At 35.0% G+C, this 72089-nt stretch overlaps 5 protein-coding genes across 6 annotated transcripts; 4 read left to right on the top strand and 1 right to left on the bottom strand.

The window, feature by feature from the left end:
* The first annotated feature begins 17837 nt into the window (after positions 1–17837).
* On the top strand, positions 17838–22339 carry SPT16 (global transcription factor C). The gene is made up of 2 exons (XM_079055839.1): positions 17838–18028; positions 18920–22339. Exon 2 carries the CDS (start codon positions 18946–18948, stop codon positions 22147–22149), a length of 3204 nt encoding a protein of 1067 aa, XP_078911965.1. The 5' UTR covers positions 17838–18028; positions 18920–18945; the 3' UTR covers positions 22150–22339.
* Positions 22340–22629: 290 nt separating this feature from the next.
* On the top strand, positions 22630–24241 carry LOC145120053 (YCF36, putative (DUF1230)). Its single transcript, XM_079055840.1, has 4 exons — positions 22630–23172; positions 23586–23614; positions 23752–23808; positions 23904–24241. Exons 1-4 carry the CDS (start codon positions 22671–22673, stop codon positions 24132–24134), a joined length of 819 nt encoding a protein of 272 aa, XP_078911966.1. The 5' UTR covers positions 22630–22670; the 3' UTR covers positions 24135–24241.
* A 1787-nt stretch (positions 24242–26028) lies between these two features.
* On the top strand, positions 26029–31727 carry LOC145119664 (K(+) efflux antiporter 4-like). The gene is made up of 18 exons (XM_079055369.1): positions 26029–26473; positions 27335–27378; positions 27484–27542; positions 27641–27719; positions 27806–27867; positions 27963–28038; positions 28335–28481; positions 28570–28653; positions 28738–28806; positions 28897–29063; positions 29347–29443; positions 29526–29579; positions 29675–29770; positions 29955–30143; positions 30282–30359; positions 30477–30521; positions 31058–31147; positions 31257–31727. Exons 1-18 carry the CDS (start codon positions 26200–26202, stop codon positions 31344–31346), a joined length of 1800 nt encoding a protein of 599 aa, XP_078911495.1. The 5' UTR covers positions 26029–26199; the 3' UTR covers positions 31347–31727.
* A 23247-nt stretch (positions 31728–54974) lies between these two features.
* LOC145119110 (abscisic acid receptor PYL2-like) lies at positions 54975–56064 on the top strand. The gene has a single exon (XM_079054741.1). It carries the CDS (start codon positions 55179–55181, stop codon positions 55740–55742), a length of 564 nt encoding a protein of 187 aa, XP_078910867.1. The 5' UTR covers positions 54975–55178; the 3' UTR covers positions 55743–56064.
* Positions 56065–60558: 4494 nt separating this feature from the next.
* On the bottom strand, positions 60559–63785 carry LOC145119109 (protein NDL2-like). Of its 2 annotated transcripts, none has more exons than XM_079054739.1 (11): positions 63559–63779; positions 62748–62847; positions 62562–62659; positions 62363–62451; positions 62222–62282; positions 62022–62108; positions 61861–61938; positions 61718–61774; positions 61581–61636; positions 61219–61354; positions 60559–61050 (listed from the first exon to the last, which is right to left on the bottom strand). In XM_079054739.1, the coding sequence occupies exons 1-11, from the start codon at positions 63616–63618 to the stop codon at positions 60832–60834; spliced, it is 1041 nt and encodes a 346-aa protein (XP_078910865.1). In that variant the 5' UTR covers positions 63619–63779; the 3' UTR covers positions 60559–60831. The 2 variants fall into 2 exon arrangements, with proteins under 2 accessions (XP_078910865.1, XP_078910866.1); XM_079054740.1 differs by having other exon boundaries at positions 61008–61119; positions 63559–63785.
* Between the last annotated feature and the right edge of the window lie 8304 nt (positions 63786–72089).

Here is a 72089-nt window from a genome sequence, read left to right as displayed (position 1 = left end):
AAGTTGTTTTCAAGATTTGGTGCTCCGAAGGCTCTAATTAGTGATCGGGAGCCCATTTTGCAAATGATGAATTATCTAAGGTGTTACAAAAATATGGTGTACACCATAGAGTTTCAACATCTTACCAACCACAAACAAGTGGGCAAACCGAAGTTACAAACCGGGCATTGAAGCGAATATTGGAGCGATCGGTTGGAAGCAATAGAAAAGAGTGGCCGGACAAACTTGATGACACACTTTGGGAATTTAGAATAGCTTTTACAACACCTATTGGTACTACACCATATAGGTTAGTTTATGGAAAGAATTGCCACTTGCCGGTTGAATTTGAGCATAAGGCATTTTGGGCGCTAAAGCTATGTAATTTTGACTTAACCGGACTTCGTGCTAATCGATTGATGCAAATGAATGCCCTTGAGGAACTTAGAAATGAAGCATACACTAGCTCTTTAATATATAAAGACAAGACTAAGAAATGACATGATGCAAGGTGAAAGGGTAATAAAGAGTTTGAAGAAGGGCAAAAAGCTATTTTGTACAATTCAAGACTTAAGCTCTTTCCGAGCAAATTGTGCACTAGTTGGTCCGGGCCTTTTACAATCAAACATGTCTATCCATACGGGGTAATTGAGCTATAGAGCAATGATGGGTCAAGCTTTAAAGTCAACGGGCATAGGGTCAAGAGATACGAAGATGGAATGCCAAAGGATGAAGGGCTAGAAGAAGGATTGCACTTGGAGAAAGCCGCTGCAACGTAGAGCGGGAAGGAGTCTAGCTAAAGACTCCTAAAAAAGAAACGCTTACGGGAGGCAACCCGCTATTTGAGTTTGCTTTCTTTTTACCCTTTCCTTTTCGTTTTTCTTTTTAGTTTTATTTTTCTTTGGTATGTTATTAGGATTTACAGTCTACATCTTCATTTTACTTTAAAATGATTGCTTGAGGGCAAGCAAAGCTTAAGTGTGGGGTGTGGTGGACTAAATTTAAGTAAAACAAAAATTTTCAAACAGAGTCAATAACTCGACGAGTCCATGAACAGACTTGGCGAGTCCATTTGAGAATTCACGACTTTTCTTCAAAATCAAAAACCTACTCGCCGAGTCAGGACCCTACTCGACGAGTCGACTTTTTAACCGGAAAAAAATAATAATTTTTACACTCAGTGAATTAGGGTTTTAACCCTAAAAGGGAAACATTGTTCATTCCATCAGCCACCGCCTACCACTCGACGAGCAAAGTTTCTCTCAAGCAAGCATCTCCATTTCTCGTGATTTCTTCAACTTCTTGTCAAAAGGTAAGATATTTTACTCATAATTATGTTAAAGGTTTGATCTTTGGTAGAATAATGGCCCTAATTTGTGAAAAACCCGATTTTTGAACTTGACTTAAATTCTAGGGTTTCGATTTTGGTCAAATTAGAGTGTTATAGTTGAATTGTTTTTGTGAATTAACACTTGATATACAACCCTAGACAAACCCCTGAAACAAATTTTGAGTTTCCACGAATGATTTGGTCCGAATCTGAAGTGCAACTCGAGCAGTTCCTCCGACTCGCCGAGTCTGTTCATGGACTCGACGAGTCCCTGCTGCAGTTATCCAGATTTTTATTTTTAACATTTCTGTGGTTTTGTGGTGTTGTTTTGTTTTGTGTGATTTTACAGAAAATGTCCAGGAGAGGCAAAAGTTCTGGAAGCAGCCATGGGGATATTCCTTGGTTGAATTTTCCACAAATAAATTCAAAGCCAACATTGGTTAGGGCAAAGAAGAAACTTGAAACATTAAGGAATAAAGAAATTTACGTACCCAACGATATAAATTGGGAATGGATAGTACAAGTAGGGCTGGAAGAGGAGTTGACTCCATATTTGGTAAAAGCTTTTGCACAAAACAGGGCTTTAGTTACATGCAATGGGTGGAGAAGGTTGTTTAGGATCCAAGAGCCGGTATACCAAGAACTTTGCTGGGAATTCTTTTCTACCATTACCTTTCGAGAGGGTAATGACTACTACAACCCAAATGCCCTCGCATTCTGTCTTGGTGGGGAAGTCTGTCAGTGTAGTATAACGGAGCTAAGTTGGAGAATGGATATTTATGACCAATATGTGGTCATGTCTGGGGCCTTTGGTACTTTTCTAGACAATTGCCATAGGGATTTGTCGGAGGGTACAGTTGCTTCAACATGGTGGAACACAATAGCAAACAGAGTTTACATTCCTTCGGCAACTCAAGAGGGGAGTATACGGTCCCCCGTTCATCGTCTAATTCACCGCTTGGTTGCTAACACCATATAAATGCGAAAAGATGATGATAAAGTCCCAACTCTTGATATCTTCTACTTGTGGTGCATTATTATGCCAAATACATTTTGCAATATACCTAATTGTTTGGCAAAATATTTGGGAGAAGGAGCGGTAAAAAATAGGACGACTTCAAAGATTAATGGTGGAATGTTTATGACCCGCTTGGCAACGTCGTATGGTGTGTTGGAAGGAGGAGTCGGAAATATGCTAACTATGATGTCCACACCTCCGTTTAGTATTATGCTTTATAGGAGGGCAAGAATCGTAGAAGATTATGGTAGTGGTCATTTTGCCATTCTGAGTGATGATGCGGTTTTGACACCCGAGGAACCGGGTAGGCGGGTGAGACCAAGACAAGAAAATGTTCAAGAAGACCCACCGGTGATCCCGGTTGACGATGAGATACCAATAGATTGGTACAATATGGAAGTAAGAAGGTATCAAGATGACCTTGGAAGAAGCATGAATTACAACAATAGGTCACTTTCTCACTTGTTCAATCACTTGAATATTCCACTCGTGGACGAGCCCGAATACCCGTTTGTGAGGAGTTGGGACGAGAGGATAAATTCAAGAAAAAATGGATTCGGGGGGAGTGCAGTTGGAGAAAATGATGAAGAAGATGACGATTATCTATCCTTTTTGCTTTTTATTTTGGTGTGGTTGTTTCAAGACAATTTTTTATTTTGTTTTGTTTGGTTTGTTTGTTTGGTTTGTTATTTGGACAAGTAGTATTTAGGAATTTTTAGGGTGTTTTCCTTTTTCTATTACTTGTGTGTTGTTTTGTTCCTTTCAGAATTAGGATGAGGGTATGAATGCAAGAGTAAAGAGCGTGAGGGAATAACGAGAATAGACAAGTCTAGACAAGAAAATAGGATTTTTGAGTCCGGCATCGAGTCCGACAGTTAGAGGGGTCAAAGAGTACATTTAACTGAAGAAAAACAAGTGGGAGTATTGTTTCAATATGATCCTTGAATTCCATAATGGACCTGATGGCAGAAGCAATTTTTGTGCATACAACGTTGACTCGCCGAGTCCATATACTCAACTCGGCGAGTCCAAGTTAAAAAACGCGATTTTTCTGCTACTTATGCTACAACTCGGCGAGTCCCTATATGAACTCGGGGAGTTGCTCAGTCTTCTACTTTCAAGCTCATGGTTTGATTTGATAAGGGCAATTAGCTATACTTTTGAAGATCATTTCTTGAGAATTTTCAAGAGTTTTTCCTGCATATTTGGAGTTGTCAACCACACGAGATCTGATACCTAAGGCATGGATGAGTTGTTCCCATGTCCAAAATCAACTGAAGATGAAGCTTTACATAAAGACGATCAACCTCGCAACTACTATCCCATGGGAGTTTGTTCCAATTCCCTCTTTATTTTATTGTTTTTTTATCATGCATAATATGCAATGGGGACATTGCATAAATTAAGTGTGGGGTAGGGGGTTGGTTACATTTAGTCCAAATTTAGAATCTTAGATTAATTTTTAAAAAATTTTGCATAAAAATTGCTAGGGTTTAATTTAGAAAATTTTGGAAAAAGCAATTAGGGTTCATGCTAGTATTATGTTTGATGATTCTATGAGGACCCAAATGTTTAGTTGATCCTATACACGTTATAATGCATTTGTGACCCCTTTATTCTAGTGAAATCATGGGACAAAAACACAACCTCGCTTAGTTTGAGTGACACAACATGTTTAACATCGTGTACTTGAAATGTATCCAGGAAGACTAGTACCTTAAACCAATAAGGGTTGAAGTTAAGCTCCCTTGCGTAAACATGTAGGGATTGAGTGAAAAAAGTGAGATATTAAAAAAAAGAGGGAAATTACCAAAAAGTTGGAAGAGTTTTGGAGCCATAAAAGAATAAAATTGAAGATCAAAGTTTTGAAGGATTCAAAAGTTGAAGATACAAAAAATCAAACAAAAAGGTGGTGAATTCAAGAAATCAAAGATCAAATGTTCAAGAAAGTGAAGAATTAAAAGAGCTCCATTGTGGTATCAAAAGTGTAATTTTTCTAGATTATGTGTGCTTGGGTAGCTTAACCAAAAATACCTTGAGGTTAAGAGAGTTTTATGCGGATGGATTCGGAGGGATGCATAAAATGAGTGTTGTTCAAAAGAAGTGGGCGAGTGTTTATGAGGATTGTAAGTATTTAGAATTGAGGGGGGTCCTTAGGAAAAATTTTAGACACAAATGCATGTGTTACGGTCTTGGCATAATGGTTGGGTTTGATTAGGATTGTTTTATGTGGTATTAGTGTGTTAAAATTCAGTTTTTCTTAGGGGCAAGCAAAAGTTAAGTGTAGGGTATTTTGATATGTGCATATTTAGTTACATATTTTGTGTAAAATCTTAATACTTTTTGGTTAATTTGTCCTAATTACTGAACAAAAGGTACTTAATTGTGTTTAAATTGTATTTGCAGCCTAAAAGATGTGCTCGGGTTAAAAAGGAAGCGGGATTAGCAAACGGAAGCTCGGGGAACAAACAAAGAAGAAAATGAGGCTAAAAGAATGAAGAACTCAGCGAGTTGGCCATCTACTCGCCGAGTAGACACAAATCTTCGCGAACAACTAAAGACTTGCCGTACACGGATTCTTAGTGATGGACTTGTCGAGTCGGTCACTGGACTCGACGAGTCACCCCTGTTTTCAGAAAATTATAAATAGGACATGATAGCCCGAAACAAATACCTCTCTCGGATACCTTGGCGACTCAGCTGTGATTAAAGGGTCATTGAAGCTCTGGAGTTCGAAGATTTTACCTAGAGTTCAATTCGAAAGTGATTAAAGGCAACATATACTCGCTTATTCTTAATCCATTGAACAAAACCATGTCTTTACTTCTAGATTTCATTTTTGAGTTATTATTTGTTGTAATTATGAGCTAAAACTCGTATCTTCTGTTTAGGGTAGATTAGCTTGTTAATATAGTTTGATTTTATGGTGTGGATTATTTGATTTGGTGAAAACTGTTTTGTTAAGCCTGTAATCGATCCTTGTGTGTTGACAATAACTATTTTTCTGTTAATTACGAAGTCTATTAAGTTGCATGAACATCCTCTTAAGTACTTGCTTCATATGATTTATGTGAAAGCAACATTATATGCCTAGTATTAGTGAATATGAACCTAGGATTAATAGAAAACAGGTAAGTTAATGTGTAAGTTTGTGTGATGAACAACCATACAAGATGTTGATTAAATTAATCATTTAATTAGCTAAACTACAAGTCTTACTTAACCCGAATCAAAATACTAGAAAATTCATTAGTTTAACCAATTGGCCACTGTTTAAATTAAATTTTTTTCATTAGTAATAGTAACACGAGTCTAATCACATTTATCGGTAGCCAATGACAAAATAATCCATTATAATTGCCATAAAATCAACTATAGAAACAAATGAGTCAAACCTAAACAGAAGTCTTTTTGATTATTGAATCCAGTCATCTTCAATTTCCTTAGCTGCTAGTTGATTCTTTTTGTTTAAATTATTAGTTAATTGTTAAGTTTCTAGTCTTGCAAAAACTAGAGAAAACCCCTTCTTTTTATTATTTGTTTTAATTAGGTAATTTTAGTATTTAATTTAGTTGTTACTGTTCCTGTGTTCGATACCCTGCTTGCTTGAACTATATTGCTAACGATAGGCACACTGCCTTTCGTGTGTTTATTTGTGTTTGAAGTAGTAGGATTAAACTAGTGCATTTTACACACATCATCCAACTTCATGCAGGACTAACTAGCAATATGATTAGAAATGATATTTGTTTAATTCTATCTAAGTTGGTACTTGGAAATGCTAACAAACTCTAGCAATTCTCATTCACCACATTAATTAATCAAAATAAGCTCTTTAATTAATCCTAACCTTGCCAATCTAATCCAAACAAGCTCTTAGAATTAGATGGAAAGATTGCATTATACATAGTGTGAATATTCCCAACAAAATTCAATGCTCCTCACAAGCTCGGGAGCGTAAGAATGTGTGAATTTGACTTACACTAGATTTATTCTAAAGAATTCAATTTATTGCTTGTTACTTGTTCTATTTTACAAAACAATTACGGATTTTGCACAATAGATAACTTGGATGATTTAACTGTAACTCAAATGGCCAATAAGAACTAGAATTGAAATCAAACATTCAATTGGAACAAAATCAAATTCACTAAATAAAAATTAGAAACAAACACCAAGTCACATGAATGAAATCACACTCAATAGTCAAGACATAAAGTTGGAGAGTTTAGGGTTCTAGCCACACATGACTAGAACAAAACACAAATCTAGAAATTAAAGTTAAAGTCTTACAAATTGAAATCCAAACGAAATCCAAGTGTTTCCAAGTATTAATTGCCTTCCAAATCTTCCAAAAAATCACCCCAAGAACTCCTAAAATCGATTTTTTCTCATGGACCCGGTTACACCTTTTTAGAAAGAAGAAAAATTGTTTTTAACTCACGACCACGTTTACACTGCCGTGTAAATTAACACTACCATTTACACGGCCCGTGTAAATACAAGAGTACACTGCGTAAATTGGTCAGGCCTTCAAAGTACAATGCTTAAGAGTCTTCGTTTACACGGCCCGCGTAAACACAAGGCTTCCATTTAAACGGTCGTATAAATCTCTAAAAAGCCAAAATCTTTAATTCTTTGATATCTTCCTCCTCGGTGCTCCGCAAGTCCCGAAACTTCATCTACATCTCTTATTTACCTCCTCAAGTAAGATCCTACCTTCAAAATTCCATGAAATATCACAAAAGTGTGTGAATGAAATAGCCTCATGAAAAATCCTGAAAACATGCAAAATGCATGAGTTTAAGCCTAAATGCAATGCACTTTTATGAAATAAAGCTACAAAATGGGTGGGTGCATGAAATGCACCTAACAAATCTCTCCAATCTTGAACCTTTCTTGTCCCCAAGAAAGAACAAGAAAAATTTAGACTGGAGGAAATAAAAGAAAAGAAAAGAAACAAAAAGCAAAATCAAAACTTCTGAAACTTAATGCAATAACCAAAACAAATATGAAAAAGATCCGGCCCAATTAACCTCGTTTTTGTAGCATAGTTGAGAATGTACATGTCGTACCTTGAGTCAACTTGGCATAAGTCTCAAAATATTATATACAATAGAAATAAGACTTTGGCCATCCCTAATGCAACTTAACAGAATCAAAGATCACAACACTTGTTCCCTTTTAATAGCATAATGTCAATTCATGGAACAACATATGGTCTTACTCTTTTGAAAATGTATGTGACAAAACATGCTCAATCATTTTTGTTTTACAAAATATAACAATGACCGACTCCAGCTATTTGTTGATTAACAACAATCTTTTTCTAAAAAATCTTTTATAAGAATTCCCTAAAATTTACCCAGATTGGTTACAAATTTCAAACCACTTACACCAGTCAAAGTAATTAACAGTCAGTCCCAATGTCATAAGTTCAAGTCCAAGTCCAAAGGAATCTTTTGGCAGCCAAGCATTTTTCCTAAACATATTATTCAATTAAACTATAAACATAAATATATACAAACTATCTAATAATATTTTCCTATAAATAAAGCTCATGACTTTCTTTGAAATCCATGTAACGGGCTTCCAACCAACACATCCAGACCAGATGACCTTAGTGTGCTAGATTTAAAGGGATCCCTTGGGTTTACTTTCCCAAACCTCAAAGGCCACATATTAGCTTTATTTGAATATATATATATATATATATATATATATATATATATATATATATATATATATATTATTATTAAGTTCATGACTTTCTATGGAACCCGTGTAGCGAACTTTCAACCCAATCAGTCCCAAACAATTCAGCTTTAGGCGATTAGGTGTAGAACACTCCTCAGAGTTTACTCATTCGAGTCCTAAAAGTCACAGATTAACTTAATAATATATATATATATATATATATATATATATATATATATATATATATATATATATATATATATATATATATATATACAAAGGCTAAGACAACATATAATACTCTTATCAATTTATTTGCTAGACTTATTTCTTTATATTTTCGTCCTTGACTTTTCTATTACGGTACATCTCATGGTCTATTACCGTGAAAGGCTTATAGACATTTTTCGGGGGACTGAAGTTAACACGCAAAGACCCGTAAGTATAGTTGGAAACTATGTCCCCAAGCAGGTATATAAAAGGGAACGAGTAGAAAGGACTTTTTAGAGCGCTGGAAGGCTCGGGACACTGAAATTTTAAATTCTTTTTTATGCTTTCTTGAATTTGGCATTTTGGGTCCAATTGAGTTTGGCATTTAGAGCGCTGGAAGGCTCCGGTCACGTGTCGTAAAGATTGACTCATACCTGTCGTTATGCTCCGGTGTTGACAACCTTTTCATTTTCTGTTTCGCACAAGTAGATTCGGGAGGTGTGTTCGTGCGTGATTAGCTTGCTTTGAGATTTTCAATAAAAGAGAAAGTATAATCTCAAGGCATACGACTCACTAACCAACTCAATTGTTTTGAGAAGATTCGACTGCTTGGGATTAGATCAAAATAAACAAAGTTTTTTTTTTTTTTGGCATGAATGCAATGTAAAAATTCGGATGCAAAATGCAAAAAATATTAAAAGTAGAATAGAAAGGAAATCTTTTTGGTTTTTTTTTTTTTGAAAAAAATTATATGCAGAAAACGAGTGCAAAATAAAAATAAAAATAAAAATAAATGCGATATGTACACAACTGCAACCTACATGCAATGAGATCTATGCATGGATGGATGCCCTTTCTACTCATTGTCATGATCTCATCATCTTCTCGTTCTCTTTTCATACTTGTTAATCTTGAAGGAAATGGTGCTGGAGTTACTTTCACTTCGGTATCTATTGGCTTCTTTGACTTTGAAGTATTTTCCTTTCCTCTTCTTTGACAGCTTCTTCTACCTCAATCTCCTTTTCTTCCTCTTCTTCATTCGGAATCATTGGGCCTTCATAGCTTTTTCTTCCTATCAAGGTAATGGCACATGCATTATGTTTCGGGTTCTTCTCGGTTTGGGATGGTAGCTTTCCTTGTGATTCCATTCTACTCACAGATTGAGCAAGTTGTGACACTTGTTGCTCCAAGCTTTTTATGCTAACCTTGGTTTCTTGTTGGAAGCTTTGAGTGCTAGTGGCAAGGCTTTTAACAATATCCTCCAATGGCATACTTTATGAACCCGCTTGTGGAGGTGGTTGTTGTGGGGGCCTAGGCTGGAAATTTTGAGGTTGAAAGGGTGGCCTTTGTTGATGTTGAGGAAATGGTGGTCTTTGTTGATAACCTCCATGTTGATTTCCTCCCCAACCTTTATTATTATTCCATATTTGATCACCTCGTGGCTGCTCATATCCTTTCTGATTTGACCCATAATATTCTCTCATGACTTTTGCTTCTTCATTATCTTCATCTTGAAGTTGATGACACATGTCGGTTGGATGCCCCACTTGAGTGAAAATACCGCAAGGGCGGGGTGTGGGCTGTACACCCTTGTCTTTAGCCAACATCATTACAACTTTCGTAAGCTCGGACAATTGAACTTTAGTTTGAGGAGTTTGGACTTCCTTTACACCTCGGGGTGCATCCGTGTACCATTCTTCATCATGGCTTGAATGTTTAGAATCTTCAGACATGTTCTTGATTAGGTTGCGGATTTCAGTTGGAGTTTTATCGGGTAAAGATCCGCCACTGGAGGCATTAAGAAGACTTCTCTCCATTGGAGTCATGCCTTCAATGAAGTATTAGAGAAGCTGATACTCGGTAATTCCATGTTTAGGACAACGGGCACAAAGTTTCTTGAATCTTTCCCAATATGTAAGGAAAGCTTCTCTCTTATGCTGCTTGATTCCAATTATTTCCCTCCGTAGGGCTGAAGCTTTCATTTCGGGAAAGTATTTGTCCAAAAAGAGGCGTGCAAGATCTACCCAAGTAGTAACCGCCCCGTTGGGAGGTCATAGAGCCAGTCTTTTGCTGCATCTTGCACCGCGAAGGGGAATGCCCTAAGCTTGATTTGATCCCCCGTGACATTGTGTGGCTTCATGCTCACACACACAACATGAAATTATGTCAGAAACTTGTGAGGATCTTCATTTTCCAAGCCTCTAAAGGTAGGTAGTAGGTGGATGAGTCCGGATTTAAGTTCAAGATTTGTGGCTGTCAGATATGTGATACAAAGAGGTTGTTGTGTAACTTCTTGTCTCGACCATTGACGAAGGGTTTGCTCGGGTGGTGGATTTGGAGGTGGATTACCTCCATGATTGTCTCCCATTGTATGAGTAGTGGGTGAAGTTTTTGTGGGTGTAGTGTCTGGAATGTTATAAGTAGGTGAAGAGGATGGAGTGATACTTTTGGGTGAGGATGGTTGAGGTGAGAGTGATAGGTTTTCTGTTTCGGATGTGGATACACTTGAGAGGGGTATGTCCTCCCAAATGTTAATGATTGGGGGGTTAGATGATAAAGAAGTCTCGGAACCCGGTCGCCTCTTACGAAGCTTGGCTTGCTTCCTTAACTTCTTTGCAGTCTTCTCTATCTCCGAGTCAATTCGCAATGGCGTACCTATACAAAAAGATCTAGGCATAAACAATTAGTAACATCGTGTCCCCGACAACGGCGCCAATTTGTTATGGGTGTCAAACCCAACAAATAAAGGAGTACAAATGACTCCAAAAAAAAACACTACTACTTTGCACTAAAAAGGTAATACAAGGTAAGTAGGGTCGATCCACAGAGACACATAACAAGTGCTTATACCCTTTTTGTGTAAGGTACAAATGTGAGTACAAACGAGGGGGATTTATATGCTTTGATTCAAACAAAGGACTGAAGTAATAAGCAAGCAAATGATTAAGTAAAGTAAATTCAAGATTTGTAAATACTCTAGCTTCATGCAAGACTAACTAGCAATGTGATTTCAAGTATGAAATGATATTTGTTTAATTCTATCTAAGTTGGTACTTAGAAATGCTAACAAGCTCTAGCAATTCCCATTCACCACATTAATTAATCAAAATAAGCTCTTTAATTAATCCTAACCTTGTCAATCTAATCTAAACAGGCTATTAGAATTAGATGGAAAGATTGCATTATACATAGTGTGAATATTCCCAACAACATTCAATACTCCTCACAAGCTCGGGAGCGTAAGAATGTGTGAATTTGACTTACACTATATTTATTCTAAAGAATTCAGTTTAGTGCTTGTTACTTGTTCTATTTTACAAAACAATTACGGATTTTGCACAATAGATAACTTGGATGATTTAACTGTAACTCAAATGGCCAATAAGAACTAGAATTGAAATCAAACATTCAATTGGAACAAAATCAAATTCACTAAATAGAAATTAGAAACAAACAACAAATCACATGACTGAAATCACACTCAATAGTTAAGACATAAAGTTGAAGAGTCTAGGGTTCTATCCACACATGACTACAACAAACACAAATCTAGAAATTAAAGTTAAAGTCTTACAAATTGAAATCCAAACGAAATCCAAGTGTTTCCAAGTATTAATTGTCTTCCAAATCTTCCAGAAAATCGCCCCAAGAACTCCTAAAATCGACTTTTTCTCATGGAACCGGTTACACCTTTTTAGAAAGAAGAAAAACTATTTTTAACTCACGTCCACGTTTACACGGCCCGTGTAAATTAACACTACCATTTACACGACCCATGTAAATACAAGAGTACACTGCGTCAATTGGTCAGACCTTCAAAGTACAATGCTCAAGAGTCTTCGTTTATACGGCCCGTGTAAACACAAGGCTTCCATTTACACGAATGTGTAAATCTCTGAAAAGCCAAAATATTTAATTCTTTGATATCTTCCTCCTCGGTGCTCCGCAAGTCCCGAAACTTCATCTACATCTCTTATTTACCTCCTCAAGTAAGATCCTACCTCCAAAATTCCCTGAAATATCACAAAAGTGTGTGAATGAAATAGCCTCATGAAAAATCTCAAAAAACATGCAAAATGCATGAGTTTAAGCCTAAATGCAATGCACTTTTATGAAATAAAGCTACAAAATAGGTGCATGAAATGCACCTAAAACATAACATCCAATTCCTCTTAGGATACAAGGCATCACATATCAAGCCAATCCACCCACCAAAAATTTCCGCAACTGAGAGACGTGAAAGACGCTATGGATCTAACTAAACAACTCGGGAAGATCCAGACGATAAGCAACCCGACCCACCGAGGACATGCCCTGAAAGGAACTTTGGCAACCACCACACTACTCCCCTCCACCAGCTACACAAGGAACTCTCCCTAACATTCTCTAACTAGCTCACGAATACAATTACATATCTCTGACACCAGATAATTCTTCGAATGAAAGGTCTCACACTATAACGGTTAAACTTAGACAAGAGTTGCGCAATAGAGTTGAAACCTAACCTTCTAAAATCATATAGTCTCAAAAATATGTAACTTAATATACTCGCTTACTAATTAGCTAAGGTTAATAGAAACTCCTAAAAGCACAAAGCAAGCAACATTCGAGCATCAAGTAGTCGGAACAAACATAACCTAAACAGGTCATCCTGTCACTGACTGATCAGTAGCATCATGCAAGTCTTCAAGCTCATATAGTAGGCATATAAAGCCATCTATCATAGCATTCTATCATGCAATCCTGAGCAGATCCTTAGCCCTAATCTAGCATGCGATTTACATATTAACTATTCAAAGCATAACATAAACATGTATGAGTATTTTGGGAAAACTTACTTAAAACATTTATTTTATTAGAAAACTCTTTTTATAAAACATTTATTTTTGAAAAATTTACCAAATCCTCAGTTTGAGTTCATACACACCCGAGAGTATGTATGAATCCCTCGAACCAAGGCTCTGATACCAATCATATCATCCCCCTCTGGCACGTATCACAATATTGTCCGCTTTGGGCTCCCGACACGAAAACTTCCCAGGGGGTCACCCATCCCTGGATTACTCTCGCACGGGCACGCTTAATTGTAGAGTTCTTATGGGATTTGTTGCCATCACGACTTTAAAACATGTTGTGTCAAGGAATGTATCAACACCCATTATAAGGAGTGTTTAGTTCTCATTTCAAGTTGATGTGGGATCAGGTGCAACCCACCTTCACTCCCCATTATAGGGTTCGATGTCTCTGTCGAACACATCGAACCGTGCCCCAGCTCTGATAGCAACTTGTAACGTCCCAAAAATTTAGACTAAAATTTTCGTTTTTTAAATTAATAAAACCATTATCTAAAACAAATATCATGAAAACCATAGTGAATCAGAGTGTATCAATAAACATCCAAGTACATCAGAGTCATGTAATATGCGGAACAATGTGGTGTGTGCAATGCAATCATCCCGAGCTCTTCCCTTTCGAAACAGAATTACCTGAAAACATAAACTGAAAATCGTAAGCACAAAGCTTAGTGAGTTCCCTAACATACCACATACTAAACACGCATACTGCCAAGCATATCTGGGTGCTCGCCTACCCCTTCGGTCTATTTCAACCGGATACTATCAAGCATATCTGGGTGCTTGCAATCCCCTTTGGTCTATTTCAACCGGATACTACCAAGCATATTTGGTTGCTTACAAGCCCCTTCAGTATAGTTCAACCAAATACTACCAAGCATATTTGGGTGCTTGCAATCTCCTTCAGTTTATTTCAACCAGATACTACCAGGCATATTTGGGTGCTTGCAATACCTTCCAGTCTCTTTCAACCGGATATCGAGTCTATTTCACCCCTACCACCACCACATAATATCATAATCAAATAACCATAAAACATCAACAAATACTGGCATACCAGACAATTATCACAAAGACAATCATCTTACTATAAACATTAACCAGTGGGTTGGCATTGGTGCCTTCGACCCATGGATACAGGGAAGGCAACTCACCTCGCCGACAAAATCCACAACTAACAACTCACACAACCAACGAGCGGGTGCCATACACCTCCTAACAAACCATATAGGTAAACCTTTAGTACACCTTCTAAAACTAGCAATTTGACCAAAATTCAACTCTACCAAAAGTCAACACTCAAAGTCAAATTCAACAGTCGACATTTCCATTAATTGACACTCACGTCGTGACCAGTCCTTTGTCACGTCGTGAGAGCGCACTCGGCCAGATTCCAACTCAACTCGCTTCAACTCAGTCAAATCGGTCCCGGATGACCCACTCAGCAGACCTCACGACGTGAACCTTCCTTGGTCACGTCATGAGCTCAGTCCATCGAAACAATCATGTAAAAACCACTCTCACGTCGTTACACTCCCTATGTCATGTCGTGAGCCACGTCTGATTCTAAATCCTAATGTCTTAAGTCCTTAATCCAATAAGTCATCCATTACAACTTTCAAGAGGGCTTTCAAACATCAAAAGCAACATAAAAATCTTTGATTTATGGACATGCATGTCCAATGCATGTTTTGAACTTGATTATATCAAAAAGGGTGAAAATGAGATCCAAATCTCATTCATGGGACCAAAAGTCAACCAAACCATAAATGTAGCACACCAAACCTCAAAGGGACCTCATGGATCCATAAAGTTGCCAACTTTATGGAATCCAACCACTCAAACCACCTCCAATATGAAGAAAAAGGCATAAAAGTCTAGATATTAGAAGAATAACACATAAAGGTTGGAACTTAGGGACGTACCATGGTCCAAGGTATGATCTTTAAGGTGGTGAGGGAACTTGCTTATTGGATCTAAGCACTATGAACATCTTCCTCTTCTTCTTCAAAGCACCAAAATCTTCATAAATGGATGAAAGAGGATAGGGGAGGATCAAAATGGTGAAAAGGGGGATAGGGTTTCTCTCAAGATGATCTAGATATGATGGAGGCTCATAAAATGTACCAAACAACACGGAACCAACCTTTATATATGTTGAAAACACTAAAAACTTGTGGGCTTGGGCGACATAGTTCTCATGTCGTGAGCCCCACTGTGCTCACGTCGTGAGCACAATTTAAATCAACATTTCCATTTAATCGCTTCTCATGTCGTGAGCTCCAACTGCTCATGTCGTGAGATTAGTTTCCCCCCAAATCATTTCCAACTTTGAACGACCATAACTTCTTCGTTTCAACTCCGATTTCGATGATCTTATATCCACAGAAAGGTAATGAGAAACTCTATACTTCTATTAACTCTCCCTTGCCATAAAAGGCCTGAACTGCCACTTTATCGATATACAATTGGACTCCAAAACATAAAACTGAACCCCGATCATCTAGTCTACATTATCCAGACTCAAAGGAACTAAGTCTTTTCCCAAAGGCCCTAAGCCCTATGATAACCGGTCTTCGGGTCACGGCCCCGAATTATAAAACGATTCGAAATAGGGTGTTACACAATAAGTTCTAAAATTTTATTCCTTTGAAAGCCGAAGACATTTACTTGATCACATTACAACCCAAAATCCCAAAATAAGAAACATCTCGAGAATGGATGTTACAAAATTTGCCAACTTTGCCAAATCTTTTCCCTTTTGTAGCCTCAATTGAATGCATGAAACATAGAGGTAAAATTTAGAAGACAATAATAGAGTCCTTTTCCCCTTTATAAGCTAAATCTCTTGTGGGGTTTTTCTCTTCATCACCAAAACACCATTATAGCTCAATGTAATCTCTTTGATCAAACTTTGTAAAACATTGCAATATTTATTGAATTGGTTCTCAGCTTCCTCCGCCCGTGGTTTTTTCCCGATTTGGGTTTTCCATGTAAATATTTGTGCCTCTCTTATTTACAATATTGCTTGGTATTTTTTATTGCATATGGTTGATTTTTGTTTGATTTATTAGTCATATTCCGCTTGAACTAATATTGTTTATGTGATTCGGATTTATGGCTTGTTTGATGCATTAGGGCTTTTTCGTTTTAGTGCATCCTTACCCTCTTTGTTCACTACATGAATTGTGTGTTTGTATATGCTTAGGTTAACCCTTGTAATTTTCTATAGTTAGGAATGGCAACATCAGGGTGTATGATTGTGTTAATCTTGTTCTTTTTATTGGTAGTGCATAAAGTGTTGTTAAATATCAAAATCTTAAAGCATGTTACTATTTGTAGAAACAATTCTAGTTGCCTATAAATTGGTCAAATCTCAAATACGGGCTTCATCAAATTTGTATGTTTTTTTGAAAGGCTACATGACATGATACTTGTCTTTGATCATGTAAATAAATAGCTTTTAACTCAAAATTTGATCAAAATACGCATACCATATTCGTAAAATTTGATCAACTTCAACATATTTATGTACTTTCTTTCATGTTATCAACATGTGTCATTTTACATAACATAACATGCTTATTGTATTTAATTCATCCAACAAATTGTTTTTTAGTACGAATTTAGTCAAAGTTAAACACACTCCATTTGCAAAAGATTGAGTTTGACTCCTGTTTGAATACCCCAATCAGAGTTGTTTCTAGAATTGCTACTCCACTTCACCCTTTGTGGTTAATTTCTTGACTTACTATTGAAGTAAGGACCCATGTCTTCTTGATTTAAGTGAGACAAAACTTAATTGGGCAAGCTATGTATTCATTTTGTATTTATATAATAAGTCATCTTGTTTACTTAATGCATAAAGAATGACTCAACAGGGAAGGTTAGGGAAATAAGACGTTCGTCACTAAGTCAACTTTTTTAGAATTTTGTTTTGTTTTTTCTTTCTTTTCATTTTGTCGAGTGTACCATCATTTTCTTAAATACTTTTTAAATGTTTTCTTAAATGCTAAATTTTTCTTTTTTATGTCCTGTTACAACATTACACTTTGCGATATCTACCCAATTATAATAGTGTCTACCGATTACAAAGCTAAATTTACTAATATAACTAGGTGGATTTTTCAAAATACAATGCCTTAATAAGAAAAAATCTAGAAGTATAATGATATAGGTGGTTAAAATTTTCAAAGTACGACTTAAAAAGAAAAAACTATAAAGACAATATTGTAAGAAAATAGTTGGAAGTACAATTGTAACTTGTAATAAAACAAATAAAAGTATGATGCTAATAATAATAACAAACAATTTGAATGAGAGTAAGATGCTACTTCTTGAAACTTTGACTTAAGAAGGGAAAACATAGCAAAGATCATTAAAACATTTAAACATACACCCGAACGTTTCTAAACCAATATACGCACTTGACTTTTCGTTCACAAATATGATCGAATTTGCACAAATTCTTGAACATCGCTATTTTTTGGAACCAAATAAATTATAATAACCATTAAAAATGTACATTTAGTTGCTCATATATATATATAACACAAAAGAAATGGATAAAATATATTAAAAAAAAATTACAACAAAGTATTCAAGACTCACCACATTCATACACTAATAAAATGTAATAATAACATAACAATGAATATATAAAAGCTTCAAAAATTCAAGTGATATTTTGGGGAATAGGCGGGTGAAAGAACCTCCAAAATGACACTATAAAAAGGCGATGATGAAAAATGAGGGTTACTTCATTTCAATAGTCTGGGAAGTCAAAACACAACACTCATAAACACGTAATGCCCTTGCCCTATTCTGCGACGCTCGTCTTCCGTTCGCTACCGCCCTCCGCCGTCATCACTTTCTGCTCCACCGTCACATCCTCTCCGGCATAGCGTCCCTGATTTCCATCTAAATATCTCGATCAAACAGGTAATTTCTGTTTTTATCGCGAATTTGCGAATTTAGGGTTCCAGATCTACGATTTTTTTACGTAGAAATTGGTATGAATTGAAATACAGAATAAGGGAACAATTATTATTTTTTTCTTAATTTTGAAGTGAGAAAAACGGAGATGAATTTTAGGCTCCAATTCGAGAAATTAGTCATCCTGCTGTATCGATTGTTACGAGTGCTGATTATTTTGATTTTTTATTTTTGATTTTTTACTAACATCGTCGTGTAGGTTCCAACTTTCGCCCATATTTTGATTTTTGATTTTTAGGCGACAACTTTGAATTTCGATTGTTCATTCCTGATTTTTTCAGCTATAATCTGCGTATTACGATTTTGACAGTGACTTGGAACGAAAAAGCGTTTCGAATCTAAAGTTTTATGTTCTATACCTAGTAGGCGGATCCAGAAACATTTTTTTCCCGGTGTCATAAAACACCAATGTTACAAAGCTGAAAATCTTGTTTTATCCATGCACAAGGATAAATTCATAGATATATGTACAAACATCTATACTTTGATTTATAATCACTGATTTTAAAATCATAGAAGCCAGTTAGTTCTCCTAGCTCATAGAAGCCCAATAAATTTTCCTGGAGACAGACTTAACAAACCAAAGTTAGTAAAAAGCTATGTTAACCTTTAAACTTTTTGCAATCAACATATCAAGAATTCATTTCTGTATCACATTGATTTCCCATTGATAGATTAGCAGTGTCCTCTAAAGTTGTTAGAGGTTTCCTAGCTAGTTTACATAATTTTCTATTAAGAAAGTGGTGTTTAGTCTTTGTAATGTGGGAGGATTCCTGTCATATTTTACAGTTATATAATTGTATTAGGAACTAATCAGTTTTTTTTTGTTATAATCAGGTTCACTGCACTGATAACTTCTGAAGATGGCTGATCATCGCAATGGTGGGAATCATCCACCAGCAAGTAAAGGTGCAGGTGGAGCTGGGGCTGGAAGTGCGTACTCAATTGATGCAGAAACTATGAGCAGAAGGTTAAAGTTAATGTATTCTAACTGGAGGGAACGCAAAGATGAGTTTTGGGGTTCTTGTAATGCCTTTTCAGTAGCCACCCCACCTCCTTCTGATGATCTTCGTTATCTAAAATCTTCATCTCTCAACATTTGGCTTCTTGGTTACGAATTCCCAGAAACAATAATGGTTTTCTCAGAGAAACAGATTCACTTCTTATGCAGCCAGAAGAAGGCAGATTTGTTAAGTGTTGTGAAAAAGTCTGCAAAAGAAGCAGTTGGTGTAGAAGTTGTGATGCATATCAAAGCTTCAAAAAGTGATGATGGGGCGAAAGAAATGGATGCCATATTACACGCCATTAGTGATGGTGATGACACTGTTCTTGGCTATATAGCAAAAGAAGCACCTGAAGGGAAGCTTTTAGAGAAATGGACTGAAAAGATGAAGTCTTCAAGATTACAGCTTTCTGATATCACAAACGGATTAGCAGATCTTTTTGCTGTGAAAGAAGCTGGTGAGCTTACAAATGTGAAAAAAGCTGCGTATCTTACTGCTTCTGCTATGAAACAGTTTGTTGTTCCAAAACTTGAGAAGGTAATCGATGAAGAAAAGAAAGTGACACATTCTTCTTTAATGGATGACACTGAAAAGGCGATTCTTGAACCTGCTAGAATCAAGGTGAAGTTGAAAGCTGATAATGTTGATATCTGCTATCCTCCTATTTTTCAAAGTGGTGGAAATTTCGATCTGAAACCTAGTGCTTCAAGTAATGACGACCATTTGTACTATGATTCTGCAAGTGTGATAATCTGTGCACTTGGGTCCCGCTACAACAGCTACTGTGCAAATGTTGCAAGAACTTTCTTAATCGACTCAAATGCTACACAAAGTAAAGCTTATCAGGTTCTATTAAGAGCCCATGAAGCTGCTCTTTCTGCTTTAAAGCCTGGTAACAAAGCAAATGCTGTTTATAAAGCTGCTGTTGCTGTGGTTGAAAAAGAGGCACCTGAACTCGTTCCTAATTTAACAAAATCAGCGGGAACCGGGATCGGTCTCGAGTTTCGTGAATCCGGGATGTCTTTAAATGATAAGAATGAAAAAATCTTGAAAGTGGGAATGGTTTTGAATGTGAGTTTAGGGTTTCAAAACCTACAAACAAAAAGCAGCAAAACAAAGAGCCAGAATTACGCCCTTCTGTTAGCTGATACTGTTACTGTATCAGCTAAAGGACCTGAGAATTTAACTTCTTTGAGCTCCAAAGCTTTCAAAGACGTTGCATACTCTTTCAATGATGGTGAAGAAGAAGAAGAAGTTGAAAGGGTACAACAGACAAAAACCGAGCCAAAACATTCGAAAGCCACACTCCGTTCAGACAACAACGAAATGTCAAAAGAAGAGCTTCGAAGACAGCATCAAGCAGAACTCGCGCGTGCCAAAAACGAAGAGACAGCTCAGCGCTTGGCTGGTGGGAAGAACGCCAGCGGGGACGGGAGAGCCTCTTCTAGAACATCAAACGATTTGGTTGCTTACAAGAATGTAAACGACATCCCACCTAATAAAGATATCATGATTGTAGTGGATCAAAGAAACGAAGCGATTTTGATTCCGTTATATGGCGCCATGGTGCCATTCCACGTGGCGACAGTTAAGACGGTTTCCAGCCAGGCGGATACTTCTAGAAACTGTTACATTCGGATCATATTTAATGTCCCTGGGACGCCTTTCTCCTCTCATGAAACAAATTCATTGAAAAACAACACCGACATTTTTCTAAAAGAGGTCTCGTTTAGGTCAAAGGACCCGAGACATATCTCTGAAGTGGTTCAGCAGATTAAGACATTAAGAAAAAATGTGGTGTCACGTGAGTCTGAAAGAGCTGAACGAGCGTCTTTAGTGACACAAGAGAAGCTTGTAACTGCTGGGAATAAGTTCAAACCGATTCGGTTAACGGATCTTTGGATCCGCCCGGTGTTTGGCGGGCGGGGGCGGAAGCTTCCGGGCACTTTGGAAGCTCATGATAACGGGTTCCGGTACTCGACTTCGAGGTCAGACGAACGTGTTGATATTTTATTTGGGAATATAAAGCATGCGTTTTTTCAAGCAGCTGAAAAGGAAATGATTACTTTGTTGCATTTTCATCTTCACAACCACATCATGGTTGGAAACAAGAAAACAAAAGATGTTCAGTTCTATGTTGAGGTGATGGATGTTGTTCAAACTTTAGGAGGTGCGAAAAGATCCGCTTATGATCCAGATGAGATTGAAGAAGAACAACGAGAACGAGACCGGAAAAACAAAATCAATATGGATTTTCAAAGCTTTGTGAATCGGGTTAACGATCTTTGGGGTCAACCCAAGTTCAAAGGACTTGACCTTGAGTTTGACCAACCGTTACGGGAATTGGGATTCCATGGTGTACCATATAAAGCTTCGGCCTTTATCGTCCCGACTTCGAGCTGTTTGGTTGAATTGATTGAATCTCCGTTTCTTGTTGTGACTTTGAACGAGATTGAGATTGTGAATCTTGAAAGAGTTGGATTGGGTCAGAAGAATTTTGACATGGCGATTGTGTTCAAGGATTTTAAAAAGGATGTATTGAGGATTGATTCCATTCCGTCGACTTCGCTCGATGGAATCAAGGAATGGCTTGACACGACCGATATTAAGTATTACGAGAGTCGTTTGAATATGAACTGGCGTGCGATATTGAAGACGATTACGGATGATCCGAAGAATTTCATCGATGAAGGTGGATGGGAGTTTTTGAACCTGGAAGCGAGTGATTCCGATTCCGATGGTTCGCAGGAATCGGATCAGGGGTATGAGCCATCGGATGTGGAGCCGGAATCGGAATCGGAAGATGAAGGGTCGGATAGCGAGTCGTTGGTGGAGTCGGATGATGATGAGGAGGAAGGGTCGGAGGAGGAAGGTTCTGAGGAGGAAGAAGGGAAGACATGGGAGGAGTTGGAGAGGGAAGCAAGCAATGCAGATAGGGAGAATGGGGTTGAGTCAGACAGTGAGGAAGAGAGGAAACGAAGGAAGATGAAGGCTTTTGGGAAGTCACGTGCGGGGCCCAGTAGCAGTAGCAGTGCTCCTAAGCGTCCAAAATTCAGGAGGTAAACTATTTGATGATGGATGATGGATGATGGAGGTGTAGCGGTTTGTTTTATTTTGGATTTTGAATTTTGAATTTAGAAGAATTAGTGGATTTTGTGTTGTTATGTTAGGTGTACGTTTTGTTTTTGGGTACTTCAGAAGGAATATTTTGTCTTATTATTATGAATTAATTAAACGTTGAATGTGGCGTCAAGGATATTCTGTTTTCATAAGTTGTGGAAATGTTTTAGTATCTATGAATTATGAATTTATGATCATCAATATCAATATTTTGTTATAATTGGGTAGAGATTCAAAGGAAGAAAAAGATAAAGATGATGTAATCGTCAATATCAATATTTTGTTATAATTGGGCAGAGATTCAAAGGAACAAATAATTTGTTTCTCACAAATCACAAATTGACGTTTGCTAAATTAGATTAGAAATGTTTATTGTTATTAATCGATATTTAAAAGTTTTAAAATCATATATCTTGTCGAATATTATACAATTTTTTTTTAATAGAAAATCTTTAGACGTCCAAATGGCTCTTCTCCTATCTCTAAAACCGCCATCGCCATCGCCATCACCGGTACAGTCACAATCGCCACCGCTTCTCCTCCTTTCTCCGCTCACCTCCTCTCTATTTCCGCACACAATCAAACCCTGCAAGTCCAATCGCCTTCGGCAAACCCGCTTCTCCTACAGCAGCCGAGACCCGCCGCCGCCGGAAACAGGCTGCCCCGTCCCACCAGAGCAACAACCGATCAACGAGTACCAATCTCTGTGCACTTCCTCCCCTTTCTCCTGGGCCTCCGGCGACTTCGTGGAGTACTGCTCCCGGTTACTTGCCACCGGCGCTGGGTTTGCTATGTTCGTCGGGCTTCCTGTTTCGTGGTACGGGTCGGTCGGTGTCGGGTGGGAACCTACTCAACGGATCCTGGGAGCTGTATGCAGTGGAATATTGGTGGTTACTCTTGCTGTTGTCAGGATGTATTTGGGTTGGGCTTATGTTGGCAATCGATTGCTCAGTGCCACTGTCGAATGTATGTATACTTCCCTTTCCACCATTACAAACACACCAATCTCAACTTTTGATTCGATATGATTATGAAACTGAATCATATATATGACATATGCAATCAGATAATGAAGTATGCTTCTAGGCATCTGTGATTCAATGAAGCATTTAGCCTTTTAGATTTCATAATACTGATTTAACGATGAAAGATGAATATATTTGATTGGTTTAGAGGGTTTCAATCTATAATCAATGTCCATTTCTTGCAACACAGGAGGCGTAAGTTCTTGTTTCAAGTTCACCCCAAGGCCATAATTGCCCTATCTATCCCTAACCTTGTTTTTTGCTAATGAAGTTTTTTAGTAGATTGTTAAACTTATAAAATATATAAAGTGTAAATGTTATAATATCTTATTGTTTAATGTGTATGTTGTACAGATGAAGAGACTGGATGGTATGATGGACAGGTAATTTCTTTATAAATCATAACTTTATTCCTTTTTTTGGCATTGGATTATGATTTTGTATATTACTTCTTGTTGCATATATATATGACATGGTAACAGAAGATTGGATTATGAAAGTTATGTATTATGATAAACAGATTTGGGTGAAGACTGCTGAAGTGTTAGCAAGGGATCGGCTTTTAGGATCATTTACTGTAAGAGATTCATTCTTTATTATTTATTGTTTCCAAACACGGATTCCAATTCTTTCAAATTCCAAATATCAAAATTACTTGTTTTTGTGGTGCAGGTGAAGCCAGTGCTGAACAGATTAAAGAACACATTAGTGGCACTTGCATTATCTTTATTCATGTTCATTGTTCTTCTTATCAACACTGAAAGCAGCAGCCAGAGCCAGAAGCTGGCCTCCATTACATCAGGTGTTGAACCAGGTGGCAGAGCAGTTGCAGGTGTTTACAGTGATGAGTCTGCAAGATCTTTTGAACCAGAAGCATTTTGTGGTTCACCCATGGCCGATTAGATGAAGCAGCATTTGTAAATACAAGCAAGAACACATTTGATGTATAGTAGTACGTACCCCTTGTACATATGGGACACTTTAATTTAATCAGTTAAGTTACTTACTAACTCCAAGATTGTTGAATGTTGTTGAATTAATTGATCAAGATAAGACATTTAAAGATAAGTGATGAATTTGGGAAAGAAGGAAACGACTTTATCGAGGTAAAACATCATTCTCAATATATGTGCATTCAATTTTTATGTGGAAAAAGTAATTTCTAACTACTCCATCAACCAATTTAAAGATTAAACAACTCCAAAGTAAACGAAAGTGTGACAATGAAATGTTACCTAATTATTTATTTTTCAACCAAATTAAATAATTATGCATCGGCTATTTTGGAATTTTGGGTACCGGCCTGATTTCACCTTTGTAGTTTGTACAATTTCTTCATTTTAGATATATCATGGTTTCATTTCAATACACTTTTTGGGTTGAACAAGTCGTGTATCTTATGATGAAGTTGAACAAGTCGTGTATTTTATGATGAATATTCATTTTATATTGTCGACTTATTTAACTCGTTATAATCATTGCTTATCCTAATGATAACCGTCACCCCCTGCTAATCTCCATCCCCGTTCAACTAACCTAATGCAACATATGAACCACTAACATAATTGAACCGGATGGAACCACTAACATAATTGGATCGGATGGAATAGTCCCTAGACCTCATTTTGGGCTCGTGTCGTTTGTAGGACTTAAAACTCTTTCCTTGGGGCAATCTGATAGGAATCAAAATACTTCTAGTCAAATGCTTACAAAAACCAAGAACAAAAGGGGCCTTGATATTCGCGACACGTGGAAATCTCTTACGATGTTAATTACTCCAATTCGATGCCCTCCCTAAGTCAGACCATAATCCCCTTTTATTAACCTTTGTACCTAAAACATGGAAACTAGTGGTTAAACAAGGAAGCAAGATAAACAATGGAATAATAAAATAGAACTTTCTCTCTTCCCCCTCTTAAGATTCGAACTCCACCTTCAACCCATTAAGCCTTCTTTAGGGGAAGAAAAACAACATAATAGTTTTCAAGATGCGTTTCACTATTTATGTTTGTAACTGTTAGGCAGAAAGTCGTTTACGGGCACTACACGCTCATGATTATCTTTTAGCTATCCCTATAGAGGGTCTTAGACAACACATGACACCTTTGGAGTATCATACTACCCATAAGTATCGCTTCATAATTCTCTTAATTTTGGTTGATGAGGTATTCCTAGTTTGTCGGAAGGCATGATTAAACTCTTTTGCAGAACATGCAACACATTGTAGAGAACTTCCAAGTTTCAAGTATCGACACGATATGGTGAGGGACATTTTGGTTTTTGGATGGGTGATATGGAAACATGTTTGTGTGGATCTAATAAAGGTTTATCCTCTTGCAAGCTTGAGGAATAGGGGTTTCACGGTGGAGCAAACAACTTTAAAAATGACAAAACACGAGAAACCATGAAAAATCAACATGCGTTTATATCATTAATGTTTGATACATTTGAGTTCCTTACATTAGAGGTAGTGAAACTTCTTAGAGTCTCACGAGTCATACATAGTAATGTTACCCCCTCAAAATTAGTAGATGCCGTTTAAAAAAAATAGTTGTCATCCAAAAAGAATTAACGATACAACTTGTTGTCCGTTTACAAACCCGTTCGATGTAAACTTTTACAAATGAATTGTCAATATTGAAAATCGAATTAATATAATTATTTTTTCTTTAAAAATATTATATAAAGATATCTATGATAGTTAGATGAGTATTTAATGTAAACTTCTTTAATTAATTATGGTGGTGTTGTTTATGTAAACACTTGAGATTGTAGGCAAATATAAAAACATGGAGTGCCATCCTCCAGCTCCTGGCTCACTGGCTGTGTAGGTTACTCCAATGCGGACCCCACTCGTCTCTCCTCTTCCACTATCAATTAATTCGTCACTGAAACAAAACGAAAACCGACACAAATTCACACACACATAAAACTCACCCGTGTGGATCCCTCCGTCGCCGTCCCTGCCATGAAAAGGGGGATACCCACCTCCTCCTCCCACCTCCGCCGTCTCTACTTCCTATCTCTTATCTCATTAATCCTTTCCTTCTCTCTTTCTCTCCCCCTCCCTGTCCTCGCCGACACAGATCAGGAGCAGCTTGAAGACATTAGCGACACCTTTGTTAATAACGCCACTCTCACTTCCAACAATGCTTCTTCTACTACGGATAGAGACAGGAGCTTTGCTGGTATGATCGATCGTGCTCTGGAGAAAGAGTTCACTGAGAATGATCAGACCGAAGGTTGGCTTATTAGATCTGATGCTTTTGTTTAGGGTTTTACAATGTATGCTTTCATTTGCTTGCTAGGATTCTAATTACTGCATTTAATTGCTTTTTTTATTTTATTTCTTCCTTCCATGAAAAAAGGGGAATTCAACAGATCAGCCATTATCATTGGTTACTTCAGGAATTGAATCTTTTCTTTTTAATTGAAAATGTTAGGGCTTCCATTTTATATGATTCTTTTGTAGCTATATTGTTACCTAACTTTAGAGATCCTTCATCTGGAATCTCAAGGTTGACTTGTGATTAGAAAGATTCAACAATATTCAAAACTTATATGGATCTCTTAATTAGCATGGTTATCAAACTTGAGCTTTTGTGATGTGAGGATCTTGTTTGAAGCCAAAGCATCACAATGGTCACACTTTGATCCCCAAGTTCTAGCGACTTGGCATCTACTTATCTGATATTGAGGTCCTTCCTCTTTTCAAAAAAGGACCTTACGCTTTCATTTTTGATGCAAAACCTCGTCTTTCTAAATGCATAATTGCAGATTTAACGCCAAAAACAATAATATAATTTAAAGAGATAATGCCCTTCTTAAGTACAAATATTGCTAACCAAACATATTCTTTGTAATGTCTCCTAGCTTATCTTGGAATCTTTACTTAAAAGTATTAGGCCCCAAGTTTCCAACACTCATCAAGTATAAACTTATCTTGGAATGGTCGTACTTTTATATAAATATTTTATCAATGGCCCAATACAGTCTGAAGAGAAATTATAGTTGAATATCTGACATAATCATCTTAAAGGTAGAATTGATATAATACAAAAGAACCAATAACTAATCTTCCTAAATCCTAATTGAATTTGCAGAAGAGGATGCAGGCAGCTTCAATAACAGTGTTGCTGGGCAACAGGTTGCTCTTTCAATTTTCATTTCTTTTAAATGTTGTAATAAAGTAAGCATGTTTCTTAATTTCTTTCCTTGCTGATTATCTTTAATTTACATGTGTTTTCACCAGGCTGTATTGGAAACTGTAGCTAGGGTTAAGTCCAAGAAAAATGACACAAAGGATGACAAGTATGATCTTTTATCCTTTTCTTGCTTAATTTTATGATAATTCTATGAATTAATATCCCATTCATAATATACTACTCATATTAAGACAATTTTTTTAGGTCCTTTCAACTTCATCATGTTTTCACTATGGATAATGACAACGGAGCAGAAGAGACACCAACACTAATTGACAGAAAGGTAAATTTTGATATTTAAACTGTTATATATTATATTGTATTGTATTGGCTTCATGTAGTTAATGTATTCTTATTCTCTTTTTTCAGGATAATGTCTTTATCATATCCAATTTTAAATCAAAATATCCAGTGCTACAGTTAGACTTGAGGTAACTTTTTTTTACTTAATGACACAATCTTCCTATCAATACATGTTACAAAAGCAACATTAATATTTAATATAATATAAATGTTGAATTTACAGGTTAATATCCGATCTTGTAGTTGTCATTGTATCTGCTACTTGTGGTGGCATTGCCTTTGCTTGTGCAGGACAGCCTGTATGAACACTGTTTCAATCTTTGTTTCTGCTTATCTTTAAAGGAAATTGCTGAAAATAGCATTTTTTTACCAATATAGGCATTGTACTTTTATTTTTACCCATAAGTATGTTGCTATTTCGTATAAAGAAAATGTAAGTATGTTGCTATTATGGGTAAAAAAAATAAAGCACATTGCTTATATTAGTAAAAAGAGTAAAGTAGCTATTTTCTTGCAACTTGCACGTATCTTTATGATCATATAATGTTTTTTTTTGTTTGTGCATTTTTTCCTGAATCACATGTGGCTTTCACAGGTGATTACTGGATATTTGCTGGCAGGATCTGTTGTTGGGCCTGGTGGGCTGGATGTAGTTAGTGAATTGGTCCAAGTAGAGACAGTAGCACAATTTGGTGTAATTTTTCTTCTTTTTGCTTTGGGGTTGGAGTTCTCCATGGCAAAGGTTAGTTTCGTAATTAATGTTGCCTTGGATAATTAATACACATGAGAGACCAACTGTCTAACTCAAAGTAATTGTTTGATAATTTTAGCTTAAAGTTGTTAGAGCTGTTGCTGTTCTTGGAGGACTTGTTCAAAGCTTCCTATTTATGTGCATATGTGGAATTACAGCCTCTGTAAGTTTGACTAAACCTTCTGATTCTGTTGACTTTTTTTACATTTTTTTGTTCATTTAGTAGTAAAGTATGAAACATCAACAGTTATGTGGTGGTAAGCCTTCTGAGGGGGTGTTTGTTGGGGTGCTTCTTTCAATGTCATCAACAGCAGTGGTAAGTAAAATCTTACTATTATGGAACTCTTTTGCTTAAGCCTACCTCTCATTGACCTGTAGCTGATTAAACATTAATTTAATCATGCAGGTTTTGAAGTTTTTGATGGAAAAGAATAGTGTTAATGCCCTTCATGGACAAGTTACAATTGGAACCCTAATCTTGCAAGATTGCGCAGTGGGTTTATTGTTTGCTCTTCTTCCTGTTCTTGGTGGAACTTCAGGTGTTCTACAAGGAGTCATATCCATGACCAAATCGTAAGTTATCAACCTTGTTTATTTGTATACTATTTATAGAGAAATAGCAACCTACTTTGTTCTTTTTACCAATATAAGCAATGTACTTCATTTTTCATATACCAATAATAATTACACTTTATCGTTAGTATGTTGGTATTATGAGTAATAAATAAAGTAGATTGGTTAAAAATGTAAAGTATGTTGGTATTCTGAGGAATTTGGATAATAAATAAGTTAAAATGTTGAAATGTTTGTTTAGAGATTTCTGTTGATTTCAGCATACTGATTGTTAGTTAGTCAGGCTGGTGGCGTTGGTTGCATTTTTGGCAGTTTTATCCGTTTTGTCACGGACTTGTTTGCCTTGGTTCCTTAAACTCATGATTAGCCTCTCCTCACAGGTGACAGATCATCAACTTTTAAAAAAAAAAAAAAAATATTATATGCATATTTTTAATCGTCTTTTCCTAATCTTTTGTGCAGACCAATGAACTGTATCAGTTGGCATCCGTTGCATTTTGCCTGCTGGTAGCCTGGGTTTGTCTTTCTTCATGATACTTGATTTTTTTATTTTTTATATAATCACAATTCTTTTCTGGGTAAAAAAAAGGTATTTTTTTGATAAATTGCAGAGTAGTGATAAGCTTGGATTAAGTTTAGAGTTGGGTTCGTTTGCTGCTGGAGTTATGATATCAACGACTGATCTTGCTCAACATACACTTGAACAAGTAAGATTCATTCAAATAAGAAATGAACTTCACTCACTAATTTTAGAGTAAGTTACATTTTTAGTCCCTGAGTATAGTCGATTTTTGTCCCAATAAGTTTTCTGTTGCAAATTTGAGGTTTTTGATCCATATGACTATATTTATGGGACCTAAAGTTGTATTGAAGTTTGTTTTAATGATGCAGGTAGAACCTATACGCAATTTTTTTGCTGCTTTGTTTCTTGCAAGCATTGGAATGCTGATTCATGTCCATTTCCTATGGAACCACATTGATATTTTACTGGCATCTGTTTTATTAGTTGTCATTGCCAAGACAATTGTCATCTCCATAGTTGTCAAAGGTTTTGGCTACAACAACAAAACTTCAGTTCTCGTAAGCTTTTATATATATATAGCAACCTACTTTCTGAAAATCATTTTTTTTTTAAATTAAAAAAACACTCTTTGCTTTCGTCATAATTCATTGCTATTGTTATGTAGTAAGTAATATTTAAGAAATAAAAAAATGCAGGTTGGAATGTCTTTAGCACAAATAGGAGAGTTTGCTTTTGTCCTTCTGAGTCGTGCTTCCAATCTTCATCTTGTTGAGGTTTGTTTCAGGGACAAAAGATATTCATATTATTACATTTACATTTACATTATTTACATAAGGAAAAAAGTTAGTTCAGAAAATGACATACATGTTTGTTTACCCTTGTAATTTCAGGGGAAGCTGTACATGTTGTTGCTTGGAACAACTGCTCTTAGTCTGGTATGGTATTGTATTTATGAACATCCTTTGTCACATAATAATATTTACATTTTTGGTCCCTAAACTTCTCTTTTTGCTATCTTGGTCCTTATTTGAGGTTTTCGTAATGCTTTTAGTTTTGGTCCCTGCTCCAAGTAAAATATGACTATAATACCCTTTTATCTGATTCTTTTATAGATATTTGTTATTTACTACTACATTTTTTTGTCCCAGATCATGCCTGATTTTTGCAATGAAAAGTTGTGCCTTATTTTGAGGTTCTTGTATTTTTGCCCAAAAGTTGTCATTTTAGCTGGAATGGGAGGGTAATATAGTCATTTTACTTGGATCTGGCACCCTACGATACGAGTCACAAAACCGTCAAATAAGGACAAAATATGCAAAAAAAGGAAATTGTAGGGACCAAAAATGAAAAAAAGAGGTATATTAACTAACTATTAAGGGACCAAAAAATGTAATGTACTAATAAGATAGATGGTGTGTAATGGATGGATATAAGCAAGCAACAAAAAATATGATATGATTTGAAATTTTAGGTGACAACTCCATTGCTGTTCAAGATAATTCCAGGGGTAGTGCATCTTGGAGTTTTGTTACGGTGGTTCACCCCCGATAGTCAGAGTGAGGTCAAACATTCATTTTCTTCTTCAAAACATGTAGTGATATCTTTTATTATTATTTTTTTCTTTCTAAAAATAGCCTATAACTAACTCCAATAATAACAAACACAAACAGATGGGAATAAAAATAGAAGGTCTGCGATCTGATAGTGCAAAGCAACGAATAGCCTTGATTGCTAAGGATCTTTTGATTCATGAAGGTTGACCAAAGCAGGTCAAAGTTTGGATTGGATAAATGCAGAATGCGGGTTATCCAGACCAGACCAGACCAGACCAGAGTACAATGTAATAGGAAGTTGTGTTTTTGTTTGGAGGAAGAAAGAAAGAGGAAAAGAAGGGAGGAGGGGGAGAGAGGTATTCAATCTAACCAATAGACAACTAAACTAACTAACAGGTCAGGTGAGGTGAGGTGTGAAAAAAAAAAGTGCTAATTTTTGTGTGTTTGTTTGGTTGGTTGTTTGTTGGTTTGTAATGTAAAAATAGGTGGTGTACTTTGTATCTAGTGGAAAACAAAACAAAACAAAACAAATTTTCCATGTAATTTTTGAAAGGAAGCCCGGCCGATCGATCGATCGATTCTTTTAAATATTGTTTCTATTTGTAGGTAGCAGCAGCAGTTGTTGCATAAAAACCTGTCTTTCTCCAAATTAAATTGTGGAAATAAGACCAGTTGGATAACCAACTATGAAACATCACTAGCGTGTAATGCCCTTCCTTATCACCCTTCAAATTGTTAAAAACCTAACAGACAATAAATGTTGTACTGAATTTGATGAATTTGGTTTTTTTTTTTTTATGAATGCACTTTGGACTCATCAAACAATACTTTAATTGTCATGGGAACTTTTTTTTTTGATGCAATCTTCAACGATTTTTTGATATTCCTATTCCCCAATTTCATATCATCACTTTGACTTGAACCCCGTTCAACATCTTTTTGATTGATCTCTTCCCGTGGGATGACTAGTCCGTGGAACCTTAATTGATTCGTTTAAGTTGAGGTGTAACCATACATGGCCATCAGATGATTGGCTATGGATGGTTTGTGAAGTTTTGGTTCTTTTAAAACCACCTATATCTAATGTATTTACTTAAAGCTATTTTATGAATCCTTCACAATATTTCAAAGCTCTAACATGTTTAAAAACACTCTTCTTTCCTTTCTCATAAAGTTCTTGAGTTTTTGTTTGCACTGCTTGGCCGTTCTTGCTTCACATTGATGAACAAACCATTGAACTCCATTACACTTTTGTTGATGTTGCTCCAATTTGAGTAGATTTGATGTTTTGTTTGGTAGTTGCTTTTCTTCATTAAGGTAAGGAAACACTTCCATACTTCATTATAAAAAGTCACCCCACTTTGATCTTTGCTAACTGTCGGGTCTTTCTAAAACATCGAGCCATGATTTTGCTAACGTCATCTCTTCTTTCGGGGTCCACTGTATATTCGAGGCCTTCCCTTTTTTGTTCGGGTCGGGTTGAGGATTGGGTACACCATTAGGATTGGTTGAAGAATCGATTTGGGGTTGGTTGATTGGAATTGAGTTTTTTAAATTGTCTCGAATGGTTCGAAATCGGATTAGGTATGGGTGTGATTTGGGATTGGTTTTAGCATTGGAATTGGAAATGGTTTGGTGCATATGGATTATAAAATAAACCATTTCTAACATAATGAAACATTGTTGGGGAATAGACTGGACAATCCATTTGAAGTTGGTACCACAATGGTGATGTAGGATCGGAGAACAAGTGTCTGTATTTTTTTTCTTATTTCTTTTTGAGTTTTTTGGTTGCTTAGATAAGATATTTTGAAACTTGAGTGTGTAGGGTTTGAGAGAAATAGAGTATTGTTAAGGTTACACGGTTAAAGTATGGTAAAAAGTAGAGATTGATGTTAGTATTTATATTGGTTACAAGTATATAAAAAAATTTACATTTTTGTTATTGGAAATGGTTAAATATATAAAAAAATTAAAGTCTCTTTCTCTCTCTCTTCGTCAAGCTGATGCCAGTGGGAGATGCCAAACTCGGCATTGTGTGAACGTGTTTGTTTCCTGACACCACCTCAACGATGTCGAGGCTACACCCCCGACATAAGATAAAAAATGCAAGCAATTATGATTCACAAAGACATGCGAAATGTATAGGACTCACAACTTTCTTCTATCCTACTCAAACACTCCTCATCCTTTCCTACATTTCTGTGTGCCATAGCCACACTATTCGACATCTTTGTTTGTTTGTTTGTCTTTTTTTTTTATGTTTCTTTGACACATGCAAAAATTTTGGGGTTGGCTAAAAAACACTCATTTATCATGTAGACACCCTACTTAATTATTCAAATATTTTTATTGGTTAAAATTACATTGTTTTACGAAAAAGTTATTTATAAGTAGTTAATTATAGGTTGACTTTTAATAAAAATGTTTATAAAGTGTCTAAGTGGTGTCAATTTAGCAGCATCCAAAATTTTACTTTTATAATTGAAGTTCATATGTTCCAAACTTTTATATTTAGAGTTATCACAAAAAGAGCTAGGTTCAAATGTGGATTGACATCTATTGTGTGGATGTGTGGATAATGCTATTCTGCGAGAATTACAAAGAAAATATGTTGTGTGATAATATGAATACGTTCAATCTTATATAATTATTTTAATTATTAAGCATTTTCACTAATTAAATCGTCTATAAGGTTATTATACATTTTTTTAATTATTCTCATTCTGTCAGAATGTTATCAAGATGTTTATTGAGTCGTATTCTGTAAGAATTAAAATAAATAAAAAACGATGAATGAGAACAAAAATGAATTAGAATTGGTGAGAATCCATTAAAATAACAATATTTCTGTGAGATTGAACGTATTCACATTAGTAAACAACATATTCTCTTAGTAATTTTCATAAAATAACATTATCCACACGTCCACACAATATTTGTCCATCCACATTATAACCTAGCCCATCACAAAAAAATAAGTTGTGGTCTATATAAGAATATTCTCAATTTCATATTTAAACAAAAAATGCTTATCAATCATGAATCATATCATATCATCCTAAATGGTTAAGATATTAACATTTTCTTTGTTTCATTTGTCTTCTTGTCCCTAATTCGTCATATTCAAGTTTTTAATTATTATTATTTTGATCAAACTTGGACGACAATAATATTGTTAATATATTTTTAAAAATATAATTGGTAATAACTTCTTTATTTAAAAATATGACACTAGGCAATTAACTAACTTAGTGCTTATGGCGTCCACTGTTTTGTTCGTTGCTAATTATTATATAAAATTAATGACCTTAAATTATATAAGTTTCTTGTATTTTTTTTAATGTCATAAACTATTCCTAATATTTAAAAAACAATCAGATATTTGTATTAAATAAATTAAATTCTGAAGGTGTTTCGGGTTTCTCTTATCCGCCTCATATTAAATGTAGCAATTGACTTTGGGATGTATATTTAAGTATTCCATACATGATGATGATGATCATGATGATGCAAATAACCACCTTCATGACTCAATTTTTGACTTTTTTATGTTATGCCATCCATCACTCCCAATAAACCAAAACCAACACAAGTACTATATTCATATTCATTTTAATAAATAAATATCAAATCTTAAAATATTACGATTATTTTTCGCTTAAAAGGAATTTAAAAAAGAGTCGTTAGAAAAAAATAGTATTAGAATTAAAATTTTATCAAAGATGTTTATTTATTGTTAGAACAAATGCGTATAAAAGGCTTTTTTTTTTTTTTTTTTTTTTAATTTTTTATTATTTTTTATAAAAAGCAAGAAATGCTTTCATTTATAACAGCAGTAGTAAATTACATGTCAGACATATTTTATAAATTTTAGTTTTAAGTATCATTTTCTTAATCAATACAACAACAAAACACAAGTCCTATAAGATAATAAGAATGTGATAAAAGGAGATGTAAGATGTAGGCAGCTTCTACATAAAGGTAGATATATAGCTTCTATCGATGACCCACAACATAACAAAAAACGCGAGCTCATACCGAAAGATTTTTTTTTCTTACATGTGAAGTGAAAACTCAATTTTCAAGAGTAAACAATGGCGTGTGATTAAATATAAAAAACAGATACAAACAATAAAGTTAAAAGTAAAACAAATTAATGGTAAGCATGTAAATATTATACATATACACAAACCGTGAGGCGGTATAAAACAAGTGAAAAAAGCTAGTATCTACACTACTTTATTGCCATGTTTTTATGCCTTCACGCCCTTATATATGAAGTTACATATTTGGTAGAAGTCAACATTTTTTAAGTTTATCCTTATATTATCTTTTTCAATTATTTTAGTGGCATCATCTCTTCTTTGTAAATTTTTTCCAGTCTCTAGCCAGTCTTCTTAATAATATTTAGTTGTTCGAAAAAAAGATGAGCAAGACGTCTGCTCTTATATTTCAATTGTTTGGTGAACTTAATAAAACATTTTCAAGTCAACCGGTTAAGTAACCCAAATCCATTAATTAGTTTCTCCTCAATTACGAAATGGCTAGACGGTATCTGATGTTGCCATTCCTTTTTGAGGTCGATGGTTCAAGTCCCGCTATGAACATAGATGAAATAATTTAGAAGTAGATCAATATATTTGCCGTTTCAAAAAAAAGTTACTCCTTAATTAATTAACCGACTATTTAAATAAACTATTGTATTTAATAAATACATAAACTTATTTACATATTTATTTTGCTTTTGATCAACAAATAAAAAATAACAAATTATTACTAATTTACTCTATTTATTTTAAGTAGTAGATAACAAATTTAATCCTTATAAATATATTATTTATTATATTAATGTTCTTTTTATATGACATTATAAGTTCATATATACTTAACAACTGTAAATTCTTTGTATCTTGCACACTAGATCTTACAAATTCTCACTTGTACAAAGAACAAAAACAATCAACTATGCAAACATGTTTGCACCAAACAAAACGTCATTGTCTAGCCATAAATGAATATTTGTCTCCACAAGACTTCTATCAACCAATTAACGGTAAACAACACGTCGTCTTAATCTTCATTTGCTTTGACATCCTTGAACATGATGGATTGATCGAATTATTCGCATATAGTTTATTATTGATTTCTAGATTTGTGAATATGAATAAGATCATTAGAATTAATTACCCATCATGCGGGATCATATGGATAACCACACACTCAAAATGTATTAAGATTCATCAAGGAATTTGAACGATATCACACTCCAAAAAGTAAATGAACAAATCATGTCTTGACTATATGGGTCCATCATCAAGTTTCACATCATATCTATAATAGCCTTTAAATCTATGATGTTTAGAAAATTATTTAACTACATCAAAATATAATGTTACACTTGCTCAGAAGCCAACATATATCACAATTCGAATGATACATAGAAACAATTTATTTTCCAGATTCACCTAATAATGTCAATCCGTGAAATGACATCTTGAGACTGAGTCAATGCAATGTTCGTCATGGATGAATACATTTGAATTTGGCTTTTAACAATATGCCTATTCATCCATGTGAATATTATCAACATTCACATTAGTCTTCATTTATAATTACTCTCGTAACATGGTCAACGAAGGGAAGTAAATTGAGGGTGAGCTTGCGTTGAGAGAGAGAGAGAGAGAGAGAGTTTTAGACCAACATTAGCTCTATGTACCATATAATATGATTGATTCTAAATTAGTAATGGAAAATCTTCAGAAAAGTCCTAAAGTTTTACCCTAATTTACGAAAAAGTTCCAAACTAAAATTTGTTTACGAAAAAACATAAATTACCGGTAAAAATAGCGATTTGACCCATTTTCCCGGTGTAACGACCCAATTTTCAAAGGAAACTTTTCATTTTTAAATAGCCCAAAACATTTTCCTTAAACCATAAAATCGCAGATACAATTGTTTTCAATTTCATATCAATAACGATATTATTTCAAATCATCACAGTGTCCCACAAAAACGCCTGAGAGAGAGTGCATGCCGCGTCATCAAGCCTTGCCCTTGCCCTTGGGCTCAGATGTACCTGAAACAAATCCACAAACTGTAAGCTAATGCTTAGTGAGTTCCCCAATGCATACCCCACACACAATCTACATAAACACATATCATATTAGCTATAAAAGCTACATATACCACATAAGCCATTCATACAACATATAGGGATGCCGTGGTGTCACGGACCAAGTTTCTAGAAAATTTCACGATCGTCTAAAGAACTCCGGAACGATCGAGTATACTCGAGAAGTCTCCGGAGAGATCAAGAAGGCTCTACGAGACCCTGGAAGATGCTAGAATATTATAAATGTCTGTGGAACAAAGGAGAACGATCCGTAATAATCAAGAAGGCACTAGACGAAGCTAGAACGACCCGGAAGACTTTAGAACGATCTAGAACATGCTAGATCATACAAGAGCGATTTGGATAATGTCGAGACGACCTAGAGATTTCTAGAGCATCGTAGACAAGTATATCATATTCTAGAGTCTTGTAAAATACATGTATATAATAGGAAGAGTCTAGATTAGTCAACAATATTCGGGACCTAGAAACTTCCATTTGAGGAGGTGTAAGGTACCTATAAATAGGAAGGATGTCTCATTTGTAGGATCCATCGAGAAGTTGCCTTGTAAAGAAGTTGAGTTATATAATAGAAGCTTTCTTGAAGTGTCCCTTGTCGTAACTCTTGCTTCCTAAGTTCGTTAGTACATCTAGATCGTCGAAGTTAGCCTGACTTAGTCGGAGAAGCACTAAGTGGCACACGGTATTGACTAGTCTAAAAGAGTCATCCCGTGACAAGTGGTATCAGAGACCAGAGTTCGTGCAAGCAAGAGATCGAAGTTATGGAAGGAGGAAGTAGTGAAGTAGCAAACTTATCCCCTGTCGTCGATGAGAGAGGAAGAAAGTCCAAGAAGAGGGATCAATCGATAGATGCCTTGGCACGCTTAGAGAGCAAGCTTACAAGGACGGAGATTAACGTCGGTGAGATCCTTGAGTGGAAGGACACCGTCGATCAATTCATTGCTGAGATAAGTGACATGAGCGATGGATTGAAGGAGACCATCGGTGTCATCAAGGAAGAAGTCCTTGGACTTATCAACACCTTGCAGAATGAGTTCCGTGAGAAGGTAGACACATTACAAGTCGAAATAAACTTGTGCAAGGCAGCAATCGTCGGAGGGACCATTGTGAGAACGTTGCCGCACACAGAAGCACCCAAACCATTGAAGTATGGAGGTAAACGCGATCCCAAAGAACTTGAAGAATTCTTTTGGTCAATGGAATGCTACGTCAATGCTAGTCAAGTGAAGGACAACAAGACGAAAGTAGATACAGCCGTACTTTATCTATGCGAGAGTGCAACTCTATGGTGGCGAAGGAAGCACGGTGATATTGAAAAAGGATTATATACCATAGACACATGGGAAGAATTCAAGAGGCAACTTAAGAGACAATTCTGTCCATATAATGCTGAAGACATAGCGATGAAGAAACTTCGTGGGCTAAAGCATACTGGATCCATCTGAGACTATATACTCGAGTTCACGAGCTTGATGCTAGAGTTACCCGACATGCAGGAGAAGGACAAACTTTTCTATTTCATGGATGGGCTACAATATTGGGCATACAACGAGCTCAAGAGGAGAAATGTTAAAGACATCGACGAAGCTATTGCCATGGCAGAAGATCTAATGGAATTTCAAAAAGAAAGCACAATTAAGAAGAATAGTGGGGGAGAACAAACTATGTCAGAACCGGAACCAAAACAAAACACACCCGAACCTTTGAATACACAAGGAAAAGCAATCGAAGGAAGAAACCGAAGAGAAGAACAGAAGGAGATCAAGTGCTACTTGTGTGATGGTCCTCACTTGATCCGAGACTATCCGAAGAAAAAGACATTTTATGCGATGGTGTTGCAAGAAGAAGAAGAAGAAAAAGAAGCTGACATGAGTTCCATGCAACTTCTGAACTCTATGACAAAAGACGAGACAAGGGAATCGAAAGGGAGTGGTTCTAAGGTAGGAAGTCTCATGCTAGTCGAAGCCAAGTTGAATGGAGGAAATACCAAAGCGCTAATAGATTCAGGTGCGACTCACAACTTCCTTTCTGAAAACGAAGCAAAGAGATTGGGAATCCACTACCTGAAAGAAGAAGGCCAGTTGAAGGTTGTCAATTTTCCCTCCAATCCTATCCTGGGAATTTCATGGGGAGTACCCATGAAAATCGCGGAATGGGAAGGGAACATCGACCTAGTATTCGTACCGATGGACGACTATAACATGGTATTAGGAATGGAATTCCTAGACGGAGTACGTCCATGGTCATTTGAAAGTGATAACACGATGCGTATTACTAAAGGTAAAATCATTCACATCGTACCAATAGAAAGGAGTAGAACAAGGTCTCGAACGCTATCATCGATGAAGTTTAACAAAGACCTTAGGGAAGTTGGGAAGATACGGGAAAATACCCTAAGTTGGAAAAAGGAAGATGATTCACAAGCGACTAGTGATCGAACCAGGAAGTATGTGAAATCAAATCACATAGTTCGAGGTGTTGAGACATATCGGTGCAAGATCATCCATAAGAATTCCTCCGATATATCATGAGGCTACGAGAAGATCCGCAACAGGCGAGGAAGTAAGAAGGCAAGTGACACATGCTAAAAGACTTGACGAGGACGTCAAGTGTTTAAGTGGGGGAGGGTGTCACGGACCAAGTTTTTAGAAAATTCCACGATCGTCTAAAGAATTCCGGAACGATCGAGTATACTCGAGAAGTCTCCGGAGAGATCAAGAAGGCTCTACGAGACCCTGGAAAATGCTAGAATATTATAGATGTCCGTGGAACAAAGGAGAACGATCCGGAATAATCAAGAAGGCACTAGACGAAGCTAGAACGACCCGGAAGACTTTAGAACGATCTACAACACGCTAGATCATACAAGAGCGATTTGGATAATGTCGGGACGACCTAGAGATTTCTAGAGCATCGTAGACAAGTATATCATATTCAGGAGTCTTGTAAAATCCATGTATATAATAGGAAGAGTCTAGATTAACATAAAATCTGAAGGATGTGCACGATCTAGCCTTCGCCTTACCACGATATTCTGAAGTACCTGAAATAATAAACTGAAACTGTAAGCCAAAGCTAGGTGAGTTCCCCCAAAGTACCACCACACAAACATATAACCAAACAGATATAGGGTCCACAACCCCTTGGTTATATTTGTTGGGGTTTGAGCATTCTAACACTCCTATGGTGTACATGCAACCCTATAAACCTTGGATCTATGTTTTCTCTATTATACATGCAAATATTAACTATTCCAAGGTTTCATCCTAACTAGCATATTATGAAGCACATATACTACAAAGTTCTAGTTAGATGACATACCTTTTGATGTAGCTTGATGTCTTCAAGCTTTAAGAGCTTAGCCCCAATAGTGTGGAAGCCTCAAATGGAATCACAAATCACCAAAACACCTTGGAAGAACTTGACAGAATATGTATGCACACTAAAATCGGCCCACTCTTATTTTCACACACTTGTGCCAATTTTGTGAGCCAAGGACCCCTTTATATATTATGGAGGATTAGGGTTACATCCATGTAAACCCTAATACCCATGACCTTTCATTTACATAGGATCCATGGGTTAAAAGCTCCATGGACCATCCATGAAAGCTTAGCCCAACCTAAATGAACTTGGCCCATTCCATATATATAAGAGTCCATATTTAATTAGTTCTTTTTGATCACTTAATTAATTCTAAATTAATTCTTGATCAATACTAATTAAATAACATGATTCCATATTAATATATTAGAACTTATAATATATTAATATAAATCATAAACATACTATTCTCAAAAGACTATCCATATAAATTGTGCCGGTGAAGTGCAACCCAAATGGACCATGCCGGGTCGGGTCAAGTACATACCAAATATAGTTATGGACTTAGACATTAATCCAACAGTCTCCCACTTGGATAAGTCTAAAACTATTATTGAGTATGACTTCAAAACCTAACTGGAAATCGTAGCTCTTAAAGCCGCTGTCGAACTCTGACCTTGTCAATGACTTGTCCATTAGATAAGGGATCATATATTCCTCCATTCTAGATATCATATGGACTGAGACATGTATTATAATCATTCTCCCTGTCCATTTGTTGTTTCCCGATTTTCGATTTATGATGACTGAATGATTGAACAAATCAAATCAGTCCTGGCTTGGCCAAGCACTCACATGTGTCATCGCTAAATCATCGAGGGGCCCACAGATATCGCTTTTATCCCGAAGGTAAAAGGAATGGATAAACTTCGACTCATATGGCTTGTTCTACTACTTGTTGAATCATACACAAAGGCACGTTTTATAACATCGAGTTACCAAATGCGTTTTCGTGAAATCAATGTATAACCAACTCATAGTAACAACTCATATCTCTAGGTTTGAAGAATATAAGATATTATCGTCTCATGATCACTCGTGATAAAATCCATGAAGTGATTCAAATGAGCGCGGGTTGAATCCAATACTCAGAACTTATGAGCACTCATGAGTGTTGTAGCACCACTTTGTCCACCAACTTGGACCTCTACAAACCAACCCATGACAGTCTTGATTCATATCTACTTCCAACATATGACCGACTGTGGATGGTTTGAATAACTTAATCATTCAGGAATAGCGACTTAGTTATTCTGGAAGTCAAAACATGCAAAGTGAAACACAAGAATAAATGAATCAAATATGGTATCAAACCATATGAATATAAATAAACACTTTTATTTATCACCATACTGATTACTCATTTTCATTGTTTCAGTTTTATCAACTTTATACTTGAATTAAAAACACTAGTTGTCCCATGCTCCAAGCATGTACATTATGTTTTTCTTAAACAATAGCTTTGCCATACACCAAGTATGCACTCTATGTTTGTCTATGATCCTTACTTTGTGAAATAAACCAATTGAACATAATTTCAATGATTCTAATTTCACACTCCCAAATCCTTATCGAAAAATGTGAGAATTTCAAATTCCTATCATTTATCGAAATCTGTTTAGATTTTAAACTTATATGCACTGACCCTCCTGTAATGAATATGTACAAAGTCACAAAGACTTGTCAACAGTCATTATAAGGTATTCCAATGGAGATCAACTCCATAGAAACTAAGTCTCATATTCAAAGTACATTGCTTTGGACATGCTTCTTGCATTAAGTTTTCTAATCTTACACAGATAACTTCCACCTATGGAGACAACTCCATATTCTCATTTTGACTATCACTTCTGAATAAGAGATGCCTCTTTTCAGAATATGTCAATATGGTCCTTCCAAAATTAGCACTATACTTCCAACTGTCCCTGAGCAACCAATCTTTGGTAAACCTCAGATTGTCCTCGACAATTGCTTAATCATTTTAGTCATATCCAATTCTAGACCTTTTCCCTTCTTAATGCCTTTGGGCATTTGGAAAAATTTAGAAATGAAAAATATTATAGCACATGCAATCGATCCTGTACCCAAAGCAAATGGTACACGATTCATGATGTCTCACATAAAGACATGATTCTAGACCAGTCTTTTGCTACAATATTTTTATTTGCCATGTTTTCAAAATTTGACTATGAAAAGGGATGCCGTAATCATAATCGAATTTTGAGAACGCAATATATAGAATTTCCTTAAGTTGAACCAATCCAACATGAAATTCATATATATATTCATGACTAAAGATGATTAAGGTCTCAATCTAAGCCTTTAGAACTGAAATGAAGTATATCCCCTACCTTAATTATAGCAAAACAACTTTTTCAATCCCTGCAGCCTCACGAATTGAAACTTTTGTTTTCTATAATTAACATTGCTAACTTGCAACACTAACAATAATTATCATGCTCCCACTAACATGATGATTATTAGCATAACACTTATGCTCCCACTAGCTTTGACATGTACTCAGAAATCAGCTGGACTTCTAGAAATCAATACTTTATTGACTTTCTTACCAAAGTTCAGATTTCTGATACGAGATGCTTTGATAAAACTTTATCAAAATCATACACCTTTCCTTAGATAGCATGCATGTGTGTCTAAACAATTTCAGAACTATGAAAAGGGATGTCGTAATCATAGTCTCAATTGTTTAGACCTTTTGCCATCTGCTTCAAATCTACTTGGTGGAAGTGTTTCCTCACCATTATTTTCATGAATCGGAGAGAAACCTTATGACCCTTAGATTTTATGGTGTATGTGTTCTTATCCATGTGAATCGTCAAAACCATAGTCACAAGACAAGGATAATGACAAATCCAAACTCATATGGATTGAACTTATGCAATCTTAACCTCTTGCCACCTGGCAGTACAGGGCCTGCCATTGCTTCCAAGTTGTTATGCAACCAATTGAGAACTTTCAAAACTCCTATGCAAAGCCAACTTTAACTGGAATGGGCACAGAATATGTCAACACGATAGGTTATAAACCTCAAGTCGTGTGCTAGTGAAGAACCTCAGGTTTTATTCTTGATTAGTTCTTGAAATTCTTTTTAGGATCTTTAAGACTCCCACTATCCTCTTGACATATAAGACTATCTTGCCAAATATTCAAGAGATAGTGCGGATTCTTTATCAAGACAAACACTTCACACAATTGGCCTTAGTTGGTCTTTGTTTTATCCAAAACATCACAACTTACCAATTTCAAATGTACAAGAGTAGGACACTTTTACTCTTACATTTGACAAGTGTTTTAAACCTTTCTTTAAGATATGTCACTCAAGTTACAATCTTGGAGTATGACTCTAAGAATTGTTTTGGAACGAAGTATGACTCATCTTCCTGATCTAACCATTTCAACAATTCATGACTCCTCTTCTTAGTCATAAGAATGCACTAAGATGACCTTTAGAGGACTAATTGTGATATGATTTCTAAATCATTAAGATGATCACAAACATGATACTAAAGTACTCTCCCATCTTTTCAGATTTGAGAAACTTTTATCTTTCTGCCTAATTTGATTCTTCCCATTCGTTCTGCCATACATTGAGACTTTTCCAATGTTTCAGAATTATACTTAAACTTGTAAGTATAACCATATTTACTAGACTTTAGTAAATCAAATAGTCTTAACGAGCTTTGTGGTGGACATGACCGGTGCACAAGAATGTGTTGTCGATCCCTTTAGTCCTTCACTTGACTCACACATCCATGTGAACAAGTAATTAGTCTTGATTTTCCAATGCTTGAAAGTTCTCATTCATCATACTATTCAACTTGCATGATTCCAAGTTTCGGTCCAATTGAAACTTGGGCGATGAGGAACTTTCCTGATTTGGTAAATTTAGACACTACCACAAATGAAAGAATCAAATCCATTTTCCAATATTGCTGTCAGTGGAATCATATAAGCAACAATTTTCCACAAATGCCATTGTAAGGATACTTCAAATAAATAAAATTAAACAATTTTCTTTTATTTTAAAACTTTGCGGAAAAACTTATCCTTACAATCCACATGGAAAATTGTTGTTATCTATTCCTTAGCAATATATCATAACTTCTTAAGCAACTGCTCAAAATTTTGATGCGATCGAAATCCACCTTCGCGATCAGAATCAACATATACTTCCTTTAAGATTTCTCTCTATTCTTTGATTCTTAAAACATCAACATGTGACCCAGTCACATCATGTAATGAGGATCTCAGAATAGAACTTAACAGAGTTAGATAATGGGCTCTACCTGATGTAGAGTCAAACTTACTGACTTTAACATCCTTAGGTAAATTTGGCAGCTTTGCAATCAACGCCCCTTCCTTTGGCAAAATAAACATATGGACCCTTTGGTAATAGGACTATCTCAGACTTAGCCTTTCTCTTTACCATTTGGTCAACCGGGTTGACTATGACCAATCCCTTTCCATTGGGAAGAGAATGCTTTTTCTGGATTTCCAGTGTCACCATTGTCACTGTCCATAAAGTTTTTGGGAAGTTGATCTTCTAATCAAATTTGCTTCACTATCGTTCCAAATCATTGCTGATTCAGCAGCACCAAACAAATAGATATGATCATTAAGGTTCATGTCATAGTCTGTATCATAATAGTCCCAAAGGAACTCACTATGTGACTTAGAAAGTGATTGAACATCCAACTTTCTCAAGACTTTGAAACCCAACTCTCCCGGCTTGTCAATATGTGACTTCATCTCTAAGATGTGATCACACATAGACCTTGCTTGCCATTAGGGCTTGAGTGACCTTGAACTTGTGGGTTAGGGAGAATAATTGGAGGAGGTGGAGGAAGTAAAGTTCCAAGAGATTTGGGAAGATCATAGATGTCTGAACTCGACATCTTTTGGGAGATATTCAAGATAGTTGATCTAAAGTCCTTAATATAACACCCAATATGAAATATTAAGGCTAGGATCCAATAACCTATTTATAACTGGAAGAGGGATGCCGTAATCCGAGTTATAAAATAGTTGAAGGTAGGTAAATGACGATTTACCAATTTCCACCATGAAAAACGAAATAATTTAATTAGGTTTTTACTTGGATTTGAAAATCCTAGATCTTTTGAGATTCATTGAACTTTTCAATGGCATGTTTCAATCTCGAGTGTGCCCTTCAGGTTTTGTGACTGTGATGCCGAGGATCACAAAACAAGGTGTGAAGTAACCATGCAAATATACTTGGTACCCTTAATATTTACCCCTCAATCGATGTGTCGGTTAACCACACGAGCTCCACCGATACTATGATAAATATTAAGTTACCCTTTGCCTACTTTTTTAAATCCAGGTTAGTGTGCCGGTTAACCACACACGCTCCACTAACGGTTTAAACAAAGTGCAAAGTGTAATTTCATGGATTAGCACCGTATTTACATTTTCCTAAGTAACTAAGATTGAGAATTAATAAAAGGTTTAGTTACTTAGTATTTATCATTAATACTTTTAATGAATGGAGAATTATAGTCCTTGTCCTACCTGTTCGGCTAACGACCCTCCACCAGTCAAGGAAGCGGTGGGTGAGAGTGGACACCCATTAAGCTGCCATTTTATAGGCAACAACCTTATACCCCCCTTATAGACCGGCTTCGTGAATGAGGCCTACTAATGGTAAGACGACTTGCTCTTATACATATAATATATTAAACTTTTAATATTATAATAGTATAAGGGTGTATTTTAGACATTTAAAATACTTGATGGTTTAATCTATTAATTAAACTAGACTTTTAATTTAATTAAACTCAAACCATATATTTATGGATTTAATAATACTCTTTCAATTAAACATTTTAATTAACTATTAATAAAGTCCATAAGAGTTAATTTGAACTATTCAACAAAACATCATAATTCCAATTATTAAACTCAAAATTAAAACCATTTAATTAATTGTTTAAGTTATGAACCCAAGAGTTTTACAATTCAATTCTTTTTTTCATAAAAAACTTTTCTCAAATTCCAAAACTTGAGGGCAAGTTTTATAATTCTTGAAAACCTTTGGATTCCATAACTTATGGAATTAATGGTGTTTTATGATGAAACTTTTCATGTTCCATAACTTAAGAACAAGTTATGGAATTCTTTAAAACATTAACACCAAATTTTGTAACTCCATAAAAACTTTGAATCAAATTTTTTTTTTAAAAAAAAACTTTCATATCCATAACTTATGGAAGTTTCAAAAACCCTTAAGATCACAACTTTAAAAAAAACTTTTGAGCTCCAAAATTTTATGACAAAATTTGTAACTCCTTAAAACATTTAGATCAAACTTTTAAAACTAATAAAATAATCATATCATTTTATCTTTTACTAAATTTGACTTAATTCAACTCATATAACAAATGATTCAAATTTTACAAATAATTCGTTTTTCACAAAACAAGTAATTATCTTAAAATTTGACAAACGTCATGTTTTTTTTTTTCCTTTTTTTTTTCCAACTTGAAAATAAAACATTTGCATCAATATAACAGAAAACAACTCATGGCTCTGATACCACTGTTGGGTTTTTAGCATTCTAACACTCCTATGGTGTACATGCAACCCTATAAACTTTGGATCTATGTTTTCTCTATTATACATGCAAATATTAACTATTCCAAGGTTTCATCCTAACTATCATATTATGAAGCACCTATACTACAAAGTTCTAGTTAGATGACATACCTTTTGATGTAGCTTGATGTCTTCAAGCTTTAAGAGCTTAGCCCCAATTGTGTGGAAGCCTCAAATGGAATCACAAATCACCAAAACACCTTGGAAGAACTTGACAGAATATGTATGCACACTAAAATCGGCCCACTCTTATTTTCACACACTTGTGCCAATTTTGTGAGCCAAGGACCCCTTTATATATTATGGAGGATTAGGGTTACATCCATGTAAACCCTAATACCCATGACCTTTCATTTACATAGGATCCATGGGTTAAAAGCTCCATGGACCATCCATGAAAGCTTAGCCCAACCTAAATGAACTTGGCTCATTCCATATATATAAGAGTCCATATTTAATTAGTTCTTTTTGATCACTTAATTAATTCTAAATTAATTCTTGATCAATACTAATTAAATAATATGATTCCATATTAATATATTACAACTTATAATATATTAATATAAATCATAAATATACTATTCTCAAAAGACTATCCATATAAATTGTGCCGGTGAAGTGCAACCCAAATGGACCATGCCGGGTCGGGTCAAGTACATACCAAATATAGTTATGGACTTAGACGTTAATCCAACATAATCATCATGTGATTAACTTGTCACAATCCCGAAATACCATAAACGCCCTCAAAGTCAACCCTGGTCAAAGTCAAAGTCAACAGTCAAGGTCAAAAGTCAATGTTGACCTCAACTCGTCGAGTGCATCCATGTAGCACGTGGTTCGGGTATTGGTGGGAAAGTTGCCAAGTTGGGGAGGATTTATGCATGGACTCGGCGAGTTGGGAGATCAACTCAGCGAGTTGGGAGATCAACTCGACGAGTTGGGAGATCAACTCGTCGAGTAGGGTCGTGACATCTTGGACGCGGGTCGGAACTAACTCGGCGAGTCGGAAGGCCCGATTCGGCGAGTCAGAGCTGTTTAGAGAAAACCCTGGTTTCAGGGTTTTCCCCCTATATAAACATCATTATAAACCCTAGTAGCCTCCCTTAACACCATAGAAGAACGTTCACGGCCGCAAACCCTCTTGTGTGTGAAGTAAGAACAATTGGGAGCTTACCTTTGAGATTTTGCGGAGGATTCCAAGTTTGAAGAGGAAGTATCAAGGGAGAAGTATTAGATCAAGCATCTATTTCGTGTGGGGCATCTGTCTGAGGTATTGATCTGCTACGTTAAGCTTTGATTTCTTTTTGGAGGTTATGGCCTACCTTGAGGAGATGGAAGCAAACTTAGATCTGGACCTATCACAAGGATATGATTCCATATCTGGACCTCCTTAGGTCCCAAATATCATAAATTTGCACCTTTTATTAAGCTTATTCCCTCTCCATGCATGAAAACCTTGTTTGAAGGTTAGTCTTGGTGTATTGGCCATGTGAGGCCTTGCATGCACGTAAAGTTTGCAACTTTACGTGTTATCTACACTAGTAGAGGATAGATCTGAAGTTTGGGACCTTGAGTCCCACTGGAAAAGGCCGTAAACATAATGGACTAAGGGGACTCGGCGAGTCGTGCAAGAGACTCGGCGAGTCGAGAGGGTTTCCTCGTTCACGGTCAAGGGTTCACGGCCAAGGGTTCACGGTCAAGGGTGTTCGGTTGGGAGTTTACGACCGTAAACATCAAGGAACTCGACGAGTCTCTCGGATGACTCGACGAGTCGATGAGTTAAGCAGGGAACCTGATGAGTGGCTGATTGCAATCGACGAGGCAAGGTCGATATGGACTGTTGACCTTGACTACAGACCTAGACTTTGACCAGGTTTGACATAGAGGAGCCTTAGGGGCTGAGTTAAGATTATTTATTTATTGGTTATAGGCAGTTTGGGAGGAGCAGCGTAGGACATACCTGAATTCAGTTGCCGGTTCAGCTTTGTGAGGTGAGTTTTCTCACCATACCAATGGGTCTAAGGCACCAAGGCCGGCCCATTTTACGTTAGTTGGTTTACTTGCTATGTAGAGGTGTGATATGTATGTATGCATGATATGCGGTAGAGATAGCCTTTGTGGCTAATGGTAGAGATAGCCTTATGGCTAAAGGTAGAGACAACCTTTATGGCTGATGGTAGAGATAGCCTTGTGGCTAACGGTAGAGATAGCCCTTGTGGCTAATGGTAGAGATAGCTTCATAGCTAATTGGCGTGTGATAGCGGTTAAGATAGCTTTTATAGCTAATGTGATATGTGGTTTGTGTGGGGTATGCTCTGGGGGACTCACCAAGCTTTCAGCTTACTGTCTGTGGATTTGTTTCAGGTACGTCGGAGCCCAAAGGCAAAGGCAAGGCGTGATGATGCGGCGTGCACTCTATCTCTCTTTTCTGATATGTTTTGGGGGACACTCTGATGTTTTGAAAATAATAATGTTGTAATGTTGGTGGTTTTGAAAACAATTATTGGGATTTTCATGTTTTATGAAATATGGTTGACTAATTAAAAATGAAAATTTTCTTTGTAAAATTTGGGTCGTTACAATCCAACAACTCGCCGAGTTCCTTCCGAGTCCATTCTACTGAAACCCGAGTCAACTCGCCAAGTCACCTAAGTGACTCGTCGAGTTCAGCAAATGTCCAGAAGACCAAAAGTTCATGCAGACCAAAACTCTAAGCCTTCACTGAACTCACTCAGAATCTCAAAAACAGGTAAACCCTACCCGACTCGTCGAGTTGGCTAAGGGACTCAACGAGTTCCTTCAGTCCTTTTTGTGTTCAGTCCTTTCCAGTGGGATCCAAGGTCCCAAACTTCAGATCCAACTTCTCCTAGTGTAGTTACCATATAAAGTTGCAAACTTTACGTGCATGCAAGACCTCACAAGGCTAAAACACCAAAACTAAGGTTCCTACAAGGTTTTAGTGCATGGAAAGGGCCTAAGCTGGATAAAGTGAGCAACTTTATGTCATTGAGGACCTAGGGGTGTCCAGATCTGGAACCATATCCTTGTGATAAGTCCAAATCCGAGTATGACACCCTTTTTGGCACCAAAAGTGATCATTTACTTCCAAGAAAAGAGATCTAAGCAACTAAAGATCAAGATAGTGACTTTATACCTCAAGATGGTTGTCACTACAGATTAGATGTCGGATCTACTGCTTCTTTCCTTGCTCCTTCTTCTTCAAGCTCCAAAATCTTTCACAACCACACCAAAATCACTCTCAAAAGTTCTCTCTCTCACTCAAGAAGGTGCAAGGCTCAAACTAGGGTTTCTCTGGCTGTAGGAACGATGGAAGAGGCTGCAAATAAGCCATAAGTTTTTTAAATAGGGTACAAAACCCTGAAAATTAGGGTTTCTCTTTACAGTACCTACTCGTCGAGTCGGGCCTTCCGATTCGTCGAGTAGATCTGAAGTCCCGCGTCCTCATAATAACCTCTACTCGACGAGTTGGAGCTCCCCAACTCGCCGAGTCCAAGCACAAAACCCTAAAAACTTAGATAATTTAAATGATACTTGTAGCAGGTGTTACAGCCGGTTTATCGGTTTCATTACTTACATGTTTCATTAAAGTCCCATTTTTTATCCTAATTTACGAATAAGTCTCAAACTAAAATTTAGTGATGATTTGGTTTCTCTATGTAACATATAATTTACCAGTTTCATTGCTCACTGGATACCTTGTCATTAAATGAGCTGATGAGATGCGTATTTTTGGTTATATAATGTTATGTTTATCATAAAACTTGATATACTGATGTATTGTATAGTTTTTGGAATATAAAATGCATCCAACGAAGACTACAATAATTACATAAACTAGCAACAACTGCGTCATTTTTTACGTTTATAAGAAATTTCAAAATTGTCTATCTAATCTTATGTAACCCAATATATCCATCTAATCAGACATCAACTCATTTTGTACCCTTTTTCCTGGAAACACACATTTTATTGGCTTCATTGTTGACCTAGATACATAGTCATAAATGAGCCGATGAGATGGATATCAAATTTTATAGTAAATGTAACATTATATAACTAATCGTATCCGTCTTATCAGTAATTTAAGGACTAGGTGTATAAGTCAGCAATGAAACCGATAAAATGTATGTTAAATGGAGAAAATGACCAAATCGTCACTAAGTTTTAGTTTGAGACTTATTCGGAAATTAAAGTAAAATAATGAGACTTTAATGAAACAGGTAAGTAATGAAACCGGAAAAATGAGTCAAATCGATATTTTTACCGGTAATTTATGTTTTTTCGTAAACAAATTTTAGTTTGAAAACTTTTTCGTAAATTACGGTAAAATTTTAAGTCTTTTAGGAGATTTCCTTTAATAATTGTCATTAAATAACAGAAGACATAATATATGCAAACATATACGATCATAGACTTGACCCCACAAGAGGGTGTCTACAGGTTCAAACTAGTTCTACATTTTTGGCACTTACATAAATTCGGGTTACATAGAATGATTTGAGGACATTAAAATTACCATAAGATATGGGCACAGTTTTAGTCGAATACAATCTAATATCATGATGTTCTATGGTTTTATACTTAATATATGGACATGAAGGTATCATGGTTGGAAATAATAGTGTATTTTGTATGATACATATGAAGAAAGTAAAGGGGTACAAAAAGTACACCTAACAATTGAAATGGAAAGATGCGAGGAGGTGCATGGTTTAAGGCTGCTCTGGTGGCGGAACCCTCCAAAATAGGGAGTTTGGATCGCTTGGCACTTTGTCAAACTCCTTTTTCAGTTTTCACATGTGTAGTTTCAAAACAGGCCCTTCTACTTCATCATTGTCTCAATAATGATCCCTCCACTTTAACTCATTTCCTTTTGTTTTCTTTTCACATTTTACTCCTCCTCTTTTCCTTATTCGATTCAAACCACCACCAAGTTGACGTTATATACCTTTTTTTTTTTTTTTCGAAGTTCGTCTAGAAAAGACTGTCGATTGAATAATCTTTGACCATTTATCACATAAAAACAAAAGCAAAGAAGTAATATATTTGAAAGGAGATACAATAATATTCCGTTGTGAAAATGATGTTGGGGAATATAAGTAGGGTGATGGTGGAGAGTCGGATTACTTATGGATCGTATAAGTTTACTTCCGAGCTGATATTTACACCCTATGTCTGTGTTACAGGAAATTCAATACAGCTTAATCCAAAAAGATACATATGTATCTAGGCACAAAAACACAAGTTAAATTGCCAGACAAATTCTGAGTTTATTGTAGAAGAAGAAGAGTTGAGAAGGGTTCTCTACGACTCAAAGGATGAGTTGTATATATGCATGACAGATTAGAGTTTCTATCTTCTATATTAGTCATGAGAATCTTGAATTTAATGTCATAATCAACAGTTTCCAAAATTGATAGGATTTGTCAGTCTTACCATAATCACCTAGTAGAATTCAGTTTTTCTATAATAAAACTAACTCAAATTTCCGAAGACCTTTTGGGGCACTGCCCAAACCACCGCCAGAGGCTCTGCCCCTTGGACCCCTCTAGGGGGGCTACCCCTAGGACCCTGCAAGGGGACGCAACCCCCTTGACCCTCGTTTTTCTATTATATCGGCTTATAATTCGATCTTATATATACATGCATTCCGCATTCACCGAACATATTATATAGCGTACAAATAATAAACCTCTTAGCTCACATGTTAGTTCCAATTACATATAAAATGTATTGTGATATTAAAATCACCAACAAATGAAAAAACAAAATAAATATAAACCTTATTATATACATTGGATTTTAATTAAGTTAACTATATCTCATCAACGTCGACTAGCTAATTAATATTCTATGTGTCAAATTGTGTTTACCTTTGCCATTTATAATTGTTTAATAGTGGAGAAAAATCATACCACTAATTTGAGTAGGAGGGTATGAATATATGATTTGTAAATATGTATTGTAATATATAATCAAAATGAAGGGGTTAAAGGTCTTAAGGAACATTTACCAAGGTATGAAATGTTATTATTTATATGTAGGGATCTTTACTTGCATTATTTAAAGCTAGTTATTTAAACTCTATGTGTACTAAATGTTTACAACATATCAGCAATTGCTTTCATGAAACATTTTGTTCAAAAATTGTTTTTTCCACCTACCCTTTCGGGTTATTAAACAAAGATACATACCAAAATAATAACGACGACGACGACGACGACGACGACGACGACGACGACGACGACGACGACGACGACGACGACGACGACGACGACGACGACGACGACGACGACGACGACGACGACGACTGTCATCTCGATGTCAAATAAAATTAGTCATGATGTCCATATTAATAAAAGTTTGTCAATGTCGGACTAGCTCACTTGGTAGAACCAAGGTTTTGCCTCTTGGATTGGAGATCTCGAGTTTTAACCCATGTGTTGACGATTTCGTGATACTAACTTCTAACCACTAAGTACTAACCCTACCGTTTAAAAAAAATTGTGACAAATTATAAAGAAAACTTTATCTTTGTAGTAAATATAAATATCCAGGATGTTGCATGTGTTTGATAATGATGTAACTCATGTCATGTAGATTTACAATCTGTTATGAAAAATAATTCGAAAAACATTAAGACTTTTATATATTAAACTTGATTCTAATTATTTTTACAAGAAAGTAATGATGTTAAGTTTCTAATTATAGTAAGGAGAAGCCACAATTTAACTAAAAATAGCAATAAATATAGCTTCTAAGGAAGATTTTGGGTGGTGCATAATTGTATTAAAAAATTATAAATATATATGATGGCCTGGGGTCATGTTGCACAAACTTGAAGAGTTAAGTTGACTCTCAACAAATTGTTTATCAAATCCACATCCCTTAATTGGGAAGAAACCTCAATCCTGCGCAACTTGGTCATAAATTATTAAGCAATATCCAAATTCATACTTTGATCCCCTTGGTTTCATATATTTTCAATTCCGGTCCTTGTAGTTAGAGCATACGTACTTCTTATCCAAAACCATACATCATATATACCTCAATAAACGTCTTAATTTACATACTACTTAATTGGATTTGCTTATCATATACAATTTGCAAGGTGGATTTGCTTGTCATATACAAGTCAGGAAAATAATGTGTTAAGAGATGTTGGGATATGTACTCTTAAAATAATTATTCCATATTCACATATAGAAACCAAATAAATCATTTTCTTAAAGCTAATTTACATTTATCAATTTACAAAAAAAATAAAAATAAATAAATAAATAAATAAATAAATAAACTTTTATATATTACTATAGCTTTGAGAAATCGGAAAATTAAAGTCTAGTTTGTCAAAAGATGTAGTATTAATCAGTTTTACATAGAAGAAGTCCAAATGAATTGGAATGGAAAAATTCTTCAACATTGTGTTTGGTTGAAAATGAATAGAAATGATTTCCATAAATTTCATAGCTAAAGGATTTTATCATTACTTGATATAAAGTAAAGCTAACCCAAATGGAATAACTGGTTTAAAAATGACTGAATAGAAACACAAGAAAAGTAGGAGGGGCAAATGTAAGCTTTCTTGTAACCTAAAGGGCAAATAACTGGAAAGTTTGAAGGACTGACCCCTAAAGTTCTAAAAATTCATAAGAAAACCCTTCCACCTCCATGGTTCATGTGCCATTGTCCTGTCCACCAACCTCTCTCCTCTCCTCTCTTCTCCAACACCTTCAAACAATCAAACCCATTTCCATGTGATCTTGTTCTGAATTTAGCAGAGCAGTATCCCCATCTCATCTCTTCAAACTAACTAACCCTACTCAGTTGATTGATTGCTAATTATTCTGGTTCTTGAAATGGACAGAAATAATTCAATCCCACAAGGCCTGACTCCAGATGAATATTCAGAGCTAAAACCCATAATTAATGCGTACCACATGTTCGACAAAATGCCAAACACATGCACCTCACTGATCACGCAGCGCATCGACGCCCCCGCCCACGTGGTGTGGCCCTTGATACGCCGCTTTGACAACCCACAAAGCTACAAGCATTTCATCAAGAGCTGCAACATGATTGGTGATGGCGGTGTTGGGAGTATCCGAGAAGTCACCGTCATCTCAGGCCTTCCGGCGTCCACCAGCACAGAAAGGCTCGAGCTTTTGGACGATGAGAAGCACATCTTGAGCTTTCGTGTTGTGGGTGGAGAACACCGATTGAATAACTATCTTTCTGTTACTTCTGTCAATGAGTTCAACAAAGAAGGAAAGGTTTACACCATTGTTTTGGAATCTTACATTGTTGATATACCAGAAGGGAACACGGTGGAGGATACAAAGATGTTTACAGATACTGTCGTAAAATTGAATCTTCAAAAGTTGAGTGTGGTGGCCATGTCTTCTCTGCATGGTAGCGATTGAGTTAATGACAATCATTACGCGGGCGATGGGCGGCAGAACCGGTGGTGCTGCTGGTGGTGGACCAGGTATGATGACTTCTACTTCTACCACCAAAAGTCAAGATTCTGATAGGGTGGTGTTGAAGCTTTAATTAGTAAATCTTTTTTTTCTTGATTTCTTTCTTTCTTTGTTGAATCAAATAAATTTGGTGTTTAGTTTTAGTATTCGATTAATTCACAAATAGTTCTTTGATTTCATTGTCAACAGTTGCAATGATATCGACTTTCGCAAATCAAACTGTATAATTTTATTGGTAGTTGTAATTAATTAAAGATTCCAAATAGAGTTAAAGTGTTGTTATCAAGAGGTGCTCTTATCTAATTTAACAAATATATATATATATATATATATATATATATATATATATATATATATATATATATATATATATATATATATATATATATATATAAATGTTGGCTAACTAGCAATCATTCGTTGAAGCCCACTTGTTCTATATATCAACTTTAATTAAATAATAAATACCATATGTCAATTAGCCAAAAGGTTTAAGTTTCTTATAGTTTGCCATTCATTTTTTGCAAAACCATCTACATTAGTTAAAAGTAACAATCTTAGTAAACGTTTGGACAATGCATATGTATGTAAAGGTTCAAAATGATTTTTTATAATATGCAAATACACTAACATGTACAAGTATAGATTGTATATATTCTGGTTATAGAAAATGATACTTTATACTTTAGTATGTGAATCCCATGCATGTCAGAAAGGAAGTAAAAAAAATAATGTTGAAGTTAGGAAACTTGTGAATAGTTGGGAAACATGTGAACAGAGAGTTATCCTCAACCTTTGCACTTGGACTCATTGTAGCCATTTCTTTTCTTAACATGACATATATAATGCATCATTGAAACTGTTCATGATTTATGTCATAAAGTTCTGTCGTGTTGAGCTTAAAGGTGTGTATATAGTTTTTATCTAAGAGAGTGTTAATTTGGTGTAAAGAGTTTGAGTTGAAAAAGTATCAAACGAAATGGAATGGAATGTGATCAAATCGGTATAATTTTTTTTTTTGAACAATAATTCTCATTACCAACCAAAAAACTCAGCAAGAAACTGGAACAAACACAGAAACACAAGTACATATTGGAAGAAGCAATATGAGGGGTATTCAATCAAATCGGTATAACTATTGCGTAACTAAAAGGTATCTGTAAAGATCTCTAAAAGTTTCAACTACAAAGAAATCCAATCGGGAGTTGAACCACTATCAAATCCAAACGGGACTTGAACAGTTGAACCCTCAATCTATTGGCTAAAAGGAACCTTTCCAACAACTTCTATACCACTAGCCACATTCCTTTTGGTTTAATTTCTAAAGTTGTAAGCACAATCAAAGGCCTAATTTGCTTTAATAAAAGCTCATATCGTTAGAGCTCTGCCAACAAACCAAATGCATGTAAGGAGGTTTTGTCTTTTTCAAAAGATGTTTGGAAGGAATGTAAATTCAATAAACCCATTATGAGCCAAAAGAAGCAACTTGGGGTTAGTATATATCTTAGTAGTAATAGGGGATTGAAAGGTAGAAGTGAATATTCAGACGGGTTTGAATCCGTTTGTTACTTTGTTAGCAATTTTAAACCTTTAAACTTTGGTGATTTTCTATCATCAATGTGTATTTAAGTGTAATGAGATTGACTTGTTGACCAAAATCAATCTTGATGAATATTAAACAACGAAGGTGCGGAGTGCACACTTGTTTAAATTTATTCAAAGTAGACTGTCATTTAGGGGCGAAGCCCCTGAACGAACGGGGGTCCGGGGGCAGCGCCCTTGGGAGCGGGGTCTAAGGGGCAGAGCCCCTGGCTAGGTTATATTGCTATATTAAAAATGCATCAGAAATCTAAATTTTTGGAAATAAATCATGTTTTTTACTTTGTTTTGACCTCCGAATTAGTGACAGTTTTCACACATCAAACTGTTTTTTGTGACAGTTTTCAGACATACAACTGTCTTGTGACAGTTTCTGATGGAAAAAGTATTTAACTAATTTTGGTCTTCATTTGATGGTACACTCGAAATTCATAACAACCAGATTTTATGTTCTTGCTCTCAATTTCTAAATCTTATCCGATTAAAGATTGGGAGTACCATCCAAATACTTTAATCTGAAAGTGATACAACAATTCTCAGAATTTTGAAGCTTTTCTATGCCCCAAATTTCTAACATAAACAGTCTTGGGCTGGTCTCAGATTGGTCTTAAGTCGATCATTAAAAAATTGGTTGTGAGTTTGTCTCACTTCGTTCTTAAGTCGGTCTTCTCACCGGCCATTTTTTAATTTTAATTTCCCATTAACTTATCATATAAATACACTATGGTTTAGAAGCATTCTTCCTTACTTGTGTTATCTCATCATAGAATATTAGTTATTTATTCAAGTTTATGTATTATTTTCGGTACTCACATTAATGAAATATTGTGCTTAAAGTTTAACATTCTTGGGCAGTCTGGCGCCACAAAGACCGTCGGACCAAACCAATATAGACCAAACTGGAAAAAAAACACCCAAGATCAATCTGACACTGCCCAAGACCAATCCGTTACCATCCAAGACCTTTTCATGTTTTCAATTTTTTGTATTTTTTCTAAAAAGAAAATAAAAAATATATCGATCCGAGATCGCATCTTATCTTAATTTTTGTAAAACTTCATAAGCCAAATAAATCTTATAACATATTATAGGTCAAGCTATAGCCTATAGGTGTTAGCATGGATCGGTTTTAGGTAGAACAAAATTTGGTTTTTTTTTGTTGGAAAACCACTCGATTTCGGTTTTCTTATGTTTTGTTTCTCGTGTTTTTAGCTTTTTCCGGTTCGATTATTGGTTCAGTTCAGTTTTTCGATTTTGCTGAATTTATCCTCACCCCGAGTTTGCATTCAAATTACAAAAGGTTTACTATGTAAACAATTGAACTATTCTTAAAAAATAAAATAAAATAATGAAAAAAAAACAACAAAACTATGCATTTAACAACTTTTTCTAACCAAAAAATATCGTCTTTGACAAATTTTTTAAAGAAAAATGTTATAGTGGTCGAATCACAAAAATATGTTAAATTGGGTGGGTGCTGTAAATTGGAAAAAAAAAATGGACATATTCATGTTATCTTGAACAAACTATACTGATTTTTTTTTTTTTTTGGTTATCCAAAAGCAATATGACAAGAGTCTGAAATTATATGAAAAAGATAGTTTTGTATGTATACATAAACAGTAAAAGATAAGCGGTGAGTTATGGTCGAGCTTGGCTTAAAGTGCCTTATATGTTTGATCTTTATATGCCTCATAAGAGTTAAGACATAAATCGTAATCTACCATATGCCTTTTTCTCAACGGATTGATAACCCTTTAATAAAACTTGTTTTTTTCTTAATGGATACAAAGAAAGTGGTCAACCAACCTAGGATATGTACATTGTACTCGCATCAATCACAACACTATGTCACTATTCACTACCTTATTTCTTTCTTTTAAACAGAACAAAAACTTCAAAAACTATTTATCAATGTTTTGGGAAAAAAAATTATTTGCGAATAAATCGATTTTATTACTTTAAGTATAACTTTTTTTTTTGGTGAATCATATTATTTACCAAAAACCATGAATATTTTATTTGAAAAAAGCAATGATGAAAAAAATATTTCGAGAAATATTCACAAAAAACTGAAATTGGTAAGTAAAATAATATATTGGTAGAAGTGACTTCCTAAGTAAATTAACGAACATGTTTTTCTTGGCAAATTTCTGATCTTTTTGCTATAAATGTCGAACTGGATGTTCCCATTTTTTTGTCATGTTTGCTTATTATCTTTTAAAATATATTTCATAAATTAATTAACTATGTGTAAAACCCATGTATTACACGGGTTGATTAAAGAAAATAAAATATTAAATGTAATAATAAGTATTTTTTAAAAATAAAATTTTGATATAAGAAATAAAGAAACATATTAATTGCAATTTAGTATAATATTTATTATATTTGATACTTTACATATATAAGTACAAATATTATGTGGCTTTTTAATTTTAAAAATTGAAAAAAAAAACAATAAATTGACATGTAGATATTGTTTATTTGAAAAATATCACAAAATCACAAGTGTCAAAACTCATTAGAGATTGACATATGACAAAATTATCTTCATTTATTATAATAGATTTCTACAATTATTTCAAATGATATATATATATATATATATATATATATATATATATATATATATATATATATATATATATATATATATATATATATATATATATATATATATCAATTACAAACACAATATACCATTTATAAATACATGATTTGTTTTTTTTTAATTTTTATCCAACATAAATTAACTATAATTCCTAAAAGTCATATTGTGCATCATCCTACGGATATTAAATCCTACATCAAAAAACAACGTATATCTTAACGATTTATAGACTCTTTGATAGTTGATGATTATGATTAAGTCTAATCAAGTCAATAACTGATTAAATTGTACCTAACTTATTATCAAACTTAATAAAAAATATATATGAGGCTATAGAATCAGATCAAAAACTTTTAATTATGATATCAAACATTCAAAATTTAACCAAGTAAGACGACTAAGATGCATATCCTATCAAAGAGTCCCTTATCCTCATCTATAATTAATCAGATAACATTAAGACAGATGATAAAAGGCACTCATAGTCATTCCCCTCTCACCTTCAAATTTATTAATTTCTTTTTCACCATAATAGGCATATAATAATAGAGTATATAACAACATTTTATTTGAAAGATATACACGATACTATCCCTTTTCTACTTAAATCTTTTCAAAACAATTTTCAATCTTTTGCTCTCTCTCTCTCTCTCTCTCTCTCTATCATTTTGTGTCCTATATATCTATATACCTCCCCCTTCCAAACATTCTTTTTCTCCTATATAATATGCAAACACTACTAATCGGATCCTCACACGTCACTGAGATACATAGAATTACAAAAATCTTGCAAACATACCAACCAAACCAATCACATTATTACATTTGTGAATGTCGGGTTTTAATGGGCTTCAGTTTTAACCCCATACTTTCTGGTGTATAAAGCTCGGGTGAAATAGAACTTGGGCTTAACGGGCTTCTTGGGCTAACATCCATCTGTGAGGGCCTATAAAATCCAAACCCCATCAGGAAATATTCCAAGGGTATCAACATTGCATCCGGTTGCTCCTCCGTTACCATAGATCCACATCCCTGAACCTATACATACATATATATATAACCAACATTATACTTGGATAATAATCATCTAGATCCACATCCCTGAACCTATACATACATATATATATAACCAACATTATACTTGGATAATAATCATCTGACATCAGTCTCAGTTCAATGCATATGTTAAAATAATAATAATAATACCTCTACCAATGCACTGAATCTTCTATCGAGTTTTGAAGTCATGTGGAGAGAATCCGAATTGAATGGAGAATTTTCTCCCACAAAGATCAGGGAACGACATTGCAGTCTCTTTAATCCTTCCGTTATATCTGGTCTCCTGAACACCCCAACAAAAAAAAAAAAAAAAAAGACAGAACAGGTTGTACTGCGTCAGATGATAAAACAATGCATAACAACACACAACAGGTTGTACTGTGTCTGACATTCACAGAACAGTCTGTAACAAAAATTGCAATCTTTTGTCCCACCAAAAAGGCAGTATTTATCAATCATCCCCAATGATTTTTTAGTGAAAAGAAAAAAGAAAGTATTCAAAATCTTACCCGTTAATAGCTTCAAGATAGTTGAACACATTTGGACCCTGTCTCTCACTAAGCAACTGTAAAAAGCCGAGTTTATGGTGAGTGAGAACATTTTATTTTGAAAAAAAAAAAAAAACATTTATATACTCGGTACTTACTTTTCTACACGAGTGAACAATTTCTGTTTCTGGAATTATAGCTCCTCCACGAACTTCCTGTCATTTCATTATCAAAATAAAATCAAATTACTCATCAAGATTTAAAAATATAATCAAAATCATATAATTATCAAGATATACACCTTGCTGAAATATCGGATTAGAAGTAACTCCTTTATTAAACCACACATCCCATAGTAATAAAGTACGTTTCCCATAAGCTGCAAAAAAAAAATAACTAATCAAGTTAGAAAATAAAATCATATTATAATTACTATTATTATTAGTAGTATTGAGAATTAACCTTGTTACACAACCATTCAGTCCATGAAGGTGTTTTGCATACAGGAGAAACAAGTATGAGTCCTAGCACACGCCGTGTATATTTTATCTGTTATACAAAATATGTAAAAAGACTAATTAAACCTTGCAAATTCAGAATTTAAATAAATTTTGGAAATATATATATATATATATATATATAACAAAAAGTATTCGCCTTACAGCAAACAAGGTGAGTACATATGCACCAGCTGTTACTCCCATGCACATAACCGCACCACGTCTGCAAAATTAATTCATCAGAAAATGAAAAAATAAATAAATAAAAAATAAAAAAGACTCTTTATAAAAATTTAAAATTACCCAAAATAGTCAAGAACCTCAGCAACCTGATCAGCTAAGTCATCAACAGATAACAATGGATCACTATATGACATTGCTGCAGCTCCCAACTGCAAAACCTCTTAAAGATGTATAAAATAAGATAGGAATACAAATTGTTTACTATAGATTTGTTGATATATTTAAAAAATAAAATAAAAAGGAAGTTATGATTGCTGACCTCATGGCCAGGGGGGCTAATATGGTAAATGCAGAAATTATGAATCAGTAAAGAAAATGCTTCAGGGCATAAGAAAAGACCTTGGAAACAAGACATATCTGTTCAAACAAGCAAACAAATAAGCAAGGTTTCTTTTATTTTCACCAAAATTTGTTGATTAAAGAATGAATAAACAGAATCACTTACGATTTAAAGCTAAATCGGGATATGTAATAAGAGCTGGCTTCTCTTGGTCTCCATATATGGCAACAGAAACAAATCCACTGGAAGTTTTTACAAGGTGTTCCTGAAAATGAAATCAGTAATTTGTGTTACAATGAGAACGTGAATTTAAGATATAGATTCAATTCAAATTAGTACACAACGAATAACACGAATCCCCCTTTCAAAGAAAACCATGGATTCATGGAATCACAGATTACCTAATAGTTACTTAGAATTTACTGAACCACTGAAAAGTTAACTTAAACAAAAAGAAAGCAGATCCTCGAAGTGAAATACAAACTTCTGATAATGACAATTGACAAGTAGATTACACTTCAACGTCTTAATGAAATTAAGCACCACAGATGAAGAAATCATTTGTTTCTTTACAGTTGGTGGTCAATCATGATGAAATGCAATCAAAACGAATAAACAAAATGCATTTATGAACAAAAGTAATAAATAAAGGTAAAGCGAAATTTTATGATTAACAATTAAGGTGTGATTTCTTTATACGTATTCTTGCTTCAATTAATTGACAAAGAACAGAAAGCAAAACGGAAAATCAGATATTAATTTAATTGTAATGTATGTATCTCATATTCAATCAATCGATCGATCAATGGAAATCTTGCTATCATCTGAAGATTACTCGATGATTATTGCAGAAAAATTAGAAGAAGAAAAAACTCGGACGAAGATAAAATACACAGACAAACGTACATTCCTCAAGTTTAACATAAACATTCAATCTCATTATATATAGGTATTAATGATGCTTCAATCTGCAAACCTTTCCGGCGAGAGAGCTCGTTTCCATGTCAATGGAGATAGAATCGCTTGAATCCGCCATTTTCTCTTTCTCTCCCTCTATCTTGCAACAAAAACCTCACCCTATTTTCTCAAATTTGAGAAACATTGGATTTGGCATCCATGGGTTTATATAGAAATCTGCGTTTTTCTCTCTCTATATCCGTATCTATATATAAGCAGAATATATCTATACATCTCTTTCTCTCTCTATATATGTATATATAAATCTAGATGGCTGTATGTGTATACATAAAGGAAAGATATCAGTTTTGGCCACAAAAGTTTTCCAAGGTTCTCGATATGACCGCCATAGTTTAATTTTAATCTAGTTATGCATTCTGCCCCTTCATTCTTTTCAACATAACCCCTTTGGGTTTCTAATGGTCCAAATAAATAAAATGGTTGTTGTATTTTTCATATTTTTTGGTATATATCGGATAAAAAAGGTATATCATAATAGGTTTATATTTATATCAACTAAATCATATTTGTTTAATTAAATTAAATTAACTGGCATACGTTACTAAGGCGGTGTTTGTTTTTTTTAATCTAAAATGTTTGTAGTCTGTAGATCATATCTGCAACCCTCTGAAATAGAATAGGTGGATCAAACGTCTGTAAACCTCAATAAAAAATATGTTTGTTTTTAACGTCTATATGATATTTCAGTCAACTAAAACTAACTATATAATAGTTAAAAATAATACTATCAAAATTTTATTTGGTTTTAATCATATGCAAATTATATATAAAAATTATCGTGATGATATGATTTTTAAAGACGTTTATATAAAATAATTAAACATAATAATTGCTAAATAACTATAAATACAATTGTTAATTTAATGAACAACATGTTATTTTGTTAAATTTTCCAAGACAATTGTAATTTCTTCGGTCTTCTTCAATAAATATGATAATTTTAATGATTAATTTTATAATTTGTTGATATTTGGTTATAGACAATATAACACAAAAATGTATTGATATAAAATTTACCAAACGGTTTTGAAATTATGTAAAATATATTTGAATTGTTTATAATATCCTTTATATTATTATTAAAATAATAAACATTTTGTTGAAAAAAAAATAAAACAAATATATGTTGAATAATATAACTTAAAGTAAGGTGAGAAGTGGTTTGAAAATGAAGGTTCAATGTTGCGCCACGCAACACATGCACAACAGTTTTTAAGTTATAAGTCTTTTAAAAAAATAAACAACTATAAATACTCAAGTGTTGCGTGTGTTCTGCGTGACGCAACCAAAAATGGTTTAAAAAAATGACAATCAGCCATTAATCTGTTAGCTATAAGCAATTTCATAAAATGAATGTCAATTATTCTAACCATTATTAGTAACTTTAATCCGATTAACTCATACAAAATGAGATCAAATATGGAATAGTTTACAATTAGACAGATTCACACGATTACAAATCTAAGTAAGAATCTATCAAACAAGATTAACCGTACGGAATTAAAATATTTATATGGTTTAATCATAATAAATAAAATTCTTTGACGTATGTCCATGACAATCTTTGTTATTGATTTCTTCTAACAACCTTCAATGTAGAATCACTCTTCTTGAAAGCCCTCGATCATAGACTAATTCAAAAATCAAACAACTCTTAATCATTTGTTTCTCATCCCTAAAAAACACGTCTCTCAAACTTTCCAACAATATTATAACTTTATCCGACACTTTAAAAAAGACATATAAAAGCCCAAATTACCTAACATTATTTTTAATATAGTAGTACAACCACCGATTAAATGAATTTTATCCTTCCAGGTAGACAACTTCTTCTAGTATCTATCAATAATAAGATTCACCGTCCACTCATACCATATATTAGCAATTGGTAACCCAACGTAAATAAATGAAAGTCGTGTTAGATTTCACCCAATGATACTAGTCAAGTCTTCGACTTCCTTCCAATTAGCACCAATACCATACAAGTTAGACGTTTGCAATGTTATCATCAGACAAGACGTCAAATTAAAGCAATTCAACACACGCACCATATTTTTAACATTCTCTTGAGACCACTTCCTAATAAAAAGAACATCGTCAACATAGAAAAATGAGAAGTCTAAAATTGACCAAAACTAACATGAGCACCTCTGAATAACACATTTGTCGCTGCAACTCGAATATCAATGTGAATAGCTTCCATCGTCAATACATTTAGAAAAGATGAAAGAGAATATCCTCGTCCTAACCTTCTTTCCATTTGAAACTTGGAAGTTGGGTTTCCAATAACCATAACTGACGCAGGAGAAGAAACCATTTTTGACCCATGCACGCTATTCTGGTCCAAATTCTGAAGAACTTTATAACATGTTCAAATAATCACATCCTAAAGAATCGTATTAGTTTCCAAAGTTAATTTTGAAAATCATGGGTTTTTTTCTTGTTATTGTACTAGTCAATCACCTCATTTACCATAACAGTTCATTGAGAATCTAACGGACTATCATTTGCACATATCACTTGAAGTAACTCTTACGACAGTGCGTATGATTTGATGTAAACTAACCAACCTAATTATATTCAAGTACATATGCAATTGAAATAAACAAAAGTGCACCGACACTATCATCTTTTACGCTTTTAAATAGCTAGCAAATGAAGAAATATTGTTTAAAACATGTCTGTCATGTCGTTCCCTCTCATTGGTGTCTTGTCATGGTCCTATGTCGAGCATATGTTTCTTCTTATAACATATTACAAGTTTTATTCGGCGATGGCCTATGTATTTATACATGGTGTTGTTTTGATGCTAACATGGATTTTTTATTTTTTTATTTTTTTATTTTCCAAATATGTTTTTTATATTTGGTTGTCCCATTATTACGAGGTGAATTCATTTTGGTAAACCTATTGACTGACGTTCATATAAAAATGATGAATTAATTGTGTCAAGTACAACTCCACTTTTATGTGGTGCGAAGTAGTTGTCATGATGATATAAGTTTATTTTATATTCAACTATGAACTTATTGTTTTATTTAAAATATGACAAAAAATTTGACATAAAGATGGTATTAAAGAATAGATATTTATCATATAAATATTGTTTCTAAAGTCGGTGAGTAAATATTCGGAACTTAATTAATAATGAAGATTATGGTTGTCTCATAGTTGTTGATCAAGTCAAAATCCAACTGACTGAGTCCTGAATCAAACCAACTAAGGGGCATTGTGGAGAAGTCATAACCGAGTAAGAGGTTTCTAAGCATGGTATCAAATTGTCTCAATCTAACTGAATTATACCTAACTTTTTATCAGGCCCAGTAAAAGACATATCAAACAGTCTAAGGTGTTGTTTGTTTTTTCGAATCGAAAATGTCTAAAGTCTGCGTACCACCTCTGCAACCTTCTGTAGCAGAAGAGGTGGACCAAACGGCTGCAACATGTAATAAAAAGTCGGTTTGTTTTTTAACGTTTGCAGACTGCTGCAATAAGTTAAAGTAAGGTGTGAAGAGGTTTGAAGCAGATGGTCTAGTGCACACGCGCAACAATTTTTAAGCTAGATGTCTTCTGAAAAACAAACAGGTGTGAATGATCAAATGTTGTGTGTGTGATGCGTGACGCAACAATAAGTGGTCAGAAGTGGTTTTTAGAAAAAACAATCACCACCAAAATCTAACCAATTTACACTCAACATCTTACCAGACCCATTAAAACATATCAATCGGTCCTAATAAGTCAACTATGTTATTTGATGGGCCTTCTTCCACAACTATGTGACCCGCAGAGTGAGCTCCTTTTGCTCCGATCATGTATGGGCATTGCAAAACTTTTCTTTGGTTTAAGGACATGCCAGCCGGTCCACATAGAAGAGACAGCTTTGTGCTTTGACAAAGGATTGCGCAGGTCTATCGAGGATATGGTGGTATGTGGAGACCCCTTCTTTGGAGACATTCAGTGGCGCCTGGCTTCCTTACCTATCCGTTTCGGTGGTTTGGGTTTGTACTCGGCATACGAGGTTTCCTCCTACGCATTTGTAGCCTCGAGGGCCTAATCTTGGGCATTACAAGACCACATCTTTCGTGACAATGGCGTATTTGGTATGGACTCGGATTACCTATGTGCTATGACTCGTCTTCGCGATACGATTCCGGGATTTGACTGTAGCGGTTTCACTAATAGGGACACCGCCCCCCCTAAATCCCAAAAAGCTTTGGCGTGTGTCCTTTTTAGCAAAATCGTCCAAGATATGGAAGTCGACTTCGACATGACTATTAGACAGAAAGCAGTCTTTGAGTGTCTGCGGGCACCTCATGCTCAGGATTTTCTGCTAACTATCCCTATTGATGGTCTTGGCCAGCATATGTCTCCTGTAGAGTACCGAACTATCATTCGCTACCGCCTCATGATTCCCATATTCCCAATTGACGAGATATGCCCAGTTTGCCGCAAGGCATGTTTGGATACCTTTGAGGAATACGCGGTTCATTGTTGAGAGCTCCCTGGTTTCAAGTACAGACATGATGTGGTTCGGGATGTGCTATTTGATGCTTGTCGGCGTGCTGGTATTTCTGTGAAGAAAGAAGCGCCAGTGAACTTTTTGACGGACCTGCAGGATGGAAGGTCCACTCTTAGATCGGCTGACATTTTGGTCTTTGGATGGATAAGAGGGAAGCATGCGTGCGTGGATCTTACTGGGGTCTCTCCTCTCGTTGGTTTGGGGGGCGGGGGTTTCACAGCAGGGCATGCCGCTTTGAAAGCCGCTGCGTGCAAAGTGGTAAAGCACGGAAATGCATGTATAGAAAATCAACATGTGTTTGTACCTTTTGCATTCGATACATTTGGTTTTCTCGCACCAGGGGCGGTAGAGCTCCTCAATAGAGTCCAACGGGTCATGTATTCTAATGTCATATCTCCTAGATCCACAAATGTTGTTTTCAAAAGAATTGGTTTTGTCATCCAGAAAGGGTTAGCGGCGCAGCTTGTTGCCCGTTTGCCTTCAATCGATATGTATTAAACTATTATATTAATATGTATCATTTTTAGTGTTTAAAAAAAAAAAAAAAAAAAACTATGTTAAAGTTCAAATACATCTAAAAAAACAAATGACATAAATAAATTAACAGTAAAATGATATAGGCTTTTTACTAAAGACAAACAAACAATATCTCTAAAGCTTCAAATCGAAACTTTTATATAATACAGAAGACCGGAATACTAAATAGATAAAGATATTGTGGATTATTAACTAATTTTGGGAAGTAACATAAATTAATTTAATTGGCAGGGATACACACGTGCGTTCTTGGTTAATGGTTCCGGCGAAATATTTGGCCGACGGTTTGACGAATCAAATAATATAATATAAATATACATATAAAGATTAAAGGTTTGTTTATTCGGTAATATTTTATATTTTATTTATATGAGAAAATGGTTTTTAAGATGAATAATGCAACCAGTTTTAGTTAAATAACTAAAATTTATCTCGGTGTTTAGCAGGTTAAAACATGATTGAATAAATTGTAATCGATTCTTATTTGTCCTATAATAAAATGTGGTATGTTTCATTTAAAAACCATTTTATTTGTAGGGATTAGAAAAAAAAAATTAATCATTATCCGATAAATAAATATTTAACTCTAAATAAACCTTCTTAGATAGTCCAAAAGTTTTGTTTGCTTTATTGTTAAATGTACAAAGTCCAAGTTACCGAATGAAAAAAGTATTTAACAAATGTGACTTAGTTGAGGCGATATATATATATATATATATATATATATATATATATATATATATATATATATATATATATATATATATATATATATATGTTATTATTTTTTTAACAGCCAATCTAATCTGAAATATGTTATTATTTTTTTTTTGAACAGACAATCTAATCTACTCCTAAGCTAACAATACTTATTCCACTTATGTCAACGACAGGACTTGAACCCCCGACCTCAAAGAGGGAGGGCACCACTTGATACCGCTGGGCTACAAGCCCTTTGGTGAAAAATATGTTATTTGATAATGTGAATACGTTTAACCTTACATAACTATTGTCATTATCACACATCTCACTAATTACATTGTCTATAAGGTTATTATAGATTTTTTTTATGATTCTCATTCTGTCAGAATGTTTATTAAATCATATTCTGTAAGAATGAAAATAAGTGAAAAATGATGCATGAGAACAAAAATGAATAAGAATTAGTAAGAATGCATCATAATGACGATAGTTGTGTGAGGTTCAACGTATTCATAATAATAAACAACATATTCTCTTAGTCATTCTCATAGAATAACAATGTCCACACGTCCGCACAATAGATGTCCATCCACATTATAACTAAATCCTAGTATCCCTTCGTTTGAAAAACGGATAAAGTTTGAATTTTGACTGAGTATCAAACAATCTACTGTTTAACTTAATGTTTGTAGTTTATCCACTCAAATTTAATTACAATAATAGTGTGTTCCATCTGTAGCACTAGGTAAAAAAATTGATGATCAAAATTGAATAATTTTTGTACCTCTTTGTTTGTTAACGATCCACTAAAGAATGGTGTACTAGTAGTTTAATTATCCTTTGGTAATTGGTACAAGTATCCAATTGAAAATAAAATGTTTTTAATTATCAAAGTCTTTATTTTTATTTTTTTTAACACCAAGTGTTCGACCAAATGCCTAATTAAAGATTTACTTTGTAATTGGTCTCCTCTCCACTAAGCAGCTTTTCAAATTTTGTAAATGTCAATGATAAACTGTGGACCTGATTCTTTTGTTTTTACAGTTTACAAAAAGACTACATGGTTACTAATTGGTTTTAGGCAATTGCACTATATGTTGAATGCTTTTTTTAGAATTTTTGTTTGCCTATTATTTTGTTAAAAAGTATGTATGCAACTCGTGTGGTGTGAAAACTCTAGGAATGCCTATTATTCTGAATGAATTTGATTTCAATCTCCTTATTTATTATGAATAGATAGAGAAGAGATGCAAACAAATTTTTATTGAATTTCTTGAATTAATATTACGAGAGTATACATGTGTATTTATATTTGTATGTACAACTAATCTATGAGATAAATAAGGAAGACTATAACTATCTTGACTATGTAAGTTACATTTGAATTTAAATAGCTAAAGGGTAAATAAGGTCGGTGGGTTATAACTTAGGTTATGACTTAATATGCCCCCACAAGATGGACGATCCAGAGATGAGACCAATCTTGGATAGTAGATAGTGAAAACGTGGTCTTAAGAGGGGCTTAGTGAGAGCGTCTTCCAATTGATCATCTCCTGCAATATGTATGACTCGTAAGGTGCCTTGCTGAACTCTTTCTCTAACAAAGTGGAAATCCAATGCAAGGTGTTTCATTCTTGAATGGAAAATAGGATTTGCAGAGTATGATGTTGCATCTAGGTTATCACAGTAAATGGTGGGAGTAGTGTTGGATTTGAAACCAAGTTCACTTATGAGAGATGCAAGCCATTGGACTTCAGTTGTGGGGGAAGAAACAACTCTGAATTCAGCCTCGGTTGAGCTTCTCGCAAGGGTGGGTTGTCGTTTAGAACTCCAAGAAATTGGATTGCAGCCAAGATAAACTATGTAACCAGTTGTACTCCTATAATTGTCTTTATCTCCTGCCCAATCAGCATCAGTAAAGGCATGGAGAGTGAGTGGAGACATTGGTTGTAAGATTATACCATGATATAAGGTTCCATGAAGATGTCGTAAGAGTCTTTTTAGAGCTGTCCAATGCAACGATGTGGGAGCATGCATGAATTGGGACAGACGATTTACAGTGAAGGAGATGTCTGGCCTCGTGAGAGATAGATATTGTAAGGCTCCTACCAGTGCACGGTATTCAGTGGGTGATGGGTAAAGGGTACCGCTACTCAAAGTAAGAGGTTCAGATGTAGTTATTGGAGTTGATATAGGTTTGCAGTCACTCGTGTGTGCTCGTGTGATTATGTCAAGGATATATTTTCGTTGGGAAAGAAGGACACCATTGGTCTGAGGGATGACTTCAATACCTAAGAAATATGAGAGTTGACTAAGATATTTTAAGGAAAATGTAAAACTAGCTTCCATGTATTTGCATTTTTGGCCTTGCTTATTATTTGTCTTGCATTTTGGTCCCAAACCCCAGGCGTTTGTATATTGACGCCAGACGTCCGCACGCAGAGGACAAACCCTAATTTTTAGGGTTTGCACCCTATTTAAAGGACATAATATCCTCCAAACCTTTCTTAACTCCAACATCCATCTCTCTTAGCCCTCATTTCGAACCCTAATCCTTTCTTGTGCAAAACTTCAAGCTTTTGGTGATATTTGGTGATTCTTGGTGGTGAAGGAATCTCTTGATTGTGTTGTTGCTCTCAAGCCTTTGGATCTGGACTCTTTGCATCTTAGAGCATCTTGTGGAGGTATAAAGTTTAGATATTTATGACTTCTTTGTTATATCTTGATTTAAGCTTAGTTTATGTCCTTTTTGGTCCCATAATATTGATCTT

The sequence above is a fragment of the Lactuca virosa genome, chromosome 6, assembly GCF_052849685.1.
Source record: "Lactuca virosa cultivar CGN04683 chromosome 6, Lactuca_virosa_CGN04683_v6, whole genome shotgun sequence".
Lineage (NCBI taxonomy): Eukaryota > Viridiplantae > Streptophyta > Magnoliopsida > Asterales > Asteraceae > Lactuca > Lactuca virosa.
The sequence above is the reverse complement of the archived record's forward strand: the minus strand, read 5'-3'. Positions and strand labels throughout refer to the sequence as shown.

What these genes read in the sequence shown, in the direction of transcription:
- LOC145119109 (XM_079054739.1), bottom strand. Translation starts at nt 63,618, where the DNA reads ATGGCGGATTCAAGCGATTCTATCTCCATTGACATGGAAACGAGCTCT. An exon ending in GAGGTTCTTGACTATTTTGG is followed by an intron (nt 62,283 to 62,362) that starts GTAATTTTAAAT and finishes TTAATTTTGCAG; the next exon opens with ACGTGGTGCGGTTATGTGCA. An exon ending in GATTCAGTGCATTGGTAGAG is followed by an intron (nt 61,051 to 61,218) that starts GTATTATTATTA and finishes ATGTATGTATAG; the next exon opens with GTTCAGGGATGTGGATCTAT.
- LOC145119664 (XM_079055369.1), top strand. Translation starts at nt 26,200, where the DNA reads ATGAAAAGGGGGATACCCACCTCCTCCTCCCACCTCCGCCGTCTCTAC. An exon ending in AATGACACAAAGGATGACAA is followed by an intron (nt 27,543 to 27,640) that starts GTATGATCTTTT and finishes CAATTTTTTTAG; the next exon opens with GTCCTTTCAACTTCATCATG. An exon ending in CCAATCTTCATCTTGTTGAG is followed by an intron (nt 30,360 to 30,476) that starts GTTTGTTTCAGG and finishes TTGTAATTTCAG; the next exon opens with GGGAAGCTGTACATGTTGTT.
- LOC145120053 (XM_079055840.1), top strand. Translation starts at nt 22,671, where the DNA reads ATGGCTCTTCTCCTATCTCTAAAACCGCCATCGCCATCGCCATCACCG. An exon ending in GCTCAGTGCCACTGTCGAAT is followed by an intron (nt 23,173 to 23,585) that starts GTATGTATACTT and finishes TATGTTGTACAG; the next exon opens with ATGAAGAGACTGGATGGTAT. An exon ending in GGCTTTTAGGATCATTTACT is followed by an intron (nt 23,809 to 23,903) that starts GTAAGAGATTCA and finishes TTTGTGGTGCAG; the next exon opens with GTGAAGCCAGTGCTGAACAG.
- SPT16 (XM_079055839.1), top strand. Translation starts at nt 18,946, where the DNA reads ATGGCTGATCATCGCAATGGTGGGAATCATCCACCAGCAAGTAAAGGT.
- LOC145119110 (XM_079054741.1), top strand. Translation starts at nt 55,179, where the DNA reads ATGGACAGAAATAATTCAATCCCACAAGGCCTGACTCCAGATGAATAT.